Genomic DNA, 72,089 nt, shown 5'->3' on the forward strand with positions numbered 1-72,089 from the left:
ATAGAAGAAAGGAATTTAAATCTCAATTTCTCAAATGGTTCAGTAAATCAAAACAGAGAGAGATCTCAAGGTGAGATTGAGACAGAATTTTCTCAATTCTCAACACCCAAGACTCAAGCTAAGTGTGCAGAAAAAGAAAATAGAAAACCCAGAGGAAGAGAATTCAATTCTCCTTCCCAACTCTCACGAAGACTCTAAATCTCAAGAACAATAGTGAAAAATAAAATTGAGCTCTCTACTGAAAGTTTTTAAAAAAATTTAAAGGAAAAGCTCTCTATAAAACTTAAATTCTAAGCTATTTATACACTCTCTTTTAATGATTTTCAAGCCATGAATTGGGCCTTTGCTCTTGATGGAATTGGGTTGAATCAAGCCCTTGTTGAGTGCTTTTAACCTTGGAAAAAATTTAAGCCTTGAACCGGGCCATGAACCATTCAAGTTTGAGTTAAAGTTTAAGGCCAATTTTGACTCAAAATTCTTCGCGAAATTAATCATGCAGATCGTCCTTTTTGCTGTCATTAGCGTTTGAGTCCAAGTTTGAGGCCCAACTTGAACTCAAACTTGGCTCTTCCTTGCTCTTCTTTGGCGCCAACGTTTGACCTCAAGTTTGAGGCAAACGTTGGCGCAAACGTTGGCCTCCCTAGGTGAAGAATTTTTAAGCCAACGTTTGACCTCAAGTTTGAGGCAAACGTTACCGCAAACTTTGCATGTGATGCGTGAAAATTTGTCTCTCAACAAATTTCCCTTCGGCAAGTATACCGAATTATCATCAAGTAAAACTCATAGTAGAGTGAGGTCGAATCCCACAAGGATTGATTGGTCAAGCAATCTTAGTTAGAAGAAAGTTCAAGTTGAGCTGAGCAGAAATTGGATTTGGAATTTGCAGAAAATTAAATGACTGGAAAGTAAATAGCAGGAATTAAAGTGTAAAATCTTAAATGGGGAGTTGGGGTAATAAGCATGAAATTAAATGGCAGAAAGTAAAGAGAATGGGTAGGATAAGATATGGGGAAATCATTGCGTTCAGGAGATGTTGCATTCTCCGGATCAAGTTCATTCTCATCTCTTCCTCAATCAATGCATTCATTGATCTCCTTGGCAATCTTAAGTGATTGGATCCCAATTCCTTGGCAATCCAATCTCTCTAAGCTTGAACAATTGCCCAATTCCTTGATTTAATTGCTCATGGGAAGAGATGAAGTGTGGTCACTGATTATACCACATGTATTCCCAAATCAAAGTGTTGGTAGGATTACATGTCACAATATCCATCCAAACCCCAATTTGGTCTAACATGAGAAAGCATTTCTAGCATGATCTCCTCATCCCTTTTCCAAGGCTCAAAGGAGATCCAATTATGGAGAGTTTCTTTTCCAAGACAACTAACCAATTGAATTAAGATTGAAAGCTTTCTAGTAAGATCAAGAAAAAAGAAAGAAGAAGAAGAATGAAAACTATAATTGATCCATCAAATTACAACAGAGCTCCTTAACCCAATGAAAGGGGTTTAGTTGTTCATAACTCTAGAAATGAAAAATAGCAGAAAAGAAGAATCCATTCTAAAGTGCAGAAAAAGTAAATCTATAGAGAGTAGTACCCAGAAGTGCCAAGCTTCTCTCTAGTTCAAAACTACTCCTATTTATACTACTCCTCATGATCTTCTAGTGAGTTCTTCAAGTCTTGGATGTGGGCTCTGGACCTTGAGTTGAAGCAGTTCTCATCTTTAGTGGGCCCAGCTTGCAGAGAAATATGAGTTAGGCTTGGGCATTTAGTGAGATTAACATTGAGTCACATTTTTTGGTGCGAGAACGTTAGTGGCATTCACCTTTTCCACTAACGTTCCACCCTTATATACCCACGTTAACTCCAACGTTAGTAGTCCTAACGTGACTACTAATAATGTCTCCTATTCAATCCTTGGCCAACGTTAATGGGACTCACTTTTCCCATTAACGTTGGCTTGTGCCCCTTTTCACAAACGTTAATGGTACTCACTTTTCCCATTAACGTTGGCTTGCCTCTTGCCTCTACGTTAAGTCTCACATTAGCTTAGCTAACATGGCTCTTAACGTGGGTGTTCTTCACCTGCGAGAGCGTTAGTGACACTCACCTTTGTTACTAACGCTCCAATTGCCTAAAGTTCCTACGTTAGGACTCACGTTAACTAAGTTAACGTGGCTCTTAACGTAGTAAATGAAGCCATCTCCTAACGTTAGTGACAAAAGTGAGTGTCACTAACGTTGGTTCTTTGAATTCAACTCCACGTTAACTTTCACGTTAACAATCTTAACGTGAGAATTAACGTAGGCAATGCTAATGATCCAACGTTAGTGACAAAAGTGAGTGTCACTAACGTTGGCGTTGTTGCTCCTCTTCCACGTTAGAGTTCACGTTAACTAAGTTAACGTGACTCTTAACGTGGGGCATTGCCTAGTTTCCCAACGTTAGTGGTGTTCACTTTTCTTGTTAACGTGGAGTTCCCCTTTTTCTTCTATGTTAACTACCACGTTAACTTAGTTAACGTGGCTATTAACGTGAGCTATGGATGGCTTCGCAGGCGTTATTGGTGATCACTTTTCTGATTAACGTTGCAAGTTTCTTGCCATTCCACGTTAGTGTTCTCGTTAACTAAGTTAACGTGAATGCTAACGTGGTTCTTCCATGCTTTATTTATCCTGAAATCAAGCAATTAAAGTGCATCAAAGATCTAGCTAAAGTCATGAGATTATGCATCATCAAGTTATCATGCAATTCTAGCAAAAATCTCATGAAATCATGCATAATTTTCAATAGTTGCTTGAATCAATGTGTAAGTGTATATTCACCCAAAACTTGCTTTATTCACTAAGAAAATGCATGAAACTACCCTAAAACAGTAAAGAAAAGGTCAATGAAACTGGCCTAGATGCCCTGGCATCACAACACCAAACTTAAAGCTTGCTTGTCCCTAAGCAAGTACTGAAGCATAAGAAAAATGAAATGAAAGAACAAGAAGATAAAATAGAAGTGGCATTCCTGGTTCATGGAGTTTCATGCATAGCAACTTAGGTTCTTTCCCTTTAGGTTTCAAGCCTTTATCAAATCCCTAGTCACTCTGTTGATTACATCCCTGGAGGCTTCTTTATTAGTGATCCTTCCTTCCTTTTCAAAGTTTATTTTTCTTTTTTCTAAGTGCTTTGTAAGAGGGCGTCTCTTTATGATAAGCTTTCAGCCAACACTCCCAAACCAGTTGGTTTTAGGGTGCTAGGTGTTAAGACACCCCTAAGGACTTACTCCCTCAAGTCTCTTTCCCTCATACATACACACCACAGGCACATGGTTTGTTATTCTTTCTTTCTTGAGACCTTGGTGTCCAGCACCTATTTGGGTTACTAAGTGCTCTGTAGCAAAGGTTACTCTTGATAGTGGACTTTCAGCTGATAATCCCGGATTAGTTAACCCAAGTTACCAAGTGATAAGGCACCCCTAAGAGCTTATTCATCTAAGTATATCCCTTGTACATAAACACCACAGACACATGTCTCAATTTTGAAACACTTGGTGCCTAGCATTGTTTCTTATTGTGTTCCTTTTCTTATTTTCAATTGTATTGCTCTTTTTCTTTTCTTGTTGGGATCTTATTGTTTAGCTAGCCTCCAAGAATGTGTCTCAAACATAGGACTTAGGATGGATAGTTGCTTTCTTTCCTTTCTTGGTGAACCAACTTAGCTTACTAATCAACCTACCACAAACATTCAGAATGCACTTCACAAAATGACTCCACTCTTGTTCTTCCCATAACATTTTCTTTTAGATAAAATTAGAGAGACAAACATACAAGTAAGGAAGATGAAAGTGAGCATTCAAGGCATTAGGCTAGCACACTAGGATGTGAATAAGGAAGAACAAGTACAATATGCAGGTTTCATTCAATCAATTTTCACTTAGAGTTCGGTATTTCGAGATGGTTTGATACAACCTCATGATATCTTCCTTGGCGTTATCGTCTTAGCAATCACGTCCTTGTCTGTTTCCTTGGATAATGAGGTATGCTCATCCCCTGGGGTTGATTGGAATCCTGTAACACTATTGAAAGTTGCTTGTTCTCTAAGCACTTGGAAAAGAGTTAGCATGCATGTGTATGTGTGAGCTTCTGAGCTTGGCTTGGTATATGAACACCAAACTTAGTTCCTTGCTTATCTTGACAAATTGGATGTATGCAATAACTTTGTGTGCTTTTTATTCTGAAATACTATGAGTAAAAAAGACAATCTATGTATTAGAGGTTAAGCCTTTGTCAAGTGAGTTCTCTAATTGCTAGAGCAATGCTTCATAATTAAGGGCTGCAATGCACTCTTAGGCTGGGGTTTTAGTGGGACACCAAACTTAGAGCCCTATATTCACCCTTGTATTGGTTTTGGTGTGTAACACCAAACTTAGCTCTTCACACTATAGAGAACCCACTTTGACATTTTTATCAAAAGACCTATGAAAAGAAGATTACCTCGGGTTGGGTTGCCTCCCAACAAAGTGCTTTTTTTAGCATCGCTAGCTCGACGATTCCTTCCTCAGTTGAGGTTGTACTTCTGTTTGGGGGTCTCCCCCATACTGCCCAAGTAGTGTTTGAGTCTTTGCCCATTCACCGTGAACCTTCTCCTTGAGTTTTCTTCCATTATTTCTATGTGTCCATAAGGTGAGACTTTTGTGACTAGAAAGGGTCCCAACCATCTTGATTTGAGTTTCCCAGGAAAGAGTTTGAAGATGGAGTTTGGTTGGGTTGAGAGAGGAATGTGGTTTGAGAGACGGGAGGAAGGTGATTGGATGAATAATTGGGAGGGTGATGAGCGGATAATTTGTATGCTTTTTGGCATTGTTTTTAGTATGTTTTTAGAATCTTTTAGTTAGTTTTTATTATATTTTTATTAGTTTTTAATTAAAATTCACTTTTCTGGACTTTACTATGAGTTTGTGTATTTTTCTGTGATTTCAGGTATTTTCTGGCTAAAATTGAGGGATCTGAGCAAAAATCTGATCCAGAGACTCAAAAGGACTGCAGATGCTGTTGGATTCTGACCTCCCTGCACTCGAAGTGGATTTTCTAGAGCTACAGAAGCCCAATTAGCGGGCTCTCAACGGCGTTGGAAAGTAGACATCCTGGGCTTTACAGCAATATATGATAGTCCATACTTTCCCCAAGATTTGATGGCCCAAACCGGCGTTCAAAGTCACCTCAAGAAATTCCAGCGTTAAACGCCGGAACTGGCACCTAATTGGGAGTTAAACGCCCAAACTGGCACTAAAGCTGGCGTTTAACTCCAAGAAGAGTCTCTACACGAAATTTCTTCATTGCTCAGCCCAAGCACACACCAAGTGGGCCCGGAAGTGGATTTTTATGTCATTTACTCATCTTTGTACACCCTAGGCTACTAGTTCTCTATATATAGGACCTTTTACTATTGTATTTGATAGATCTCTGGACATCTAGTTCTTAGATCATTTGGGGGGGCTGGCCATTCGGCCATGCCTAGACCTTGTTCTTATGTATTTTCAACGGTGGAGTTTCTACACACCATAGATTAAGGTGTGGAGCTCTGCTGTACCTCGAGTATTAATGCAATTACTATTGCTCTTCTATTCAATTCCACTTGTTCTTTGTCCAAGATATCACTTGTTCTTCAATTTGATGAATGTGATGATCCGTGACACTCGTCATCATTCTCACCTATGAATAAGGTGACTGACAACCATTCTTGTTCTACAAGCATGAGAGGCTTAGTGAATATCTGTTGGATTACTGATACACGATGCATGGTTGATCGCCTGACAACCGAGTGCTCGCCTGACAAACGAGCCAGCCATTCCGTGAGATCAGAGTCTTCGTGGTATAGGCAAGAACTGATGGCGGCATTCAAGAGAATCCGGAAGGTCTAACCTTGTCTGTGGTATTCTGAGTAGGATTCAATGATTGAATGACTGTGACGTGCTTCAAACTCCTAGCAGGCTAGGGCGTTAGTGACAGACGCAAAAGAATCAATGGATTCTATTTCGGCCTGAACAAGAACCGACAGATGATTAGCCTATGCTGTGACAGAGCATCAGGGACGTATTTTCACTGAGAGGATGGGAGGTAGCTGCTGACAACAGTGAAACCCTACACGAGCTTGCCATGGAAAGGAGTAAGAAGGATTGGATGAAGACAGTAGGAAAGCAGAGAGACGGAAGGGTAGGCATCTTCATACGCTTGTTTGAAGCTCTTGCACCAATGAATTACATAAGTATCTCTATCTTTATCTTCATGCTTTATTCGTTTATCACTATACCCATTTGAGTCTGCCTGACTGAGATTTACAAGATGACCATAGCTTGCTTCATACCACCAATCTCCGTGGGATTGACCCTTACTCGCGTAAGGTTTATTACTTGGACGACCCAGTGCACTTGCTGGTTAGTTGTGCGAAGTTGTGTTTATGCCATGGTATTGAGCACCAAGTCTTTGGAGCCCTTACTAGGGATTGTTTATGTTTGGAAAAGTATTGATCACAATTTCGTGCACCAAGTTTTTGGCGCCGTTGCCGGGGATTGTTCTTGTGTATGGACAACTGACGGTTCATCTTGTTGCTTAGATTAGGCATTTTTTTTTTCGAAATTCTTGAAGGTGAATCCTAGAGTTTCATGATGATTTGTTGAAATCTGGCTGGCTGAGAAGCCATGTCTAATTTCATTGGACCGAGGTTTCAACTTATCATCACAAGAGCTTGATGATTTTTATCAATCTTGCTTTTGGAGCAGTGATCTGCTAAGGCTTGGCTGGCCTTTGGCCATGTCTAGTGTTTTGGACCGAAGCTTTCTTTGAAAGCTTGGCTGGCTGTGAAGCCATGTCTAATTCCTGGACCGGAATCTTAGACTAGCATTGCACTGATTCCTGGAATTCTCATTAAGAATTTTGATATCTTTTTCCACTTAATTTTCGAAAAACACAAAAAAATTTTAAAATCATAAAATCCAAAAAAATATTTCTTGTTTGAGTCTAGAGTCTCATCTTAAGTTTGGTGTCAAATGCATGTTTTTGTTATATTTTTCGAATCCATGCATGTATTTCTTTGTTTTGATCTTTGAATTCTTTTGGCTTGAGTGTTTTTGTGTTTTATAGTATCAGTAGTATACAAACTGCTAAGTTTGGTGTCTTGCATGCATTGTTATTTCATTCTTGTTGCATTTTGATTATTAAAAATCCAAAAATATTTTTAATTTGTGTCTTTTCAAGTCAATGATACCAAGAATTGAAGATTCAGAACATACTGCAGAGGAATTACACAGAAAAAGCTGAGCATTCAAAAATGCCCAGTGAAGAAGACAGACTGGCGTTTAAACGCCAGCCAGGGTACCTGGTTGGGCGTTTAACGCCCAAAGAGGTAGCATTTTGGGCGTTAAATGCCAGAATGTATACCATTCTGGGCGTTTAACGCCAGGATGGTGCTAGGGGGAAGATTTTGTTTTCAAATCAATTTTTTTTCAAGTTTTCAAAGTTTTTCAAAATCAAATCTTTTTCAAATCATATCTTTTCAATCAAATGTTTTCAAAATCAATTTCTTTCCTTTTTCAAAGATTCTTGCTAACAATTAATGATTTGATTGAACATTTCAAGTATGTTGCCTTTTCTGTTGAGAGAGGTTTTAAATGTTTGAATCATATCTTTTCTTGTTAGGCAAGTCATTAATTTTTAAAATCAAATTTTTTTTTTAAAATTTGTTTTCAAATCATATCTTTTAAAATTGTTTTCAAATCATATCTTTTAAAATTGTTTTCAAATCATATCTTCTCAATCACATCTTTTTAATCACATCTTTTTCAAATTAAGTTTTCAATCAAATCCTTTTAACTTCTAATTTCAAATCTTTTTCAAAAAAATCACTTGATTTCTTTTCCACCCTTATTTTCGAAAATCAATTAAGTGTTTTGCAAAAATGTTTTCAAAATCTTCTAATTAATTTTCGAAAATTACTCCCCTCCTTCTCACATCCTTCTATTTATGGAGTACCACTCCTTCTCAATGCACAATTCGAACCTTACCTAATTAAAGTTCGAATTCTTCTTCTCCTTCTTCTTTCTATTTTTCTTTTTCCTCTGACACTTAAAGGAATCTCTATAACTGTGACATAGAGGATTCCACATTTTCTCTTTCTCTTCTCTTTCATATGAGCAGGAGCAGAGACAAAGGCATTCTTGTTGAAGCTGACCCTGAACCTGAGAGAACCTTGAAGCGGAAGCTAAGAGAAGCCAAAGCACAACTCTCTTTAGAGGACCTGACCGAATTCTTCAAAGAAGAAGAACACTTGGCAGCCGAAAACAACAACAATGCCAACAATGCAAGGAAGGTGCTGGGTGACTTTACTGCACCTACTCCCGACTTCTATGGGAGAAGCATCTCTATCCCTGCCATTGGAGCAAACAACTTTGAGCTTAAACCTCAATTAGTTTCTCTAATGCAACAGAATTGCAAGTTCCATGGACTTCCAATGGAAGATCCTCATCAGTTCATAGCTGAATTCTTGCAAATCTGTGACACAGTCAAGACTAATGGGGTAGACCCTGAGGTCTATAGACTGATGCTATTCCCTTTTGCTGTAAGAGACAGAGCTAGAATATGGTTGGACTCTCAACCTAAAGAAAGCCTGGACTCTTGGGAAAAGCTAGTCAATGCCTTCTTGGCAAAGTTCTTTCCACCACAAAGATGGAGTAAGCTTAGAGTGGAAGTCCAAACCTTCAGACAGAAGGATGGAGAATCCCTCTATGAAGCTTGGGAAAGATACAAACAATTAATCAGAAGATGTCCCTCAGACATGCTTTCTGAATGGAGCATCATAGGTATCTTCTATGATGGTCTCTCTGAACTATCCAAGATGTCTTTGGATAGCTCTGCTGGAGGATCTCTTCATCTGAAGAAGACGCCTACAGAGGCTCAAGAGCTAATTGAAATGGTTGCAAATAACCAATTCATGTACACTTCTGAAAGGAATCCTGTGAACAATGGGACTAGTCAGAAGAAAGGAGTTCTTGAGATTGACACTCTGAACGCCATTTTGGCTCAAAATAAAATATTGACTCAACAAGTCAATTTAATTTCTCAAAGTCTGTCTGGAATGCAAAATGCACCTGGCAGTACTAAGGATGCTTCACCTGAGGAAGAAGCTTATGATCCTGAGAACCCTTCAATGGAAGAGGTGAATTACCTAGGAGAACCCTATGGAAACACCTACAATTCTTCATGGAGAAATCACCCAAATTTCTCATGGAAGAATCAAGAGAGACCTCAACAAGGTTTCAACAACAATAATGGTGGAAGAAATAGGTTTAGCAATAGCAAGCCTTTTCCATCATCTTCTCAGCAACAGACAGAGAGTTCTAAGCAGAATACCTCTGACTTAGCAACAATGGTCTCTGATCTAATCAAAACCACTCAAAGTTTCATGACTGAAACAAGGTCTTCCATTAGGAATTTGGAGGCACAAGTGGGACAGCTGAGCAAGAAAATTACTGAACTCCCTCCTAGTACTCTCCCAAGTAATACAGAAGAAAATCCAAAAGGAGAGTGCAAAGCCATAAACATGGCCGAATTTGGAGAGGAAAGAAAGGAAGTGGATGCCACTGAGGAAAGCCTCAATGGGCGTGCACTAACCCCCACTGAGTTCCCCAATGAGGAACCATGGGAATCTAAGGCTCAAAATGAAACCATAGAGATTCCATTAGACTTACTTCTGCCTTTCATGAGCTCTGATGAGTATTCTTCCTCTGAAGAGGATGAGTATGTCACTGAAGAGCAAGTTGCTAAATACCTTGGAGCAATCATGAAGCTAAATGACAAGTTATTCGGAAATGAGACTTGGGAGGATGAACCTCCTTTGCTCACCAAAGAACTGGATGACTTGTCTAGGCAGAAATTGCCTCAAAAGAGACAAGATCCTGGAAAGTTTTCCATACCTTGTACCATAGGCACCATGACCTTCAAGAAGGCCCTGTGTGACTTAGGATCAAGTGTAAACCTCATGCCTCTCTCTGTAATAGAGAAGCTAGGGATCTTTGAGGTACAAGCTGCAAAAATCTCACTAGAGATGGCAGACAACTCAAGAAAACAAGCTTATGGACTTGTAGAGAATGTTTTGGTTAAGATTGAGGACCACTACATCCCTACTGATTTTATAGTCCTAGAGATTGGGAAATGCATGGATGAAACCATCATCCTTGGCAGACCTTTCCTAGCCACAGCGAAAGCTGTGATTGATGTTGATAGAGGTGAAATGATCATTCAAGTGAATGAAGAATCCTTTGTGTTTAAGGCTCAAGGATATCCCTCTGTCACCATGGAGAGGAAGCATGAAGAGCTTCTCTCAAATCAGAGACAAACAGAGCCCCCACAGTCAAACTCTAAGTTTGGTGTTGGGAGGCCACAACCAAACTCTAAGTTTGGTGTTGAACCCCCACATTCAAACTCTAAGTTTGGTGTTGGGAGGTTCCAACATTGCTCTGAGTATCTGTGAGGCTCTTTGAGAGCCCTCTGTCAAGCTACTGACATTAAAGAAGCGCTTGTTGGGAGGCAACCCAATGTTATATTTTATATATTTTCTTTTGTTATTTTTTGTTATTTTGTAGGTTGATGATCATGAGAAGTCACAAAATTAATTGAAAAAGCAAAAACAGAATGAAAAACAGGAAGAAAAACAGAACACCCTGGAGGAAGAACTCACTGGCGTTTAAACGCCAGTAAGGGTAGCAGTTGGGCGTTTAACGCCCAGTCTGGTACCATTCTGGGCGTTTAACGCCAGAAAGGGGCACCAGACTGGCGTTAAATGCCAGAAAAGGGCTAGAACCTGGCGTTAAACGCCAGGAATGGGCACCAGCCCGGCGTTTAACGCCAAAAATGGCTCAAAACGTGAATTTTGATGCCATTTGGTGCAGGGATGACTTTTCCTTGACACCACAGGATCTGTGGACCCCACAGGACCCCACCACCACTCTCTCTCTTCTTCCCCCATTCACCAATCACCTCAACACCTCTTCCCCAAAAACCCTTCACCTATCAAATCCCATCTTTCTCTTCACCACTCACATCCATCCTTCATAAAACCCCACCAACCTCACCCTTCAAATTCAAACCACTTTCCCTCCCAAATCCACCCATAATAGCCGAACCTCATCTCCCCTCTCTCCTATAAATACCCTTCTTCACTTCTTCATTTTCACACACCCTATACAACACCATCTCCCTCTTCTTCATTTCTTCTTCTACTCTCTTCTTTCTTCTTTTGCTCGAGGACGAGCAACCATTTTAAGTTTGGTGTGGTAAAAGCGTTGCTTTTTCGTTTTTCCATAACCATTATGGCATCCAAGGCCGGAGAAACCTCTAGAAAGAGGAAAGGGAAGGTAAAAGCTTCCACATCCGAGTCATGGGAGATGGATAGATTCATCTCAAGGGTGCATCAAGACCACTTCTATGAAGTTGTGGCCTTGAAGAAGGTGATCCCCGAGGTCCCCTTTTCACTCAAAAAGGGTGAATATCCGGAAATCCACCATGAGATCCGAAGAAGAGGTTGGGAAGTACTTACCAACCCCATTCAACAAGTCGGAATCTTGATGGTTCAAGAGTTCTATGCCAATGCATGGATCACCAAGAACCATGATCAAAGTGTAAACCCGGATCCAAAGAATTATCTTACTATGGTTCGGGGGAAATACTTGGATTTTAGTCCGGAAAGTGTGAGGGTGGCGTTCAACTTGCCTATGATGCAAGGAGATGAACATCCTTACACAAGAAGGGTCAACTTTGATCAAAGGTTGGACCAAGTCCTCACAGTTATATGTGAAGAGGGCGCACAATGGAAGAGAGATTCAAGAGGCAAGCCGGTTCAATTAAGAAGGCATGACCTCAAGCCCATGGCTAGAGGATGGTTAGAGTTCATTCAACGCTCAATCATCCCCACTAGCAACCGGTCCGAAGTTACTCTAGACCGAGCCATCATGATTCATAGCATCATGATTGGAGAAGAAGTGGAAGTTCATGAAGTTATAGCCCAAGAACTCTATAAAGTGGCGGACAAGCCTTCCACCTTGGCAAGGCTAGCCTTCCCTCATCTCATTTGTCACCCCTGTTATTCAGTTGGAGTTGACATAGAAGGAGATACCCCCATTGATGAGGACAAGCCCATCACCAAGAAAAGGATGGAGTACACAAGAGACCCCTCTCATCAAGAGATCCCTGAGATGCCTCAAGGGATGCACTTTCCTCCACAAGACTATTGGGAGCAAGTAAACACCTCCCTAGGAGAATTAAGTTCCAACATGGGACAACTAAGGGTGGAGCACCAAGAACACTCCATTCTCCTCCATGAAATTAGAGAAGACCAAAGAATCATGAGAGAGGAGCAACAAAGACAAGGAAGAGACATTGAGGAGCTCAAGCACTCCATAGGATCTTCAAGAGGAAGAAAGAGCCGCCATCACTAAGGTGGACCCGTTCTTTAAATTCCTTGTTCTTTATTCTTCTGTTTTTCGAATTTTAGTGCTTATGTTTATCCATGTTTGTGTCTTATGATCATTAGTGTCTTAGTGTCTATGCCTTAAAGTTATGAATGTCCTATGAATCCATCACCTTTCTTAAATAAATCGTTCTTAATTGAAAAAGGAAAAGAATTGCATGAATTTTAAATTTTATAACAGTTTAATTATTTTGATGTGGTGGCAACACTTTTGTTCTCTGAATGTATGCTTGAACAGTGCATATGTCTTTTGAATTTGTGGTTTATGAATGTTGGCTCTTGAAAGAATGATGAAAAAGGAGACATGTTACTGAGGATCTGAAAAATCATTAAAAATGATTCTTGAAGCAAGAAAAAGCAGTGAATACAAAAAAAAAAGAGAAAAAAAAATCAAAAAAAAAAGAGAAAGAAAAAGAAAGAAATAAAGTTGTGATCCAAGGCAATAAGAGTGTGCTTAAGAACCCTGGACACCTCTAATTGGGGACTTTAGCAAAGCTGAGTCACAATCTGAAAAGGTTCACCCAATTATGTGTCTGTGGCATGTATGTATCCGGTGGTAATACTGGAAGACAGAGTGCTTTGGGCCACGGCCAAGACTCAATAAGTAGCTGTGTTCAAGAATCATCATACTTAACTAGGAGAATCAATAACACTATCTGGATTCTGAGTTCCTAAAGAAGCCAATCATTCTGAATTCCAAAGGATAGAGTGAGATGCCAAAACTATTCAGAGGCAAAAAGCTAAAAGCCCCGCTCATCTAATTAATATTGATCTTCATAAATGTTTTTGGAGTTCATTGCATATTCTCTTCTTTTTATCTTATTTGATCTTCAGTTGCTTGGGGACAAGCAACAAATTAAGTTTGGTGTTGTGATGAGCGGATAATTTGTATGCTTTTTGGCATTGTTTTTAATATGTTTTTAGAATCTTTTAGTTAGTTTTTATTATATTTTTATTAGTTTTTAATTAAAATTCACTTTTCTAGACTTTACTATGAGTTTGTGTGTTTTTCTGTGATTTCAGGTATTTTCTGGCTGAAATTGAGGGATCTGAGCAAAAATCTGATCCAGAGACTCAAAAGGACTGCAGATGCTGTTGGATTCTGACCTCCCTGCACTCGAAGTGGATTTTCTGGAGATACAGAAGCCCAATTAGCGCGCTCTCAACAGCATTGGAAAGTAGACATCCTGGGCTTTCCAGCAATATATGATAGTCCATACTTTGCCCAAGATTTGATGGCCCAAACCGGCGTTCAAAGTCACCTCAAGAAATTCCAGCGTTAAACGCCGGAACTGGCACCTAATTGGGAGTTAAACGCCCAAACTGGCACTAAAGCTGGCGTTTAACTCCAAGAAGAGTCTCTACACGAAATTTCTTCATTGCTCAGCCCAAGCACACACCAAGTGGGCCCGGAAGCGGATTTTTATGTCATTTACTCATCTTTGTACACCCTAGGCTACTAGTTCTCTATATATAGGACCTTTTACTATTGTATTTGATAGATCTCTGGACATCTAGTTCTTAGATCATTTGGGGGGGCTGGCCATTCGGCCATGCCTAGACCTTGTTCTTATGTATTTTCAACGGTGGAGTTTCTACACACCATAGATTAAGGTGTGGAGCTCTGCTGTACCTCGAGTATTAATGCAATTACTATTGTTCTTCTATTCAATTCCACTTGTTCTTTGTCCAAGATATCACTTGTTCTTCAATTTGATGAATGTGATGATCCGTGACACTCATCATCATTCTCACCTATGAACAAGGTGACTGACAACCATTCTTGTTCTACAAGCATGAGAGGCTTAGTGAATATCTCTTGGATTACTGATACACGATGCATGGTTGATCGCCTGACAACCGAGTGCTCGCCTGACAAACGAGCCAGCCATTCCGTGAGATCAGAGTCTTCGTGGTATAGGCAAGAACTGATGGCGGCATTCAAGAGAATCCGGAAGGTCTAACCTTGTTTGTGGTATTCTGAGTAGGATTCAATGATTGAATGACTGTGACGTGCTTCAAACTCCTAGCAGGCTAGGGCGTTAGTGACAGACGCAAAAGAATCAATGGATTCTATTCCGGCCTGAACGAGAACCGACAGATGATTAGCCTATGCTGTGACAGAGCATCAGGGACGTATTTTCACTGAGAGGATGGGAGGTAGCTGCTGACAACAGTGAAACCCTACACGAGCTTGCCATGGAAAGGAGTAAGAAGGATTGGATGAAGACAGTAGGAAAGCAGAGAGACGGAAGGGAAGGCATCTTCATACGCTTGTTTGAAGCTCTTGCACCAATGAATTACATAAGTATCTCTATCTTTATCTTCATGCTTTATTCGTTTATCACTATACCCATTTGAGTCTGCCTGACTGAGATTTACAAGATGACCATAGCTTGCTTCATACCACCAATCTCCGTGGGATCGACCCTTACTCGCGTAAGGTTTATTACTTGGACGACCCAGTGCACTTGCTGGTTAGTTGTGCGAAGTTGTGTTTATGCCATGGTATTGAGCACCAAGTCTTTGGAGCCCTTACTAGGGATTGTTTATGTTTGGAAAAGTATTGATCACAATTTCATGCACCAGAGGGCTAGGAGGGTGTACGTGAAGTACGTATAGCCGAGAGAAAGAAGTGAAAAAGATGAGGATATAGGGTGTGTACGGGAGGTTGTGTGAAGGGGTTTATATAGAGAGATGGCAATTGTTGAAGGGTGTGGATTGATGGTGTTGTTTGATAGTGGACGGTTGGGGTTTTGAGATTGAATGAGCACAAGGATCACCTCTTTTATGAGGGTTTTGGTTCGGTCTCCAAAGCCATCCACTCCCAATGTTGCATGGCAACACTTCCAAGGACATTCCCTATAAGGACAAGTGTGAAATTCCCTTGGTGTAGTGGCCGAATCCCTCTTCCTCATTTATCCTATCAAGTACCATCAATGTCCTTTTTGATTCCCTATACACAATAAAGAGAAAATGTGAAAATTAATTGAAAAATTGGTGGGAAAATTCAAGGGGTGAACTAATGAAACAAAAATCTCTTTTTTTTTAAAATTCTTTTAATGAATTCACGAATACACATCAATCAACCATTAAGCTACCCATGCATGCAACATTGGTACACCAAACTTGTTTGTGGTCATATGGTGCAATAAGTTTGGGGAATGAATTGTTTTTTTTCAAAGAGTGTGTTCAAACCCACTTGGTGTGCTTTAAACACCAAACTTATCATGTACTATACTTTGCATGAAAAGGAGTCTTATATTGGTTGTTCAACATTGATATGAAAATCCATGAACTTTGCATTATTACTACTTAAGAGAGAGAGTTATAGAACATGGGTTGCCTCCCATGAAGCGCTTCTTTAGCATCACTAGCTTGACATTTTTGGTTCTTGTCAAGGTGGCTGATAGTGCTTGAAGTCCTCTCCTCTTGCAGTGAACCTATGTCCATTAGCTTTGTTGATAAGCTCCATATGCTCTAAGGACATGATTTTGTTGATGGTATACACTGGGGGTAGCTGAGATGGAATAGTGGGAAGATGAGGTGGTATGGTTGGGAAGTATGTAGAGATCACTTCATCACCTGGAGAGAAATCTTCTGTAGGAATTTTTTTGTTTCTCCATCTTCTGGGTACTTTCTTCCTTGTTTCTCTTAGTGCTATCTTGCTTTCTACAGATTCTTCCTCTAAGGAATTTTTATTGCTAGTTTTGCATGGCTCTGGTGGTTCTGGTTTCTTTTGGATCCCCTTTTGATGTGGTTCTTCCTGAGCACATGGCTTTCCAACCAATGAGGCTTCTATTTGTATTGTTTTCGCTTCACTGCTTGTTTCTTGCATTAATGCTTCCTTGGTTGGCTCCTCCATCAACTCTCTGTTATCATGATCTGATTCTTGTGAGGGTTTAAAGACATTGAAGGTGAGCTGCTCATCATGTATCCTCAGTACCAGCTCTCCTCGCTCTACGTCTATGAGCGCTCTGGCTGTGGCTAGTAATGGTCTTCCTAGAATGATGGGGTAGATAGGATTCTCATCCATTTCCAGAACAACAAAATCTGTGGGAAGGTAGTAGTTCCCAACCTTTATCAGCATATTTTCAACCACTCCTATTGCTTGTCTTTGAGTTTTGTCAGCCAATCTGATAATTACATCAGTGGGAGTTAGTTCATTGATTTGGAGCCTCTTCATGAGGGAGAAAGGCCTTACATTGATGCTTGTTCCCAAGTCACAAAGCCCTTTGTCAATCATTGTTTCTCCTATGGCACAAGGGATGTGAAAACTCCCTGGATCCTCCTTCTTTGTAGGTGCCCCTGGTTGAATGAGGGCACTGCAGTCCTTGTTCATCTTTATGGTTTGTCCACCGTTTAATGGACTCTTTCTGGCTAGTAGCTCCTTTATATACTTGATGTAGAAAGGCATTTACTGGAGGGCTCTAATGAATGGTATATTTACATCAAGAGATGCAAACATATCAAGGAACCTTGAGTACATTCTCCCTGCTACACCACCTTTAAGCCTGTGGGGAAAAGGTGAATATGGGTTCAACACATCCTTCTTCCTTAGCTCTTCTTTGGATGTCAGTTGAGTTGTCTGGCTTTCTTTGTGATTGTTTTGAAGGTGTTCTACTCCATTCATACTCTCTCCATCACTTGTGGTTATCATTTTACATTCTTCCCATCTTACTTTCCTTGTTTCTCCTCTTGGATTCTTCTCTGTGTCACTGGGAAATCCATCAGTGGACTTGGGAAGTTGTTGAGAAAAGTACCCTACTTGGGACTCCAACCTCTTGATGTTCTCTCCTTGGTTTTTGATATTGGCTCGTACCTCTTCCTTAAACACCTTGTTGTCTTGAACTTTTCTGCACAAGCCTTCAAGTAGAGCTTCAATCTTTGAGTGTCTATCATCTGTCAATGATGGTGGGTTGAGATTAGGAGGTTATGAAGATTGGTTGGATAGGTGTTGGTAATGTCTCTGTGTTGTGTTTTGATGAGTTACATGGTTGTTGGAGTTGAGGTTGTGGCGTCTCTGATCTTGCCCTTGATCTTGTTGATTTCCCCATCCAAAGTTGGGGTGATTTCTCCATCCAGAGTTGTAAGTTTTGGAGTATGGATCATGGCTTTGTCTAGGTGAGTTTCCAACATATTTGGCTTGCTCCCAGTCACCTTCTTCTCCTATGTTTGCTCCTTCTTGAGCTGGTGATGAAGTAATGGCTACTATAATTTGGTTCTCCTTCACCTTCTTGGTAAGATCTACTAGCTACTTGGTGATCATCTTGTTTTGAGCTAGCAAGGCATCCATGTGGTTCAGCTCCATGACTCCTCTGGTGTTACTTCTTTCGGATGCATAGAAGTAGTCATTTTCAGCAACTGTTTCAATGACATCTATGGCTTCTTCAATGGCTTTCTTCTTGTTTAGAGAGCCTCCTGATGAATGATCCACAGCCTTCTTTGACTCATATGAAAGACCTTCATAGAAGATGTGAAGTTGGACCCACTCGTTAAACATCTCTGGTGGGCATCTCCTTGTTAGATCCTTGAACCTTTCCCAAGCTTCATAAAGTGTCTCCCTATCTTGCTGTCTGAACGTCTGCACTTTAGTTCTCACCCTATTGATCCTTTGAGGGGGATAAAACCTTGCCAAAAACTTGTTCACTACCTCTTCCCAATTAGTCAAGCTCTCCTTTGGAAAGGATTCAAGCCACTTGGATGCCTTGTCCCTGAGTGAAAAGGGGAACAAGAGCAACCTTTAGACATCGGGGTGGACTCCATTGGACTTCACCGTGTCACAAATCCTCAAGAAGGTGGTCAAGTGTTGGTTAGGGTCTTCTTGAGCACCTCCTCCAAATGAGCAATTATTTTGCACCAAAGTGATGAGCTGGGGTTTTAGCTCGAAATTGTTGGCATGTATGGTGGGTTTCTGAATGCTGCTCCCACAGTTTCCAGGATTAGGATTGATATAGGATCCTAAAACCCTCCTTTCTTGCCCAGCACGGTTGGCATGGCCTTGATTATGAGCTTCCTCTTCATGGTTGTTCTCCAAATTCTCTTTCATGTTGGGTTCAAAATACTCTTCCTCTGCTTCCTCAGCACCAATAATCCTTTTTCCTCTTGCTTTCCTTCGTCGTCTACAAAGGGTTATTTCAGGTTCTGAGTCAAAGGATGTTGAAGCTCCTTCTCTTCTCCCTATCATACAACAGATTGCATAGCAGGAGATGAAATGCTGAAACTAGTTTTGTTAGAGTAATTGTTAGTGTGAGTGATGCAAATTATCAAACAGTTAGTGGGTTAGTGAGCAAAATTATAATAAACAAAGAAATGAAGAACGAAACAAAACTAAGGGGGTGCATGGGTGAGGAATAAATCAAAACAACTACAGAAATTGACTGAATAAACTAAACAAAAAGGAAAAATGCTCAATCTAGTGATCTTCAAACTTAATCATTGTTGATTCAAAATCAATCCCCGGCAACGGCGCCATAAACTTGATGCGTGAAAACTTGTCTCTCAACAAATTTCCCTTCGGCAAGTATACCAAATTGTCGTCAAGTAAAACTCACAGTAGAGTGAGGTTGAATCCCACAGGGATTGATTGGTCAAGCAATCTTAGTTAGAAGAAAGTGCTAGTTGAGCTTAGCAGAAATTGGATTTGGAATTTGCAGAAAATTAAATGATTGGAAAGTAAATAGCAGGAATTAAAGTGCAGAATCTTAAATAGGGAGTTTGGGTAATAAGCATGAAATTAAATGACAGAAAGTAAAGAGAATGGGTAGGATAAGATATGGAGAAATCCCAATTCCTTGGCAATCCAATCTCTCTAAGCTTGAACAATTACCCAATTCCTTGATTTAATTGCTCATGGGAAGAGATAAAGTGTGGTCACTGATTATACCACATGTATTCCTAAATCAAAGTGTTGGTAGGATTACATGTCACAATATCCATCCAAACCCCAATTTGGTCTAACATGAGAAAGCATTTCTAGCATGATCTCCTCATCCCTTTTCCAAGGCTCAACGGAGATCCAATTATGGAGAGTTTCTTTTCCAAGACAACTAACCAATTGAATTAAGATTGAAAGCTTTCTAGTAAGATCAAGAAAAAAGAAAGAAGAAGAAGAATGAAAACTATAATTGATCCATCAAATTACAACAGAGCTCCTTAACCCAATGAAAGGGGTTTAGTTGTTCATAGCTCTAGAAATGAAAAATAGCAGAAAAGAAGAATCCATTCTAAAGTGCAGAAAAAGTAAATCTATAGAGAGTAATGCCCAGAAGTGCCAAGCTTCTCTCTAGTTCAAAACTACTCCTATTTATACTACTCCTCATGATCTTCTAGTGAGTTCTTCAAGTCTTGGATGTGGGCTCTGGACCTTAAGTTAAAGCGGTTCTCATCTTTAGTGGGCCCAGCTTGCAGAGAAATATGAGTTAGGCTTGGGCATTTAGTGAGATTAACATTGAGTCACATTTTTGGGTGCGAGAACGTTAGTGGCATTCACCTTTTCCACTAACGTTCCACCCTTATATACCCACGTTAACTCCAACGTTAGTAGTCTTAACGTGACTACTAACGTCTCCTATTCAATCCTTGGCCAACGTTAATGGGAAAATCCAACGTTAGTAGTCTTAACGTGACTACTAACGTCTCCTATTCAATCCTTGGCCAACGTTAATGGGACTCACTTTTCCCATTAACGTTGGCTTTTGCCCCTTTTCGCAAACGTTAATGGGACTCACTTTTCCCATTAACATTGGCTTGCCTCTTGCCTCTACATTAAGTCTCACGTTAGCTTAGCTAACGTGGCTCTTAACGTGGGTGTTCTTCACCTTCAAGAGCGTTAGTGACACTCACCTTTGTCACTAATGCTCCAATTGCCTAAAGTTCCTATGTTAGGACTCACGTTAACTAAGTTAACGTGGCTCTTAACATAGTAAATGAAGCCATCTCCCAACGTTAGTGACAAAAGTGAGTGTCACTAACGTTGGTTCTTTGAATTCAACTCTACGTTAACTTTCACATTAACAATCTTAACATGAGAATTAACGTAGGCAATGCTAATGATCCAACGTTAGTGACAAAAGTGAGTGTCACTAACGTTGGCATTGTTGGTCCTCTTCCACATTAGAGTTCACGTTAACTAAGTTAACGTGACTTTTAACGTGGGGCATTGCCTAGTTTCCCAACGTTAGTGGTGTTCACTTTTCTCGTTAACGTGGATTTCCCCTTTTTCTTCTATGTTATCTACCACGTTAAGTTAACGTGGCTATTAACGTGAGCTATGGATGGCTTCACAGGCGTTATTGGTGATCACTTTTGTCATTAACGTTGCAAGCTTCTTGCCATTCCACGTTAATGTTCTCGTTAACTAAGTTAACGTGAATGCTAACGTGGTTCTTCCATGCTTTATTTGTCCTGAAATCAAGCAATTAAAGTGCATCAAAGCTCTAGCTAAAGTCATGAGATTATGCATCATCAAGTTATCATGCAATTCTAGCAAAAATCTCATGAAATCATGCAAAATTCACAATAGATGCTTGAATCAATGTGTAAGTGTATATTCACCCAAAACATGCCTTATTCACTAAGAAAATGCATGAAACTACCCTAAAACAGTAAAGAAAAGGTCAGTGAAACTGGCCTAGATGCCCTGGCATCAGCATGCCTCCAGGGTGTGGTTGCATTCTTCCTCAAGTTTGAGTTCAAGTTTGAGGAAAACTTGAGCTCAAACTTGAGTCCTTCTTTTTGCTCTTTGCTATTCCCTTTTCTTCAACCTTCTTCCAAACTTTCTTCCCACCTATCATCAATTAATTACAGGTATCAAAGCTATACACCAAATCATGAGATTGTTGCTCTTTCATGATATATAACAATTATAGCACAAAATCTAATGAAAATGCATCAATTCATTCATGGTTGATTGAATCTAAGTAAACATGAAATTCCACCCAAATGGCTTACTTGTGGCTCAAGAAAGTGTATAAAACCTATTAAAAACAAAGGAAAAAGACTAGAAAAACTAGTATAAGATGACTTGTCATCACTTGGCAGACCCTTCCTAGCCATAGAAAAAGGTGTGATTGATGTTGACAGAGGAGAGTTGGTCCTTCAAGTGAATGAGGACTACCTTGTGTTTAAGGCTCAAGGATCTCCTTCTGTACACATGGAGAAGATGCATGAAAAGTTTCTCTCAATTCAGAGTCAAACCAAGCCCCCAAATTCAAGCTCTAAGTTTGGTGTTGGGAGGCCATCATCATGCTCTGAGTCTCTGTGAGGCTCCATGAGAGTTCACTGTCAAGCTATTGACATTAAAGAAGCGCTTGTTGGGAGGCAACCAAATTTTTACTTATCTATGTTGAATTTCTATTTTCCATTGTTATTTTAAGTTTTCTATAGGATGATGATCATGTGGAGTCACAGAAACAAAAGCAAAAATAAAAAATAGCATTGAAAATAGCACACCCTGGAGGATGAGCTCACTGGCGTTTAAACACCAGTAAGGGTAGCAGAATGGGCGTTAAACGCCCAGTTTGGCACCATTCTGGGCATTTAACGCCAGAAAAGGGCACCAGACTGGCGTTTAACGCCAGAAAAGGGCACTAAGCTAGCGTTAAACGCCAGAAAGGGAAGAAAAGCTGGCGTTAAACACCAGAAATGGGTAGCAATCTAGCGTTTAATGCCAGGATTGGCACTCAAAGGGGCGTTTACATGCCAGAATGGTGCAGGGATGAGAAATCCTTGACTCCTCAGGATCTGTGGACCCCACAGGATCCCCACCTACCTCAACTCACTCTCTCTCTTCTTCACACATTCCAATAACATCCTTCCCCAAATACCCTTCACCACTCACATCCACCCACTCTTTCCCCAAAACCCCACCTACCTCAACATTCAAATTCACATCCTTTCCCTCCCCAACCCCCTCCCAACCCCAACCCCTAATACAAAAACCCTACCACTCTCTCGACTTTTATATAAACCTCTCATCCCTTCTTCATTTTCACACATCATACACTTCTTTCCCCCTTGGCCGAACCACTCACAGCTCTCCATCTCCTCCATTTTATTCTTCTTCTCCTCCTTTCTTTCTTCTTTTGCTCGAGGACGAGCAAACCTTTTAAGTTTGGTGCGGTAAAAGCGTTGGTTTTTTTTTCATAACCATTTATGGCACCTAAGGCTGGAGAAACCTCTAGAAAGAGGAAAGGGAAGGCAAAAGCTTCCACCTCCGAGTCATGGGAGATGGAGAGATTCATCTCAAAGGTCCATCAAGACCACTTCTATGAAGTTATGGCCAAGAAGAAGGTGATCCCTGAGGTCCCTTTCATGCTCAAAAGGTATGAGTATCCAGAGATTTGACATTAGATTCGAAGAAGAGGTTGGGAAGTTCTCACCAACACCATTCAACATGTCGGAATCTTAATGGTTCAAGAGTTCTATGCTAATGCATGGATCATCAAGAACCATGATCAAAGTGTGAACCTGAACCCAAAGAATTGGCTTACCATGGTTCGGGGGAAATACTTAGATTTCAGTCCAAAAAATGCAAGGTTGGCATTCAACTTGCCAATGATGCAAGGAGATGCACGCCCCTACACTTGAAGGGTCAACTTTGATCAAAGGTTGGATCACGTTCTCATGGACATATGTGTAGAAGGAGCTCAATGGAAAAGAGACTCCAAAGGCAAGCCGGTTCAATTGAGAAGGCATGACCTTAAACCCGTGGCTAGAAGATGGTTGGAATTCATCCAACGCTCCACCATTCCTACTAGCAACCGATCCAATGTGACTGTAGATCGGGCTATCATGATCCATAGCATCATGATTAGAGAGGAAATAGAAGTTCATGAGGTCATATCTCTAGAACTCTATAAAGTGGCTAACAAAACCTCCACCTTGGCAAGGTTAGCCTTTCCTCATCTCATCTGTCACATGTGCAATTTAGCTGGAATTGTCATAGAGGAAGACATCCTCATTGAAGAGGACAAGCCCATCACTAAAAAGAGGATGGAGCAAATAAGAGATCCCACTCATGGACCTCAACAAGAGCATGAGGAAGTCCCTCATCAAGAAATCCCTGAGATGCCTCAAGGGATGCATTTTCCTCCACACAACTGATGAGCGGATAATTTGTACCCTTTTTTGGCATTGTTTTTAGTATGTTTTTAGTAGTTTTAGTTGAGTTCTTAGTATATTTTTATTAGTTTTTAGTTAAAATTCACTTTTCTGGACTTTACTATGAGTTTGTGTGTTTTTCTGTGATTTCAGGTATTTTCTGGCTGAAATTGAGGGACCTGAGCAAAAATCTGATCCAGAGACTAAAAAGGACTGCAGATGCTGTTGGATTCTGACCTCCCTGCACTCGAAGTGGATTTTCTGGAACTACAGAAGCCCAATTGGCGCGCTCTCAACGGCGTTGGAATTTAGACATCCTGGGCTTTCCAGCAATATATGATAGTCCATACTTTGCCCAAGATTTGATGGCCCAAACCGGCGTTCAAAGTCACCCTCAGAAATCCCAGCGTTAAACGCCGGAACTGGCACCTAAATGGGAGTTAAACGCCCAAACTGGCATAAAAGCTGGCGTTTAACTCCAAGAAGAGTCTCTACACGAAATTGCTTCATTGCTCAGCCCAAGCACACACCAAGTGGGCCCGGAAGTGGATTTTTATGTCATTTACTCATCTCTGTACACCCTAGGCTACTAGTTTTCTATAAGTAGGACCTTTTGCTATTGTATTAGGGAGCTTTTGATCATGCTTTGATGATTGAACCCTCTTTGGGAGGCTGGCCATTCGGCCATGCCTAGACCTTGTTCTTATGTATTTTCAACGGTGGAGTTTCTACACACCATAGATTAAGGTGTGGAGCTCTGCTGTACCTCGAGTATTAATGCAATTACTATTGTTCTTCTATTCAATTCCGCTTGTTCTTTGTCCAAGATATCACTTGTTCTTCAACTTGATGAATGTGATGATCCGTGACACTCATCATCATTCTCACTTATGAACAAGGTGACTGACAACCACTTCTGTTCTACAAGCAAACAAGGCTCTAGTGTTTATCTCTTGGATTACTGATACACGATGCATGGTTGATCGCCTGACAACCGAGTGCTCGCCTGACAAACGAGCCAGCCAATCTGTGAGATCAGAGTCTTCGTGGTATAGGCGAGAACTAATGGCGGCATTCAAGAGAATCCGGAAGGTCTAACCTTGTCTGTGGTATTCTGAGTAGGATTCAATGATTGAATGACTGTGCGTGCTTCAAACTCCTAGCAGGCGGGGTGTTAGTGACAGACGCAAAAGAATCACTGGATTCTATTCCGGCCTGACCGAGAACCGACAGCTGATTAGCCATATGCTGTGACAGAGCATAGGAACATTTTCACTGAGAGGATGGGAGGTAGCCACTGACAACGGTGAAACCCTACATAAGCTTGCCATGGAAAGGAGTAAGAAGGATTGGATGAAGACAGTAGGAAAGCAGAGAAACGGAAGGGAAGGCATCTTCATACGCTTATCTGAAGTTCCTACCAATGAATTACATAAGTACCTCTATCTTTATCTTTATGCTTTATTCGTATATCACTATACCCATTTGAGTCTGCCTGACTAAGATTTACAAGGTGACCATAGCTTGCTTCATACCAACAATCTCCGTGGGATCGACCCTTACTCGCGTAAGGTTTATTACTTGGACGACCCAGTGCACTTGCTGGTTAGTTGTGCGAAGTTGTAGTGATCACAATTTCGCGCACCAAGTTTTTGGCGCCGTTGCCGGGGATTGTTCTGTGTATGGACAACTGACGGTTCATCTTGTTGCTTAGATTAGGTATTTTTTTTTTCAGAGTTCTTAAGAAGGAATTCTAGTGTTTCATGATGATATATTGAAGTCTGGCTGGCTGAGAAGCCATGTCTAATCTTATTGGACCGAGGTTTCAACTGATCATCACAAGAGCTTGTTGATCTCTATCAATCTTGCTATTGGAGCAATGATCTGCTAAGGCTTGGCTGGCCATTGGCCATGTCTAGTGTTTTGGACCGAAGCTTTCTTTGAAAGCTTGGCTGGCTGTGAAGTCATGTCTAATTCCTGGACCGGAGTCTTAGACTAGCATTGCAATGATTCCTGGAATCCGAATTAAGAATTCTGAAACTTTTATTTTCTCTTTCCATATAATTTTCGAAAAAAAAAGCACAAAAAAATTTTCAAAATCATAAAAACCAAAAAGATTTTATGTTTCTTGTTTGAGTCTAGTGTCTAATTTTAAGTTTGGTGTCTTGCATGTATTGTTTATTAGATCTTGGTTCTATTTTCAAGTCAATAGTACAGAGAACTGAAGATTCAGAACATGCAGTAGAGGAATTACACAGAAAAAGCTGGGCGTTCAAAACGCCCAGTGAAGAAGGACAGACTGGCGTTTAAACGCCAGCCAGGGTACCTGGTTGGGCGTTTAACGCCCAAAAAGGTAGCATTTTGGGCGTTAAACGCCAGAATGGATACCATTCTGGGCGTTTAACGCCAGGATGGCACAAGGGGGAGAATTTTGTTTTCAAATCAATTTTTTTTCAAGTTTTCAAAGTTTTTCAAAATCAAATCTTTTTCAAATCATATCTTTTCAATCAAATGTTTTCAAAATCAATTTCTTTCCTTTTTCAAAGATACTTGCTAACAATTAATGATTTGATTAAACATTTCAAGTATGTTGCCTTTTCTGTTGAGAAAGGTTTAATGTTTGAATCATATCTTTTCTTGTTAGCCAAGTTATTAATTTTTAAAATCAAATCTTTTTAAAATTGTTTTCAAATCATATCTTCTCAATCACATTTTTTTAAAAACCAATCATATCTTCTTAACCTCATCTTTTTCAAAATAGCTTTCAATCAAATCTTTTGACTTCTAATTTCAAAATCTTTTTCAAAAATCACTTGATTTCTTTCCACTCTTATTTTCGAAAATTAATTAGTGTTTTCAAAATGTTTTCAATTTCTTTAACTTAATTTTCGAAAATTCTCCTCCCCTCTTCCCACATCCTTCTATTTATGGAGTACCACTCCTTCTCAATGCACAATTCGAACTCTATCTGATTAAGTTCGAATTCTTCTACCTCTTTCTTCTATTTTTCTGTTCTTCTGACACCTCAAGGAATCTCTGTACTGTGACATAGAGGATTCCACATTTTCTTGTTCTCTTCTCTTTCATATGAGCAGGAGCAGAGACAAAGGCATTCTTGTTGAAGCTGACCCTGAACCTGAAAGGACCTTGAAGCGAAAGCTAAGAGAAGCTAAGGCAAAACTCTCTGTAGAGGACCTAACAGAAATCTTCAAAGGAGAAGCACACATGGCAGCCGAAAACAACAATAATGCAAACAATGCAAGGAAGGTGCTGGGTGATTTTACTGCACCTACTCCCGACTTCTATGGGAGAAGCATCTCTATCCCTGCCATTGGAGCAAACAACTTTGAGCTTAAGCCTCAATTAGTTTCTCTAATGCAACAGAATTGCAAGTTTCATGGACTTCCACTGGAAGATCCTCATCAGTTTTTAGCTGAATTCTTGCAAATCTGTGACACTGTCAAGACTAATGGGGTAGACCCTGAGGTCTACAGACTTATGCTATTCCCTTTTGCTGTAAGAGACAGAGCTAGGACATGGTTGGATTCACAACCTAAAAGAAGCCTGGACTCATGGGAAAAGCTAGTCAATGCCTTCTTGGCAAAGTTCTTTCCACCTCAAAAATTGAGTAAGCTTAGAGTGGAAGTCCAAACCTTCAGACAGAAGGATGGAGAATCCCTCTATGAAGCTTGGGAAAGATACAAACAATTGATCAGAAAATGTCCTTCTGACATGCTTTCTGAATGGAGCATCATAGGTATTTTCTATGATGGTCTCTCTGAACTATCCAAGATGTCTTTGGATAGCTCTGCTGGAGGATCTCTTCATTTGAAGAAGACGCCTACAGAAGCTCAAGAGCTAATTAAAATGGTTACAAATAACCAATTCATGTACACTTCTGAAAGGAATCCTGTGAACAATGGGACTAATCAGAAGAAAGGAGTTCTTGAGATTGATGCTCTGAATGCCATATTGGCTCAGAACAAGATATTGACACAACAAGTCAATTTGATTTCTCAAAGTCTGTCTGGAATGCAAAATGCACCAAACAGTACTAAGGATGCTTCATCTGAAGAAGAAGCATATGATCCTGAGAACCCTTCAATGGAAGAGGTGAATTACCTAGGAGAACCCTATGGAAACACCTATAATTCTTCATGGAGAAATCACCCAAATTTCTCATGGAAGAATCAAGAGAGACCTCAACAAGGTTTCAACAACAATAATGGCGGAAGAAACAGGTTTAGCAATGGCAAGCCTTTTCCATCATCTTCTCAGCAACAGACAGAGAATTCTAAGCAGAACCCCTCTGACTTAGCAACCATGGTCTCCGATCTAATCAAAACCACTCAAAGTTTCATGACTGAAACACGGTCCTCCATTAGGAATCTAGAGGCACAAGTGGGACAGCTGAGCAAGAAAATTACTGAACTCCCTCCTAGTACTCTCCCAAGCAACACAGAAGAAAATCCAAAAGGAGAGTACAAGGCCATCAACATGGCCGAATTTGGAGAGGAAGGGGAGGAAGTGAACGCCACTGAGGAAGACCTCAGTGGGCGTGCACTGACCTCCATTAAGTTCCCCAATGAAGAACCATGGGAATCTGAGGCTCAAAATGAGACCATAGAGATTCCATTGGACTTACTTCTGCCTTTCATGAGCTCTGATGAGTATTCCTCCTCTGAAGAGGATGAGTATGTCACTGAAGAGAAAGTTGCTAAATACCTTGGAGCAATCATAAAGCTAAATGACAAGTTATTTGGAAATGAGACTTGGGAGAATGAACCTCCTTTGCTCACCAAAGAACTGGATGACTTGTCTAGGCAGAAATTACCTCAAAAGAGACAAGATCCTGGGAAGTCTCAATACCTTGTACCATAGGCACCATGACCTTCAAGAAGACTCTGTGTGACTTAGGGTCAAGTGTAAACCTCATGCCTCTCTCTGTAATGGAGAAGCTAGGGATCTTTGAGGTGCAAGCTGCAAGAATCTCATTAGAGATGGCAGACAACTCAAGAAAACAAGCTCATGGACTTGTAGAGGATGTTTTGGTGAAGATTGAAGACCATTACATCCCTGCTGATTTCATAGTCCTAGAGACTGGGAAGTGCATGGATGAGACCATCATCCTTGGCAGACCCTTCCTAGCCACAGCAAAGGCCGTAATTGATGTTGATAGAGGCAAACTGATCATTCAAGTGAATGAAGAATCCTTTGTGTTTAAGGCTCAAGGATATCCCTCTGTCACCATGGAGAGGAAGCATGAAGAGCTTCTCTCAAATCAGAGTCAAACAGAGCCCCCACAGTCAAACTCTAAGTTTGGTGTTGGGAGGCCACAACCAAACTCTAAGTTTGGTGTTGAACCCCCACATTCAAACTCTAAGTTTGGTGTTGGGAGGTTCCAACATTGCTCTGAGAAAATGTGAGGCTCCATGAGAGTCCTCTGTCAAGCTAATGACATTAAAGAAGCGCTTGTTGGGAGGCAACCCAATGTTATATTTTGACTATTTTCTTTTGTTATTTTATGTTTTTTGTAGGTTGATGATCATGAGAAGTCATAAAATCAATTGAAAAAGCAAAAACAGAATGAAAAACAGCACACCCTGGAGGAAGAACCCACTGGCGTTTAAACGCCAGTGTGGCTAGCAGTTGGGCGTTTAACGCCCAGTCTGGCACCATTCTGGGCGTTTAACGCCAGAAAGGGGCACCAGACTGGCGTTAAACGCCAGAAAAGGGCAAGAACCTGGCGTTAAACGCCAGGAATGGGCACCAGCCCAGCGTTTAACGCCAGAAATGGCTCAAAACGTGATTTTGAATGCCATTTGGTGCAGGGATGACTTTTCCTTGACACCACAGGATCTGTGGACCCCACAGGATCCCCACCAACCCCACCACTCTCTCTCTTCTTCACCCATTCACCAATCACCTCAACTCCTCTTCCCCAAAAACCCTTCACCTATCAAATCCCATCTTTCTCTTCACCACTCACATCCATCCTTCATAAAACCCCACCTACCTCACCATTCAAATTCAAACCACTTTCCCTCCCAAACCCACCCATCAATGGCCGAACCATGACCCCCCTCTCCTATATAAATCCTTCTTCACCCCTTCATTTTCACATAACCTAAACACCACTTCTCCCCCTCTTTGGCCGAACACAAAAGACACTCCCTTCTTCCTCATTTCTTCTTCTTCTACTCTTTTCTTTCTTCTTTTGCTCGAGGATGAGCAAACCTTTTAAGTTTGGTGTGGTAAAAGCGTTGCTTTTTCGTTTTTCCATAACCATTTATGGCATCCAAGGCCGGAGAAACCTCTAGAAAGAGGAAAGGGAAGGCAAAAGCTTCCACCTCCGAGTCATGGGAGATGGAAAGATTCATCTCAAGGGTGCATCAAGACCACTTCTATGAAGTTGTGGCCTTGAAGAAGGTGATCCCCGAGGTCCCTTTTTCACTCAAAAAGGGTGAATATCCGGAGATCCGACATGAGATCCGAAGAAGAGGTTGGGAAGTTCTTACCAACCCCATTCAACAAGTCGGAATCTTAATGGTTCAAGAGTTCTATGCCAATGCATGGATCACCAAGAACCATGATCAAAGTGTGAACCCGGATCCAAAGAATTATCTTACTATGGTTCGGGGGAAATACTTGGATTTTAGTCCGGAAAGTGTAAGGTTGGCATTCAATTTGCCCATGATGCAAGGAGATGAACATCCTTACACTAGAAGGGTCAACTTTGATCAAAGGTTGGACCAAGTCCTCACAGTCATATGTGAAGAGGGCGCCCAATGGAAGAGAGATTCAAGAGGGAAGCCGGTTCAATTGAGAAGGCATGACCTCAAACCCGTGGCTAGAGGATGGTTGGAGTTTATCCAACGCTCAGTCATTCCCACTAGCAACCGGTCCGAAGTTACTCTAGATCGGGCCATCATGATTCATAGCATCATGATTGGAGAAGAAGTGGAAGTTCATGAGGTTATAGCCCAAGAACTCTATAAGGTGGCGGACAAGTCCTCTACCTTAGCAAGGTTAGCCTTTCCTCATCTCATTTGTCACCTCTGTTATTCTGTTGGAGTTGACATAGAGGGAGACATCCCCATTGATGAGGATAAGCCCATCACTAAGAAAAGGATGGAGCACACAAGAGACCCCTCTCATCATGAGATCCCTGAGATGCCTCAAGGGATGCACTTTCCTCCACAAAACTATTGGGAGCAACTGAACACCTCCCTAGGAGAACTGAGTTCCAACATGGGACAACTAAGGGTGGAGCATCAAGAACACTCCATCATCCTCCATGAAATTAGAGAAGATCAAAGAATCATGAGAGAGGAGCAACAAAGACAAGGAAGAGACATTGAGGAGCTCAAGCACTCCATAGGATCTTCAAGAGGAAGAAAGAGCCGCCATCACTAAGGTGGACCCGTTCTTTAATCTTCTTGTTCTTTATTTTCTATTTTTTCGAATTTTAGTGCTTATGTTTATCTATGTTTGTGTCTTGTGATCATTAGTGTCTTAGTGTCTATGCCTTAAAGTTATGAATTTCCTATGAATCCATCACCTTTCTTAAATAAAAAAAAATTGTTCTTAATTGAAAAAGAAAAAGAATTGCATGAATTTTGAATTTTATAGCAGTTTGATTATTTTAATGTGGTGGCATTACTTTTATCTTCTGAATGTATGCTTAAATAGTGCATATGTCTTTTGAATTTGTGGTTCATGAATGTTGGCTCTTGAAAGAATGATGAAAAAGGAGACATGTTACTGAGGATCTGAAAAAATCATTAAAAATGATTCTTGAAGCAAGAAAAAGCAGTGAATACAAAAAAAAAAACCGAAAAAAAAGAAGGAGAAAAAGAAAGAATAAAGTTGTGATCCAAGGCAAAAAGAGTGTGCTTAAGAACCCTGGACACCTCTAATTGGGGACTCTAGCAAAGCTGAGTCACAATCTGAAAAGGTTCACCCAATTATGTGTCTGTGGCATGTATGTATCCGGTGGTAATACTGGAAGACAGAGTGCTTTGGGCCACGGCCAAGACTCATAAAGTAGCTGTGTTCAAGAATCATCATACTTAACTAGGAGAATCAATAACACTATCTGGATTCTGATTTCCTAAAGAAGCCAATCATTCTGAGTTGCAAAGGATAGAGTGAGATGCCAAAACTGTTCAGAGGCAAAAAGCTAAAAGCCCCGCTCATCTAATTAATACTGATCTTCATAGATGTTTTTGGAATTCATTGCATATTCTCCTCTTTTTATCTTATTTGATCTTCAGTTGCTTGAGGACAAGCAACAATTTAAGTTTGGTGTTGTGATGAGCGGATAATTTGTACCCTTTTTTGGCATTGTTTTTAGTATGTTTTTAGTAGTTTTAGTTGAGTTCTTAGTATATTTTTATTAGTTTTTAGTTAAAATTCACTTTTCTGGACTTTACTATGAGTTTGTGTGTTTTTCTGTGATTTCAGGTATTTTCTGGCTGAAATTGAGGGACCTGAGCAAAAATCTGATCCAGAGACTGAAAAGGACTGCAGATGCTGTTGGATTCTGACCTCCCTGCACTCGAAGTGGATTTTCTGGAGCTACAGAAGCCCAATTGGCGCGCCCTCAACGGCGTTGGAAAGTAGACATCCTGGGCTTTCTAGCAATATATGATAGTCCATACTTTGCCCAAGATTTGATGGCCCAAACCGGCGTTCAAAGTCACCCTTAGAAATCCCAGCGTTAAACGCCGGAACTGGCACCTAAATGGGAGTTAAACGCCCAAACTGGCATAAAAGCTGGCGTTTAACTCCAAGAAGAGTCTCTACACGAAATTGCTTCATTTCTCAGCCCAAGCACACACCAAGTGGGCCCGGAAGTGGATTTTTATGTCATTTACTCATCTCTGTACACCCTAGGCTACTAGTTTTCTATAAGTAGGACCTTTTGCTATTGTATTAGGGAGCTTTTGATCATGCTTTGATGATTGAACCCTCTTTGGGAGGCTGGCCATTCGGCCATGCCTAGACCTTGTTCTTATGTATTTTCAACGGTGGAGTTTCTACACACCATAGATTAAGGTGTGGAGCTCTGCTGTACCTCGAGTATTAATGCAATTACTATTGTTCTTCTATTCAATTCCGCTTGTTCTTTGTCCAAGATATCACTTGTTCTTCAACTTGATGAATGTGATGATCCGTGACACTCATCATCATTCTCACTTATGAACAAGGTGACTGACAACCACTTCTGTTCTACAAGCAAACAAGGCTCTAGTGTTTATCTCTTGGATTCCTGATACACGATGCATGGTTGATCGCCTGACAACCGAGTGCTCGCCTGACAAATGAGCCAGCCATTCCGTGAGATCAGAGTCTTCGTGGTATAGGCGAGAACTGATGGTGGCATTCAAGAGAATTCGGAAGGTCTAACCTTGTCTGTGGTATTCTGAGTAGGATTCAATGATTGAATGACTGTGACGTGCTTCAAACTCCTAGCAGGCGGGGCGTTAGTGACAGACGCAAAAGAATCACTGGATTCTATTCCGGCCTGACCGAGAACCGACAGCTGATTAGCCATATGCTGTGACAGAGCATAGGAACATTTTCACTGAGAGGATGGGAGGTAGCCACTGACAACGGTGAAACCCTACATAAGCTTGCCATGGAAAGTAGTAAGAAGGATTGGATGAAGACAGTAGGAAAGCAGAGAGACGGAAGGGAAGGCATCTTCATACGCTTATCTGAAGTTCCTACCAATGAATTACATAAGTACCTCTATCTTTATCTTTATGCTTTATTCGTATATCACTATACCCATTTGAGTCTGCCTGACTAAGATTTACAAGGTGACCTGATGAGCGGATAATTTATACGCTTTTTGGCATTGTTTTTAGGTAGTTTTTAGTAAGTTCAAGCTACTTTTAGGGATGTTTTCATTAGTTTTTATGTTAAATTCACATTTCTGGACTTTACTATGAGTTTGTATGTTTTTCTGTGATTTCAGGTTATTTCTGGCTGAAATTGAGGGATTTGAGCAAAACTCTGAAAAAGGCTGACAAAAGGACTGCTGATGCTGTTGGATTCTGACCTCCCTGCACTCGAAATGGATTTTCTGGAGCTACAGAACTCCAATTGGCACGCTCTCAACGGCGTTGGAAATTAGACATCCAGGGCTTTCCAGCAATATATAATAGTCCATACTTTATTCGGAAATTGACGACGTAACTTGGCGTTGAACGCCAAGTTCATGCTGCTGTCTGGAGTTAAACGCCAGAAAAACGCCATGATCCGGAGTTGAACGCCCAAAACACGTCATAACTCGGAGTTCAACTCCAAGAGGAGCCTCAGCTCATGGATTGATCAAGCTCAGCCCAAGCATACACCAAGTGGGCCCCGAAAGTGGATTTATGCATCAATTACTTACTCATGTAAACCCTAGGAGCTAGTTTATTATAAATAGGATGATTTACTAATGTATTGGACATCTTTGGTCTCAGTTTTGTTTTATTCTTCATCCTAAGAGGCTATTGATCACGTTTTAGGGGGCTGGCCATTCGGCCATGCCTGAACCTTTTACTTATGTATTTTCAACGGTGGAGTTTCTGCACACCATAGATTAAGGGTGTGGAGCTCTGCTATACCTCAAGTATTAATGCAGTTCTATTTTCTTTTATTCAATTCTCTTTTATTCTTATTCCAAGATATTCATTCGCACCCAAGAACATGATGAATGTGATGATTAGATAACCCTCATTATCATTCTCACTTATGAACGCACGCGATTGACAACCACTTCCGTTCTACATGCAACAGAGCTTGAATGTGTATCTCTTAGATTCCCCAACAGAATCTTCGTGGTATAAGCTAGATAGATGGTGGCATTTATGAGGATCCGGAAAGTCTAACCTTGTCTGTGGTATTTCGAGTAGGATCCTGGGGATCCGGAAAGTCTCACCTTGTCTGTGGTATTCCGAGTAGGATTCCGGTAATGAATGACTGTGACGTGCTTCAGACTCGCAAGTGCTGGGCGTTAGTGACAGACGCAAAAGAATCAAGGGATTCTATTCCAGTAGGAGCGGGAACCAACCAGTGATTAGCCGTGCTGTGACAGAGTGCGTGAGCGTAGTTTTCACTGCGAGGATGGGATGTAGCCATCAACCATGGGTGATGCCTCCAGACGATTAGCCATGCGAGTGACAGCCGCAGAGGACCATTTTTCCGAGAGGATTGAAAGTAGCCACCGCTGATGGTGAACCCCTATACACAGCTTGCCATGGAAAGGAGTAAGAAGGATTGAGTTGAAGCAATAGGAGAGCAGGCGTCCTTGAGCCATACAGCATCTCCATGCGCTTATCTGAAATTCCCACCAATGAGGCTGCATAAGTATCCCTTTTATTATTTCTTTTCTTTTTATTATTTGATTTTCTAATTTCCATAATTTTATCTGCCTGACTGAGATTTACAAGGTGACCATAGCTTGCTTCATACCAACAATCTCTGTGGGATCGACCCTTACTCACGTAAGGTTTATTACTTGGACGACCCAGTACACTTGCTGGTTAGTTGAACGGAGTTGTGAATTCAACCAGTGCCATAAGAAGCTTTCATCTCAAAATAGTTAGAACATGGATCACAATTTCGTCCACCAAGTTTTTGGCGCCGTTGCCGGGGATTGTTCGAGTATGGACAACTGACGGTTCATCTTGTTGCTCAGATTAGGTAATTTTCTTTTCAAAAAGTTTTCTAAAATCCTTCAAAAATATTTTTTTATTATTTTCATTTTTTTTAATATAATTTTCGAAAAAAAATAATAAAAATACTAAAAAATCATAAAATCATAAAAAACCAAAAATATTTTGTGTTTCTTGTTTGAGTCTTTAGTCAATTCTTAAGTTTGGTGTCAATTGCATGCTTTAAAAATTTTTTCTTGCATTTTTTTGAAAATTCATGCATTCATGGTGTTCTTCATGATCTTCAAGTTTTTCTTGACAAGTCTTCTTGTTTGATCTTGAGAATTTCTTGTTTTGTGTTGTTTGTTGTTTTTCATATGCATTTTTTGTTTGTTAGAGTCCATGCATTAAAGATTTCTAAGTTTGGTGTCTTGCATTGTGTTCTTGATGTTCATCATGATCTTCAAAGTGTTCTTGGTGTTCATCTTGACATTCATAGTGTTCTTGCATGCATCTTGTGTTTTGATCCAAAATTTTCATGTTTTGGGTCATTTTTGTGTTTTTCTCTCTCATAATTAAAAAAATTCAAAAATAAAAAAAATTATATTTTCCTTATTTTTCTCCAAATTTTCGAAAATTTGAGTTGACCAAGTCAAAAATTTTTAAAATTAGTTGTTTCTTATGAGTTAAGTCAAATTTTCAATTTTAAAAATCTTATCTTTTCAAAAATCTTTTTCAAAAAATCACATCTTTTTCATTTTTTTTATAATTTTCGAAATTTTTTGTTCTTTTTTTTTAAATATTTTTCAAAATCTTTTTCTTATCTTTTACATCATATTTTCGAAAATACAATCAATAATTAATGTTTTGATTCAAAAATTTGAAGTTTGTTACTTCCTTGCTAAAAAAAGTTCAATCTTTAAGTTCTAGAATCTTATCTTGTAGTTTCTTGTTAGTGAAGTAAATAATTTCAAATTTTTAAATTAAATCTATTTTTTATCTCTTATCTTATCTTTTTCAAAAAAATTAAAAAAAAATTTATCTTTTTATCTTATTTTTTTTATTTCAAAATATCTTATCTAAACTTCTTATCTTCTTATCTTTTCAAATTTGATTTCAAATCTTTTTCAATCAACTAACTAACTTGTTGTTTGTTTCTTATCTTTTTCAAAACCACCTAACTACTTTTCCCTCTCTAATTTTCGAAAATATCTCACCTCTTTTTCAAAAATTCTTTTTGTTTTAAATTTTAATTTTAATCTTATCTTATCTTTAATTTTCAAAAATTACTAACCCCTTTTTCAAAATTATTTTCGAAAATTCTCCCTCTCTTTTCTTATTTTATTTAATTAATTATTTACTAACACTTCCCTTCACCTCTCTTAAAAGAAAAATGTTTTAATTCAAAAGAACAAGAAGTACATGAATTTCGAATTTATCCTTGAATTTAGTTTAATTATATTGATATGGTGACAATACTTTTTGTTTTCTGAATGAATGCTTGAACAGTGCATATGTCTTTTGATCTTGTTGTTTATGAATGTTAAAATTGTTGGCTCTTGAAAGAATGATGAACAAAGAGAAATGTTATGAGGATCTGAAAATCATGAAATTGATTCTTGAAGCAAGAAAAAAGCAGTGAAAAAGAAAGCTTGCGAAAAAAAAAATGGCGAAAAAAATATAGAAAAAAAAAGAAGGAGCAGTAAAAAGCCATAGACCTTAAAACCAAAGGCAAGGGTAAACAAATCCAAGGCTTTGAGCATCCAAGGCTTGAGCATCAATGGATAGGGCCTAAGGAAATTAAATCCAGGCCTAAGCGGCTAAATCAAGCTGTCCCTAACCATGTGCTTGTGTCATGAAGGTCCAAGTGAAAAGCTTGAGACTGAGTGGTTAAAGTCGTGATCCAAAGCAAAAGAGTGTGCTTAAGAGCTCTGGACACCACTAACTGGGGACTCTAGCAAAGCTGAGTCACAATCTGAAAAGGTTCACCCAGTTATGTGTCTGTGGCATTTATGTATCTGGTGGTAATACTGGAAAACAAAATGCTTAGGGCCACGGCCAAGACTCATAAGTAGCTGTGTTCAAGAATCAACATGCTTAACTAGGAAAGTCAATAACATCATCCGAAATTCTAAAGTTCCTAGAGAAGCCAATCATTCTAAACTTCAAAGGAAAAAGTGAGATGCCAAAACTGTTCAGAAGCAAAAAGCTACAAGTCCCGCTCATCTAATTATAATTAATATTCATTGATATTCTGGAATTTATAGTATATTCTCTTCTTTTTATCCTATTTGATTTTCAGTTGCTTGGGGACAAGCAACAATTTAAGTTTGGTGTTGTGATGAGCGGATAATTTATACGCTTTTTTGCATTGTTTTTAGGTAGTTTTTAGTAAGTTCAAGCTACTTTTAGGGATGTTTTCATTAGCTTTTATGTTAAATTCACATTTCTGGACTTTACTATGAGTTTGTATGTTTTTCTGTGATTTCAGGTTATTTCTGGATGAAATTGAGGGATTTGAGCAAAACTCTGAAAAAGGCTGACAAAAGGACTGCTGATGCTGTTGGATTCTGACCTCCCTGCACTCGAAATGGATTTTCTGGAGCTACAGAACTCCAATTGGCACGATCTCAACGGCGTTGGAAAGTAGACATCCAGGGCTTTCCAGCAATATATAATAGTCCATACTTTATTCGGAAATTGACGACGTAACTTGGCGTTGAACGCCAAGTTCATGCTGCTGTCTGGAGTTAAACGCCAGAAAAACGCCATGATCCGGAGTTGAACGCCCAAAACACGTCATAACTCGGAGTTCAACTCCAAGAGGAGCCTCAGCTCGTTTGATCAGCCCAAGCATACACCAAGTGGGCCCCGAAAGTGGATTTATGCATCAATTACTTACTCATGTAAACCCTAGGAGCTAGTTTATTATAAATAGGATGATTTACTAATGTATTGGACATCTTTGGTCTCAGTTTTGTTTTATTCTTCATCCTAAGAGGCTATTGATCACGTTTTAGGGGGCTGGCCATTCGGCCATGCCTGAACCTTTTACTTATGTATTTTCAACGGTGGAGTTTCTGCACACCATAGATTAAGGGTGTGGAGCTCTGCTATACCTCAAGTATTAATGCAGTTCTATTTTCTTTTATTCAATTCTCTTTTATTCTTATTCCAAGATATTCATTCGCACCCAAGAACATGATGAATGTGATGATTAGATAACCCTCATTATCATTCTCACTTATGAACGCACGTGATTGACAACCACTTCCGTTCTACATGCAACAGAGCTTGAATGTGTATCTCTTAGATTCCCCAACAGAATCTTCGTGGTATAAGCTAGATAGATGGCGGCATTTATGAGGATCCGGAAAGTCTAACCTTGTCTGTGGTATTTCGAGTAGGATCCTGGGGATCCAGAAAGTCTCACCTTGTCTGTGGTATTCTGAGTAGGATTCCGGTAATGAATGACTGTGACGTGCTTCAGACTCGCAAGTGCTGGGCGTTAGTGACAGACGGAAAAGAATCAAGGGATTCTATTCCAGTAGGAGCGGGAACCAACCAGTGATTAGCCGTGCTGTGACAGAGTGCGTGAGCGTAGTTTTCACTGCGAGGATGGGATGTAGCCATCAACCATGGGTGATGCCTCCAGACGATTAGCCATGCGAGTGACAGCCGCAGAGGACCATTTTTCCGAGAGGATTGAAAGTAGCCACCGCTGATGGTGAACCCCTATACACAGCTTGCCATGGAAAGGAGTAAGAAGGATTGAGTTGAAGCAATAGGAGAGCAGGCGTCCTTGAGCCATACAGCATCTCCATGCGCTTATCTGAAATTCCCACCAATGAGGCTGCATAAGTATCCCTTTTATTATTTCTTTTCTTTTTATTATTTGATTTTCTAATTTCCATAATTTTATCTGCCTGACTGAGATTTACAAGGCGACCATAGCTTGCTTCATACCAACAATCTCTGTGGGATCGACCCTTACTCACGTAAGGTTTATTACTTGGACGACCCAGTACACTTGCTGGTTAGTTGAACGGAGTTGTGAATTCAACCAGTGCCATAAGAAGCTTTCATCTCAAAATAGTTAGAACATGGATCACAATTTTGTCCACCATGACCATAGCTTGCTTCATACCAACAATCTCCGTGGAATCGACCCTTACTCGCGTAAGGTTTATTACTGGGACGACCCAGTGCACTTGCTGGTTAGTTGTGGGAAGTTGTAGTGATCACAATTTCGCGCACCAACAACTATTGGGAGCAACTCAACACCTCTTTGGGAGATTTGAGTTCCAATATGGAGCAACTAAGGATGGAGCACCAAGAGCACTCCATTATTCTCCATGAAATTAGAGAGGATCAAATAGCCATGAGGGAAGAGCAACAAAGGCAAGGAAGAGACATAGAGGAGCTCAAGAGTTCCATTTGATCTTCAAGAAGAAGAACTAGCCGCCATCACTAAGGTGGACCCGTTCTTTGATTTCCTTGTTCTTATCTTTCTATTTTTTTATTTTTATGCTTTATGTGTGTCTATGTTTGTGTCTTTATTACATGATCATTAGTGTCTAGTGTCTATATCTTAAAGCTATGAATAATTTAATGAATCCTTCACCTTTCTTAAATGAAAAATGTGCCTAATTACAAAAGAACAAGAAGTACTTGAATTTCGAAATTTATCTTGAAATTAGATTGATTATTTTGATGTGGTGGCAATACTTTTTGTTTTCTGAATGAATGCTTGAATAGTGCATAATTTTGATAGTGAAGTTTACGAATAACTAAATTTTTTGCTCTTGAAATAATGAACAAAGAGAAATGTTATTGATAATCTGAAAAATCCAGAAATTGATCCTTGAAGCAAGAAAAAATGGCGAAAAAAAAGAAAGAAGAAAGAAAAAGCAAGCAGAAAAAGCCAATAGCCCTTTAAACCAAAAGGTAGGAATTGACTAGGACTTGAGGAATCAAATTGATTTATCCACTTAACATACCTTCATAGTTAGAGGTTGACCAAGTGGGTGCAAAAGCCAATTCTCATCACAATTGATAATGATAACTAGGTTAGGACATCCAGTTCTCATACCTTGCCAAGATCTTTTCTAGTTATTAGTCTACTTTTTTACCATATACTACTCTTGCTCCTTAATGCGCGGATAATTTATACGCTTTTTGGCATTGTTTTTTGATAGTTTTTAGTAGGATTTTGTTACTTTTTAGTATTTTTTTATTAGTTTTTAAGCAAAAATCATATTTCTGGACTTTACTATGAGTTTGTGTATTTTTCTATGATTTCAGGTATTTTCAAGCTGAAATTGAGGGACCTGAGCAAAAATCTGATTCAGAGGCTGAAAAAGGACTGCTGATGCTGTTGGAAAGTAGACATCCAGGGCTTTCCAGCAATATATAATAGTCCATACTTTGCTCGAGTTTTGACGACGAAAACTGGCGTTTAAACGCCAACTTCCTGCCCTATTCTGGCGTTAAACGCTAGAAACAAGTTACAAGCTAGAGTTAAACGCCCAAAATAGGCTGCAAACAGGCCGTTAACTCCAAGAGAAGTCTCTACACATGAAAGCTTCAATGCTTAGCCCAAGCACACACCAAGTGGGCCCGGAAGTGGATTTCTGCATCATTTACTTATTTCTGTAACCCTAGTAACTAGTTTAGTATAAATAGAACTTTTTACTATTGTATTCAGGAGGCTGAGATCTTTTGGGAAAATTTTTCCTTAGACTTGGATGCTGGCCATTCGACCATGCCTGGACCTTCATCACTTATGTTATTTCAATGGTGGAGTTTCTACACACCATAGATTAAGGTGTAGAGCTTTGCTGTTCCTCGAGTATTAATGCAATTGCTACTATTTTCTATTCAATTCATGCTTATTCCTGTTCTAAGATATCCATTCGCAAACAAGAACATGATGAATGTAATGATTATGTGACGCTCATCATCATTCTCAACCTATGAATGCGTGCCTGACAAGCACTCCCGTTCTACATGCAAACGAGCTTGAATGCGTATCTCTTAGCTATCTGGTTTATGATTAGAGTATTCGTGGTATAAGCTAGAATCAATTAGCAGCATTCTAGAGATTCGAAAAGTTTAAACCTTGTCTGTGGTATTCTGAGTAGGATCTGGGAAGTGATGACTGTGACGAGCTTCAAACGCGCGACTGTTGGGCGTAGTGACAGACGCAAAAGGATCAATGGATCCTATTCCAGCATGAGTGAGAACCGATAGATGATTAGCCATGCGATGACAATGCATTTGGACCATTTTCACTGAGAGGACGGACAGTAGCCATTGACAACGGTGATCCCCCAACATACAGCTTGCCATAGAAAGGAGTATGAAGGATTGGATGAAGACAATAGGAAAGCAGAGATTCAGTGGGAACAAAGCATCTCCGTATGCTAATCTGAAATTCCCACCAATCAATTACATAAGTATCTCTATCTTTATTTTATGTTTATTTATCTTTTAATCATCAAAACTCCATAACCATTTTGAATCCTCCTGACTGAGATTTACAAGAGGACCATAGCTTGCTTCATGCCGAAAATCTGTGTGGGATAGACCTTTACTCACGTAAGGTTTATTACTTCGATGACCCAGTGCACTTGCTGGTTAGTTGTGTGAAGTTGTGAAAAAGAGTTGAGATTACAATTGTGCGTACCAAGTTGTTGGCACCATTGAGATCACAATTTCGTGCACCAATTTTTTGGCGCTATTGCTGGAGATTGTTCGAGTTTGGACAACTAACGGTTCATCTTGTTGCTTAGATTATGTAATTTTCTTTTTGTTTCAACCTTTATTTTATTTTCAAAAAGTTTTCAAAAAATCTTTCAAAAAAATTTCTTCTTTTTCGTTTTTCCAAAATAATTTTTGAAAAATACAAAAAAATATACAAAAAAAATTATAAAATAATAAAATCAAAAATATTTTGTGTTTCTTGTTTGAGTCTAGAGTCAATTTTTAAGTTTGGTGTCAATTGCATCTTTTTAATTTTCTAAAAAATTTTTGAAAAAAACTCATGCTTGGTGTTCTTCATGATCTTCAAGTTGTTCTCGGTAAGTCTTCTTGTTTGATCTTCATATTTTCTTGTTTTGTGTCTTTTGTTGTTTTTCATATGCATTTTTGAATTATTAGTGTCTAAACATGAAAAATCTCTAAGTTTGGTGTCTTGCATGTTTTTCTTTTCTTGAAAATTTTTCAAAAATATGTTCTTGATGTTCATCATGATTTTCAAAGCGTTCTTGGTGTTCATCTTGACATTCATAGTGTTCTTGCATGCATCATTGGTTTTGATCCAAAATTTTTATGTTTTGACTCATTTTTGTGTTTTTCTCTTTCCTCATTAAATTCAAAAAAATATCTTTTCCTTATTTTACTCATAATTTTCGAAATCTTTGGGTTGACTTAGTCAAAAAATTTTAAAATAAGTTGTTTCTTGTTAGTCAAGTCAAGATTTCAATTTTAAAAATCTTATCTTTTCAAAACTTTTTCAAAAATCAAATCTTTTTCATTTTTCTTTTATATATTTTCAAAAAATTTTTAAAAATGATTTTCAAAATTTTTTTCTTATCTTTATTTCATAATTTTCGAAATTAACACTAACAATTAATGTTTTGATTCAAAAATTTCAAGTTTGTTACTTTCTTGTTAAGAAAGATTCAAACTTTAAATTTTAGAATTATATCTTTTGATTTCTTGTTAGTTAAGTCATTAACTTTGATTTACAAAATCAAATGTTTCTAAATTTCTTTTTCAAATCTTTTTCAAAATAAATTTCAATCATATCTTTTCAAACATATCTTTTTCAAATCATATCTGTTTCAAAATCAATTTCAAAATCTTTTGTAACTTCTTATCTTTTCAAAATTGATTTTCAAATCTTTTTCAACTAACTAATCAACTTTTTGTTTGTTTTACTATTTCTTATCTTTTTCAAAACCACCTAACTACTTTTCTCTCTCTAATTTTCGAAAATCACCTTCCTCTTTTTCAAAATTCTTTTTCATTAACTAATTTTTTTAAATCTTAATTTAATTTTCATTTCTTCTCCTAATTTTCGAATTCTAACTATATTTTAAAATAAAAACAACAATATTTTCCTTTTCTTCTTAATTATTTTCGAAAACTCCTCTCTCCCATCTTCTTCTATTTATTTATTTATCTACTAACACTTCTCTTCTCTGTGTGTTCGAATTTTCCCTCTTCTATTCTTCTTCTCTTCTACTCACATAACAGAATCTCTATACTGTGACATAGAGGATTCCTCTTCTTTTCTGTTCTCTTCTTTTTCATATGAGCAGGAGCAAGGAAAAGGACATTCTTGTCGAAGCAGATCCTGAACCTGAAAGGACTTTGAAGAAGAAGCTAAGAGAAGCTAAAGCACAACAATCCAGAGAAAACCTTACAGAGAATCTCGAAAAAGAAGGAGACATGGCCGAACCCAACAACAATGCAAGGAAGATGCTTGGTGACTTCACTGCACCAAATTCCAGTTTCCATGGAAGAAGCATCTCAATCCCTGCCATTGGAGCAAACAACTTTGAGCTAAAGCCTCAATTAGTTTCTCTGATGCAATAGAACTACAAGTTTCATGGATTTCTGATGAGCGGATAATTCATACGCTTTTTGGCATTGTTTTTAGGTAGTTTTTAGTAGGATCTAGCTACTTTTAGGGATGTTTTTATTAGTTTTTATGTAAAATTCATATTTCTGGACTTTACTATGAGTTTGTGTATTTTGCTGTGATTTTAGGTATTTTCTGGCTGAAATTGAGGGACCTGAGCAAAACTTTGATAAAAAGGTTGACAAAGGACTGCTGATGCTGTTGGATTCAAACCTCCCTGCACTCGAAATGGAATTTATGGAGCTACGGAACTCCAAATGGGACGCTTTTAACGGCGTTGGAAAGTAGACATCCAGAGCTTTCCAGAAATATATAATAGTCTATACTTTATTCGTGATTAGACGACGTAAACTGGCGCTCAACGCCAGTTCCATGCTGCATTCTGGAGTCAAACGCCAGAAACACGTCACAAACCAGAGTTGAACGCCAAAAACACGTTACAACTTGGCGTTCAACTCCAAAAGAAGCCTTTGCACATTTAAAGCTCAAGCTCAGCCCAAGCACACACCAAGTGAGCCCGGGAAGTGGATTTCTGCATCAATTACTTACTTCTGTAAACCCTAATAGCTAGTCTAGTATAAATAGGACATTTTACTATTGTATTAGACATCCTGGATTGTATTTTTGATCCTGTGATCACGTTTCGGGGGCTGGCCATTCTGCCATGCCTGGACCACCATCACTTATGTATTTTCAATGGTGGAGTTTCTACACACCATAGATTAAGGGTGTGGAGCTCTGCTGTATCTCGAGTTTCAATGCAATTACTACTATTTTCTATTCAATTCAGTTTATTCATATTCTAAGATATTCATTGCACTTCAACATGATGAATGTGATGATCCGTGACACTCATCATCATTCTCACCTATGAATGCGTGACTGACAACCACTTCCGTTCTACCTTAGACCAGGCGCATATCTCTTTGATTCTTTAATCAGAATCTTCGTGGTATAAGCTAGAATTGATGGCGGCATTCATGAGAATCTGGGAAGTCTAAACCTTGTCTGTAGTATTCCGAGTAGGATTCAGGGATTGAATGACTGTGACGAGCTTCAAACTCGCGATTGTTGGGCGTGATGACAAACGCAAAAGAATCAATGGATTCTATTCCGACATGATCGAGAACCGACAGATGATTAGCCATGCTGTGACAGAGCATTTGGATCATTTTCACTGAGAGGATGGGATGTAGCCATTGACAACAGTGATGCCCTACATACATCTTGCCATGGAAAGGAGTAAGAAGGATTGGAAGAAGGCAGTAGGAAAGCAGAGATTCAAAAGGAGCACAACATCTTCATACGCCTATCTGAAATTTCCACCATTAAATTACATAAGTATCTCTATTTTATTTTATGCTTTATTTATCATTAATTTCGAAAACTCCATAACCATATATTATCCGCCTAACTGAGAATTACAAGATGACCATAGCTTGCTTCATACCAACAATCTACGTGGGATCGACCCTTACTCATGTAAGGTTTATTACTTGGACGACCTAGTGCACTTGCTGGTTAGTTGTGCGAAGTTGTGAAGAAAGTGCTAAGTTATAAACGCGCATACCAAGTTGAAGCCATTATTAGAGATCACAATTTCGTGCACCAAGTTTTTGGCGCCGTTGCCGGGGATTGTTCGAGTTTGGACAACTGACGGTTCATCTTGTTGCTCAGATTAGGTAATTTTCTTTTTGTTTTGTTTTCAAAAATTTTTCAAAAAAATTTATCCCTATTTTCGAAAAAAAATTTTTAATTAAAAATAAATCATTCTATGGCTTCAGAATTTTTAAGAATGGATTCTAGAGTTTCATGAAGCATGTTGAATCCTAGCTGGCTATAAAGCCATATCCAAATCCTTTTGGAATGAGACTTCAACTAATCACCTCAATGCATGTAATACCATCCTAAAATTGGCTGGCTATTAAGCCATGTCCAACTCTTAGATTGGAGCTTTAGGCTAACATTGAAAGATTCCTGAAATTCTTCTTAAAAATTTTTGAATTTCTTATTTTCTTTTTCCTATATATTTTTCGAAAATAATAAAAGAAAATACAAAAAATTCATAAAATCATAAAAACCAAAAATATTTTGTGATTCTTGTTTAAGTCTTGTGTCATGTTTTAAGTTTGGTGTCAATTGTATATTCATCTTGTTCTTGCATTTTTCGAAAATTCATGCATTCATAGTGTTCTTCATGATCTTCAAGTTGTTCTTGGTAAGTCTTCTTGTTTGATCTTTAAATTTTCTTGTTTTGTGTTGTATGATGTTTTTCATGTGCATTTTTGCATTCATAGTGTCTAAACATGAAAGATTTCCAAGTTTGGTGTCTTGCATGTTTTCTTTGCATCAAAAATTTTTCAAAAATATGTTCTTGATGTTCATCATGATCTTCAAAGTGTTCTTGATGTTCATCTTGACATTCATAGTGTTCTTGCATGCATCATGTGTTTTGATCCAAAATTTTCATGTTTTGGGTCAAAATTTTGTTTTTCTCACTCATCATTAAAAATTTAAAAATAAAAAAAATATATTTTTCTCTTTTCTCTCAAAATTTCAAAAATTTGAGTTGACTTAGTCAAAAAATTTTTAAAATTAATTATTTCTTGTAAGTCAAGTCAAATTTTCAATTTTTAAAAACCTTATCTTTTCAAAACTTTTTCAAAAAAATCAAATCTTTTTCATTTTTCTTACTATTTTTCAAAAATTTTAATTTAATTTTTCAAAATCTTTTTCTTATTTTATTTCAAATTTCTGAAACTTAACTAACAAGCAATGTGATTGATTCAAAAATTTGAAGTTTGTTACTTTATTGTTAAGAAAGGTTTAATCTTTAAATTCTAGAATGATATCTTTTAGTTTCTTGTTAGTCAAATAATTAATTTTAATTTTAAAAATTAAATCTTTTCCAACTATATCTTTTTATCATATCTTTTTCAAAATTTTATCTTTTTCAAAAATTTGATTTCAAAATATCATCTTATCTTCTTATCTTTTCAAATTTGATTTTCAAATCTTTTTCAACTAACTAATTGACTTTTTGTTTGTTTCTTATCTTTTTCAAAACCACCTAACTACTTTTTCCTCTCTAATTTTCGAAAATTTCTCCTTTCTTTTCAAAATTCTTTTAATTAATTAATTGTTTTAAATTTGAATTTTAATTTTATTTCACCTTTAATTTTCGAAAATCATTAACTCCTTTTCAAAAATTATTTTCGAAAACTTCTCTCTCTCATCTTATTCTATTTATTTATTCATTTACTAACACTTCTCTTCATCTCAACTCTCTGCTCCTATCCTCACCCTTGTGTTTGGATTATTCATTCTTCTTCACTCTTATTCCCTTTCTTCTTCTATTAACATAAAGGAATCTCTATACTGTGACATAGAGGATTCCTCTTCCTTTTCTGTTCTCTTCTTTCTCATATGAGCAGGAACAAGGAAAAAGGGATTCTTGTTGAAGCTGATACTGAACCTGAAAGGACTCTGAAGAGGAAACTAAGAGAAGCTAAATTACAACAATCCAGAGACAACCTTACTAAAATTTTCGAACAAGAAAAGGATATGGAAGCCGAACCCAACAACAATAATGCAAGGAGGATGCTTGGTGATTATACTACACCTACTTCCAAGTTTGATGGAAGAAGCATCTCAATTCCTGCCATTGGAGCAGACAATTTTGAGCTGAAACCTCAACTAGTTGCTCTAATGCAACAAAACTACAAGTTTCATGGACTTTCATCAGAAGATCCCTACCAGTTTTTAACTGAGTTCTTGCAGATCTGTGAGACTGTTAAGACTAATGGAGTAGATCCTGAATTCTACAGGCTTATGCTTTTCCCTTTTTGCTGTAAAAGACAAAGCTAGAATATGGTTGGACTCACAACCTAAGGATAGCCTGGACTCTTGGGATAAGCTGGTCACGACCTTCTTGGTTAAATTCTTTCCTCCTCAAAAGCTGAGCAAGCTTAGAGTGGATGTTCAGACCTTCAAGCAAAAAGATGGTGAATCCCTCTATGAAGCTTGGGAAAGATACAAGTAGATGACCAAAAAGTGTCCTTCTGACATGTTTTCCAAATGGACCATGATAGATATATTCTATTATGGTCTGTCTGAGTTCTCTAAGATGTCACTGGATCATTCTACAGGTGGATCCATTCACCTAAAGAAAACACCTGCAGAAGCTCAGGAACTTATTGAAACGGTTGCAAATAACCAATTCATATACACTTCTGAGAGGAATTCCGTGAATAATGGGATACCTCAGAGGAAGGGAGTTCTTGAAATTGATGCTCTGAATGTCATATTGGCTCAGAACAAAATGTTGACTCAGTAAGTCAACATGATTTCTCAAAGTCTGAATGGATGGCAAAATGCATCCAACAGTACTGAAGAGGCATCTTCTGAAGAAGAAGCTTATGATCCTGAAAACCCTGCAATGGCAGAGGTAAATTACATGGGTGAACCTTATGGAAACACCTATAATTCTTCATGGAGAAATCATCCAAATTTCTCATGGAAGGATCAACAAAAGCCTTAACAAGGCTTTAATAATGGTGGAAGAAACAGGTTTAGCAATGGCAAGCCTTTTCCATCATCTTCTCAGCAACAAACAGAGAATTCTGAGCAGAGCACCTCTAACTTAGCAAATATAGTCTCTGATCTGTCTAAGGCCACTTTAAGCTTCATGAGTGAAACAAGGTCTTCCATTAGAAATTTGGAGGCACAAGTGGGCTAGCTGAGTAAGAAAGTCACTGAAACTCCTCCTAGTACTCTCCCAAGCAATACAAAAGAGAATCCAAAGAGAGAGTGCAAGGCCATTGATATAGTCAATATGGCTGAATGCAAGGAGAAAGGGGAGGACGTGAATCCCAATGAGGAAGACCTCATGGGACGTCTCCCAACCAAGAAGGAGTTCCCTATTGAGGACCCAAAGGAATCTGAGGCTCATATAGAGACTATAGAGATTCCATTAAACCTCCTTCTGCCATTCATGAGCTCTGAAGACTATTCTTCCTCCGAAGAAGATGAAGATGTAACTGGAGAGCAAGTTGCTCAATATCTAGGAGCTATCATGAAGCTGAATGCCAAGTTGTTTGGTAATGAGACTTGGGAAGGTGAGCCTCCCTTGCTCATTGGTGAACTAGATACATGGTTTCAGCAAACTTTACCTCAAAAGAAACAAGATCCTGGTAAATTCTTAATACCCTGTACCATAAGCACCATGACCTTTGAAAATGCTCTGTGTGACCTAGGGTCAGGCATAAATCTTATGCCACTCTCCGTAATAGAAAAGCTGGGGATCATTGAGGTATAGCCTGTCATATTTTCATTGCAAATGGCAGACAAGTCAGTAAGACAAGCTTATGGATTGGTAGAGGACGTGTTGGTAAAGGTTGAAGACCTTTACATCCCTGCTGATTTCATAATCTTAGACACTAGGAAGGAGGAGGATGAATGCATCATCCTTGGAAGATCCTTCCTAGCCACAGCAGGAGCTGTGATAGATGTTAATAGAGGAGAATTAGTCCTTCAATTGAATGGGGACTACCTTGTGTTTAAGACCCAAGGGTGTTCTTTTGTAAACATGGAGAGGAAGCATGAAAAGCTTCTCTCAGTACAGAGGCAAACAAAGTCCTCACCATCAAACTCTAAGTTTGGTGTTGGGAGGCCACAGCCAAACACTAAGTTTGCTGTTGAATCCCCACATCCAAACTCTAAGTTTGGTGTTGGGAGTCTACAACATTGACCTGATCACCTGTGTGGCTCCATGAGAGCCCACTGTCAAGCTATTGACATTAAAAAAGCGCTTATTGGGAGGCAACCCAATTTTTATTTATCTAATTTTATTTTTCTTTTTTTCTTTTATGTTTTATTAGGTTCATGATCATGTGGAGTCACGAAAAAATACTAAAATTAAAAACAGAATCAAAAACAGCAGAAGAAAAATTACACCCTAGAGGAAGGACTTACTGGCGTTTAAACGCCAGTAAGAAGCATCTGGCAGGCGTTCAATGCCAGAACAGAGCATGGATCTGGCGTTGAACACCAGAAACAAGCAACATCCTGACGTTCAAACGCCAGGAATACACCCTGAGGAGAGATGGCGCTGAACGCCAGAAACAAGCATGAAACTGGCGTTCAACGCCAGAAACATGCTACAGATAGGCGCTGAACGCCCAAAACAAGCATCAATCTGGCGTTCAAATGCCAGAATTGCATGCAAGGCATTTCACATGCCTAATTGGTGCAGGGTTGTTAAATCCTTGACACCACAGGATCTGTGGACCACACAGGATCATCTCAGGATCTGTGGACCCCACAGGATCCCCACCTACCTCAACTCACCTTCTCTCCTCTTCACACAATCCCATAAACTCTCTTCCCCATCACCTCTTCACCACTCACATCCCTCCACTCTTCCCCATAAACCCCACCTACCTTCAAAATTCAAAAACACTTTCCCACCCAACCACCCAATATGGCCGAACCTTAACCCCTCTCCCTCCACTATATAAACCTCTCAATTCTTCTTCATTTTCACACAACACAACCCTCTCTCCCTTTCCTCCATATTTTTTTCTTCTTCATCTATTCTTTCTTCTCTTGCTCGAGGGCGAGCAATATTCTAAGTTTGGTGTGGTAAAAGCATAGCTTTTTGTTTTTCTATAACCACATATGGCACCTAAGGCCGGAGAAACCTCTAGAAAAGGAAAAAGGAAGACAAAAGCTTCCACCTCCGAGTCATGGGAGATGGAGAGATTCATCTCTAAAGCCCATCAAGACCACTTCTATGATGTTGTGGCCAAGAAGAAGGTGATCCCTGAGGTTCCTTTCAAGCTCAAGAAAAATGAGTATCCAGAGATCCAACATGAGATCCAAAGAAGAGGTTGGGAAGTTCTAACCAACCCCATTCAACAAGTCAGAATCCTAATGGTTCAAGAGTTCTATGCCAATGCATGGATCACTAGAAACCATGATCAAAGTATGAACTTGAACCCAAAGACTTATCTTACAATGGTTCGGGGGAAATACTTAGATTTTAGTCCGGAAAACGTGAGGTTGGCATTCAACTTGCCCATGATGCAAGGAGATGCACGCCCCTACACAAGAAGGGTCAACTTTAATCAAAGATTGGACCAAGTCCTTACGGACATATGTATGGAAGGAGCTCAATGGAAAAGAGACTCCAAAGGCAAACCAGTTCAATTAAGAAGACTGGACCTCAATCCTGTGGCTAGAGGATGGTTGGAGTTCATCCAACGCTCCATCATCCCCACTAGTAACCGATCTGAAGTTACTGTGGATCGGGCCATCATTTCTGGACTTTACTATGAGTTTGTGTGTTTTTCTGTGATTTCAGGTATTTTCTGGCTGAAATTGAGGGACCTGAGCAAAACTCTGATAAAAGGCTGGCAAAGGACTGCTGATGCTGTTGGATTCAGACCTCCCTGCACTCGAAATAGAATTTCCGGAGCTACAAAACTCCAAATGGCACATTCTCAATGGCGTTGGAAAGTATACATCCAGAGCTTTCCAGAAATATATAATAGTTCATACTTTATTCGTGATTAGATGACGTAAAATGGCGCTCAACGCCAGTTCCATGCTGCATTCTGGAGTCAAACGCCAGAAACACGTCACAAACCAGAGTTGAACGCCAAAAACACGTTATAACTTGGCGTTCAACTCCAAAAGAAGCCTCTGCACGAGTAAAGCTCAAGCTCAGCCCAAGCACACACCAAGTGGGCCCGGGAAGTCAATTTCTGCATCAATTATTTACTTCTGTAAACTCTAGTAGCTAGTCTAGTATAAATAGGACATTTTACTATTGTATTAGACATCCTGGATTGTATTTTTGATCCTGTGATCATGTTTTGGGGGCTGGCCATTCGGCCATGCCTGGACCACCATCACTTATGTATTTTCAATGATGGAGTTTCTACACACCATAGATTAAAGGTGTGGAGCTCTGCTGTACCTCGAGTTTCAATGCAATTATTATTATTTTCTATTCAATTCAGTTTATTCATATTCTAAGATATTCGTTGCACTTCAACATGATGAATGTGATGATCCGTGACACTCATCATCATTCTCACCTATGAATGCGTGACTGACAACCACTTCCGTTCTACCTTAGACCGGGCGCATATCTCTTGGATTCTTTAATCAGAATCTTCGTGGTATAAGCTAGAATTGATGGTGGCATTCATAAGAATCTGGAAAGTCTAAACCTTGTCTGTGGTATTCCGAGTAGGATTCAGGGATTGAATGACTGTGACGAGCTTCAAACTCGCGATTGTTGGGCGTGATGACAAGCAAAAGAATCAATGGATTCTATTCCGACATGATCGAGAACCGACAGATGATTAGCCGTGTTGTGACAGAGCATTTGGACCATTTTCACTGAGAGGATGGGATGTAGCCATTGACAACGGTGATGCCCTACATACAGCTTGCCATTGAAAGGAGTAAGAAGTATTGGAAGAAGGCAGTAGGAAAGCAGAGAATCAAAAGGAGCACAACATCTTCATACGCCTATCTGAAATTTTCACCATTAAATTACATAAGTATCTCTATTTTATTTTATGCTTTATTTATCATTAATTTCGAAAACTCCATAACCATATATTATCCGCCTAACTGAGAATTACAAGATGAACATAGCTTGCTTCATACCAACAATCTCCGTGGGATCGACCCTTACTCACGTAAGGTTTATTACTTGGACGACCCAGTGCACTTGCTGGTTAGTTGTGTGAGGTTGTGAAGAAAGTGCTAAGTTATAAACGTGCATACCATGTTGAAGCCATTATTAGAGATCACAATTTCGTGCACCAACTTCCGTCAGAAGATCTTTTTCAGTTCTTAACTGAATTCTTGCAAATCTGTGATACTGTTAAGACCAATGGGGTTGATCCCGAGGTCTATAAGCTTATGCTTTTCCCTTTTCCTGTAAGAGACAGAGCTAGAATATGGTTGGACTCTCAACCTAGAGATAGCCTGAACTCTTAGTATAAGCTGGTCACGGCTTTCTTAGCCAAATTCTTTCTTCCTCAAAAGCTGAGCAAGCTTAGAGTGGATGTTCAAACCTTCAAGCAGAAAGAAGGTGAATCCCTCTATGAAGCTTGGGAAAGATATAAGCAACTGACCAAAAAGTATCCTTCTGACATGCTCTCATAATGGACCATCCTAGATATATTCTATGATGGTCTGTTTGAATTGTCTAAGATGTCATTGGACCATTCTGTAGGTGGATCTATTTAACTGAAGAAAATGCCTGCAAAAGCTCAGGAACTCATTGAAATGGTTACAACAGTTCATGTACACCTCTGAAAGGAATCCTGTGAATAATAGGACGCCTCAGAGGAAAGGAGTTCTTGAAATTGATGCTCTGAATGCCATATTAGCTCAGAACAAAATGTTGACTCAGCAAGTCAATATGATTTCTCAGAGTCTGAATGGATTGCAAAATGCATCCAACAGTACTAAAGAAGCATCTTCTGAAGAAGAAGCTTATGATCGTGAGAATCTTACAATGGCAGAGGTGAATTACATGGGTGAAGCCTATGGAAACACCTATAATCCCTCATGGAGAAATCATCCAAATCTCTCATGGAAAGATCAACAAAAGCCTCAACAAGGCTTTAATAATAGTGGAAGAAACAGGTTTAGCAATAGCAAGCCTTTTCCATCATCCTCTCAACAACAGACAGAGAATTGTGAGCAGAGCCCCTCTAGCTTAGCAAACATAGTCTCTGATCTATCTAAGGCTACTCTAAGTTTCATGAGTGAAACAAGATCCTCCATTAGAATTTGGAGGCACAAGTGGGCCAGCTGAGTAAAAGAGTCACTGAAACTCCTCCTAGTCCTCTCCCAAGTAATACAGAAGAGAATCCAAAAAGAGAGTGCAAGGCCATAACCTTACTTGGTGTGGCCGAACCTAGAGAGGAGAAGGAGGACGTGAATCCTAGTGACGAAGACCTCATGGGACGTCCTTTGGACAAAAAAAAGTTCCCAATTGAGGAACCTATGGAATCTGAGGCTCATCTAGAGACCATAGTGATTCTATTGAACCTACTTCTGCCATTCATGAGCTCTGATGAGTATTCCTCCTCTGAAGAGGATGAAGTTATTATTAAAGAGCAAGTTGCTAAGTAACTTGGTGCAATCATGATGCTGAATGCCAAGTTATTTGGTAATGAGACTTGGGAGAATGAACCCCCTTGCTCACCAATGAACTGAATAACTTGATTAGGCAGACATTACCTCAAAAGAAAGGGGATCCCGGAAGGTTCTTAATACCTTGTACCATAGGCACCATGACCTTTGAGAAGTCTCTGTGTGACCTGGGGTCAAGCATAAACCTCATGCCATTCTCTGTAATGGAGAAACTGGGAATCCTTGAGGTTCAAGCTGCAAAAATCTCACTAGAGATGGCAGACAAATCCATGAAAATGGCTTATGGACTAGTAGAGGACATGCTAGTGAAGGTTGAAGGCCTTTACATCCCTGCTGATTTCATAATCCTAAACACTGGGAAGGACGAGGATGAATCCATCATCCTTGGCAGACCTTTCCTAGCCACAGCAAAAGCTGTTATTGATGTTGACAGAGGAGAGTTGGTCCTTTAATTGAATCACGACTACCTTGTATTCAAGACTCAAGGTTCTCCTTCTATACACATGGAGAGAAGCATGAAAAGCTTCTCTCAATACAGAGTCAAACAAAGCCCCCACATTCAAACTCTAAGTTTGGTGTTGGGAGGCCACAGCCAAACTCTAAGTTTGGTGTTGAGAGGCCACAACCAAACTCTAAGTTTGGTGTTGAGAGGCCCCAACCATGCTCTGATTATCTGTGAGGCTCCATGAGAGCCCACTGTCAAGCTATTGACATTAAAGAAGCGCTTATTTGGAGGCAACCTAATTTTTATTTATCTATGTTATTTTATGTTTTCTTTAGTTTGATGATTATGTAGAGTCACAAAAACAATTGCAAAAATCAAAGCAAATTTAAAATCAGCATTAAAAATAGCACACACTGGAGGATAAGCTTACTAGCGTTTAAACACCAGTAAGAGTAGCAGAATGGGCGTTAAACGCCCAGCCTGGCACCATTCTGGGCGTTTAACGCCCAGCCTGGCACCATTCTGGGTGTTTAACACCAGAAATGGGCAGCAGACTGGCATTTAACGCCAGAACAGAGCATCAAGTTGGCATTAACAACGCTAGAAACAAGCAACAGCTTGGCGTTAAACACCAGGAAAGGTATAAAAGCTGGCATTTAACGCCAGAAACAGGCAGCAGTCTGGCGTTAAATGCCAAGATTGCACTCTAAGGTCATTTTTACACACCTAAATGGAGTAGAGATAAGAAGTCATTGACCCCTCAGGATATGTGGACCCCACAGGATCTCCACCTACCCCACCTCTCTCTCTCTCTCTCTCCCTCACACATCTCTATAACACTCTACCCAAAACACCACTCCTATATAAACCCATCCACACTCCTTCATTTTCACACATTATCAACACTACTTCTACCCCTTGGCCGAACCACATACCACCCTACATCTCCTCCATTTTCTTCTTCTTCCCCTTCTTTCTTTCTTCTTTTGCTCGAGGACGAGCAAACCTTTTAAGTTTGGTGTGGTAAAAGCATTGCTTTTTGTTTTTCCATAACCATTTATGGCACCTAAGGCCGGAGTAACCTCTAGAAAGAGGAAAGGGAAGGCAATTGCTTCTAATTCCGAGTCATGGGAGATGGAGAGATTCATCTTAAAAGCCCATCACTAGAAAAATGATGAAGCAAACAAGAGAGCCCACTCATAGACCTCAACAAGAGCATGAGGAATCCCCTCATCAAGAAATCCCTAAGATGCCTCAAGGGATACATTTTCCACCACACAACTATTGGGAGCAACTAAGGATAGGAGCACCAAAAGCACTAAGGATGGAGCAACAAAGGCAAGGAAGAGACATTGAGGAGCTCAAGCATTCCATTGGATCTTCAAGAGGAAGAACTAGCCGCCATCACTAAGGTGGACCCGTTCTTTAATTTCCTTGTTCTTATTTTTCTATTTTTCGAATTTGATGCTTTATTTTTGTATATCTTTGTGTCTTTATTACATGATCATTAGTGTCTAGTGTCTATGCCTTAAAGCTATGAATAATTCCATGAATCCTTCACCTCTCTTAAATGAAAAATGTGGCTAATTACAAAAGAATAAGAAGTACTTGGATTTCAAATTTTATCTTGAAATTAGTTTAATTATTTTGATGTGGTGGCAATACTTTTTGTTAGATAAAATAGATTGCATAAGTAATAGTTAATTGCATGTTAATGAGCGGATAATTTATACGCTTTTTGGCATTGTTTTCATATAGTTTTTAGTATGTTTTATTCACTTTTTAGTATATTTTTCTTAGTTTTTAAGCAAAATTCACATTTCTGGACTTTACTATGCGTTTGTGTGTTTTTTTGTGATTTCAGGTATTTTCTGGCTGAAATTGAGGGACCTGAGCAAAAATCTGATTCAGAGGCTGAAGAAGGACTGTAGATGCTGTTGGATTCTGACCTCTCTGCACTCGAAATGGAATTTTTAGAGGTACAGGAGTCCAAATGGTGCGCTCTTAATTGCGTTGGAAAGTAGACATCCAGGGCTTTCCAGCAAAATATAATAGTCTATACTTTGCCCGATTTTAGATGACACAAACGGGCGTTCAAAGCCAGCTTTCTGCCTATTCTGGCATTAATCGCCAGAAACAAGTTGCAAGCTAGAGTCAAACGCCAGAAACAAGTTACAAACTGGCGTTTAACTCCAAAGAAGACCTCTACATGTGAAAGCTGCAATGCTCCGCCCAAGCACACACCAAGTGGGCTCGGGAGTAGATTTCTGCATCATTTACTTATTTTTGTAACCCTAGTAACTAGTTTAGTATAAATAGAACTTTTTACTATTGTATTAGACATCTTTGGATGAGCTTTTGGAACATATTTGGATCATTTTTAGTCCTTAGACATTGGGGGCTGGCCATTCGGCCATGCCTATCCTATTTTCACTTATGTATTTTCAACAGTGGAATTTCTATACACCACAGATTAAGGTGTGGAGCTCTGCTGTTCCTCGAGTATTAATGCAAAGTACTATTGTTCTTCTATTCAATTCATGCTTATTCTTATTCTAAGATATTCATTCGCACTTCATCCTGATGAATGTGATGATCCATAACACTCATCACCATTCTCACTTATGAATGCGTGCCTGACAAACACTTCCGTTCTACCTACAAAAGCTAGAGCGTGTATCTCTTGGATTCTTGGTCCACGACACATGGTTGCCTCTCCTGACAATAGAGCCTTCCATTCCGTGAGATCAGAGTCTTTGTGGTATAAGCTAGAATCAATTGGCAGCATTCTTGAGATCCAGAATGTCTAAACCTTGTCTGTCGTATTCTAAGTAGGATCTGGGATGGGATGACTATGACGAGCTTCAAACTCACGACTGTAGGGCGTAGTGACAGACACAAAAGGATAGTAAATCCTATTCCTACATGATTGAGAACCAACAGCTGATTAGCCATGCGGGAAACCGTAGAGGACCATTTTCACTGAGAGGATGGGAAGTAGCCATTGACAACGGTGATGCCCAACATACAGCTTGCCATGGAAAGGAGTATGAAGGATTGGATGAAGGCAATAGGAAAGCAAAGATTCAGAAAGAACAACGCATCTCCATACACTTATCTGAAATTCCCACCAATGGATTACATAAGTTTCTCTATCTTTATTTTATGTTTATTTATATTTTAATTATCAAAACTCCATAACCATTTGAATCCGCCTAACTGAGATTTATAAGGTGACCATAGCTTGCTTCAAGCCACAATCTCCGTGGGATCGACCCTTACTCACGTAAGGTTTATTACTTGGACGACCTAGTGCACTTGCTGATTAGTTGTGCGAAGTTGTGAAAAAGAGTTGAGATTACAATTATGCGTACCAAGTTGTTGGCGCCATTGAGATTACAATTTCGTGCACCAAGTTTTTGGCGCCGTTGCCGGGGATTGTTCGAGTTTGGACAACTGACGGTTCATCTTGTTGCTCAGATTAGGTAATTTCTTCTTGTTTTAACCATTATTTTATTTTCAAAAAGTTTTCAAAAATCTTTCAAAATTTTTTTTCTTTTTCGTTTTTCCAAAATTATGTTCGAAAAATCCAAAAAAAATTAGTAAAATCATAAAATCAAAAAAATATTTTTGTGTTTCTTGTTTGAGTTAGTGTCAATTTTTAAGTTTGGTGTCAATTGCATGTTTTTAAAATTTGTGCATTTTTCAATTCATGCATTGCATTCTTCATTATCTTCAAGTTGTTCTTGATAAGTCTTCTTGATTGATCTTCATATTTTCTTGTTTTGTGTCTTTTGTTATTTTTCATATGCATTTTTGCATTCATAGTGTCTAAGCATTAAAAATTTCTAAGTTTGGTGTCTTGCATATTTTTCTTTTCTTGAAAATTTTCAAAAATAAGTTCTTGATGTTCATCATGATCTTCAAAGTATTTTTGGTGTTCATCTTGACATTCATAGTGTTCTTCCATGCATCATTTGTTTTGATCCAAAATTTTCATATTTTGAGTCATTTTTGTGTTTTTCTCTCTCCTCATTAAAAATTCAAAAAAAATAAAAAAATATATCTTTTCCTTATTTCACTCATAAATTTCGAAATCTTTGGGTTGACTTAGTCAAAAATTTTTAAAATAAGTTGTTACTTGTTAGTCAAGTCAAGATTTCAATTTCAAAAATCCTATCTTTTCAAAATCTTTTTCAAAATCAAATCTTTTTCATTTTTCTCTTAAAATATTCGAAAATTTTAAAAATTCTTTTTCAAAATCTTTTTGAATTTTAGAATCATATCTTTTAGTTTCTTGTTAGATAAGTAATCAATTTTAATTTTAAAAATCAAATCTTTTTAATTTCTTTTTCAAAATAAATTTCAATCATATCTTTTTTTCAAATCATATCTTTTTCAAATCATATCTTTCATTTCAAAATCTTTTCTAACTTCTTATCTTTTCAAAATTGATTTTCAAATCTTTTTCAACTAACTAATTGACTTTTTTTTGTTTTACTATTTCTTATCTTTTTCAAATCCACCTAACTACTTTTCTCTCTCTAATTTTCTAAAATTTCTCACTCTTTTTCAAAAATCTTTTTATTTAACTAATTGTTTTAAATTTTAATTTTATTCTTTTTATAAATTCAAATTTTAACTAAATAATTAAAATAAAAACAAAAATATTTTTCTTTTCTTTTCTTCTAATTTTCGAATTTCCCTATCTCTCTTTCTATTTATTTTATTTATTTACTAACACTTCTCTTCTCAAAATTCGAACCCCTCCCTTCCCTGTGTTTGAATTTTTCTTCTTCTTCCTTCATTATTATTCGTCTACTCACATGAAGGAATCTCTATACTGTGACATAGAGGATTCCTCTTCTTTTTTGTTCTCTTCTTTTTCATATGAGCAGGAGCAAGGACAAGGACATTCTTGTTGAAGCAGATCCTGAACCTAAAAGGACTCTGAAGAAGAAGCTAAGAGAAGCTAAAGCACAACAATCCAGAGAAAACCTTACAGAGAATCTTGTAAAAGAAGGAGACATGGCCGAACCCAACAACAATGCAAGGAAGATGCTTGGTGACTTTACTGCACCAAATTCCAACTTTCATAGAAGAAGCATCTCCATCCCTACCATTGGAGCAAACAATTTTGAGCTAAAGCCTCAATTAGTTTCTTTGATGCAACAGAATTGAAAGTTTTATGGACTTCCATCAGAAGATCCTTTTCAGTTCTTAACTGAATTCTTGTAGATCTGTGATACTGTTAAAACCAATGGAGTTGATCCTGAGGTCTATAAGCTTATGATTTTCCCTTTTGCTGTAAGAGACAGAGCTAGAACATGGTTGGACTCTCAACTTAAAGATAGCCTGAACTCTTGGGATAAGCTGGTCACGACTTTCTTAGCCAAGTTCTTTCCTCCTCAAAAGTTGAGCAAGCTTAGAGTAAATGTTTAAACCTTCAGACAGAAAGAAGGTGAATCCCTCTATGAAGCTTGGGAAGCATACAAGCAACTGACCAAAAAGTGTCATTCTGACATGCTTTTAGAATGGACCATCTTGGATATATTCTATGATGGTCTGTCTGAATTATCTAAGATGTCATTGGACCATTCTACAAGTGGATCTATTCACCTGAAGAAAACGCCTGCAGAAGCTCAGAAACTCATTGACATGGTTGCAAATAACCAGTTCATGTACACTTCTGAAAGGAATCCTATGAGTAATGAGATGCCTCAGAGGAAGGGAGTTCTTGAAATTGATGCTCTGAATGCCATATTGGCTCAGAACTAAATGTTGACCCAGCAAGTCAATATGATTTCTCAGAGTCTGAATGGATTGCAAAATGCATCCAACAGTACTAAAGAAGCATCTTCTGAAGAAGAAGCTTATGATCCTGAGAACCCTGCAATGGCAGATGTGAATTACATGGGTGAAGCCTATGAAAACACCTATAATCTGTCATGGAGAAATCATCCAAATTTCTCATGGAAGGATCAACAAAAGCCTCAACAAGGCTTTAATAATGCTGGAAGAAACAGGTTTAGCAATAGCAAGCCTTTTCCATCATCCTCTCAGCAACAGACAGAGAATTCTAAGCAGAGCTCCTCTAGCTTAGCAAACATAGTCTCTGATCTATCTAAGGCCACTGTAAGTTTCATGAATGAAACACGGTCCTCTCTTAGAAATTTGGAGACACAAGTGGGCCAGCTGAGTAAAAAAGTCACTGAAACTCCTCTTAATACTCTCCCAAGCAATACAGAAGAGAATCCAAAAAGAGAGTGCAAGGCCATAACCTTACTTGGTGTGGCCGAACCTAAATTAGAGGAGAAGGACGTGAATCCCAGTGAGGAAGACCTCATGGGACGTCCTCTGGACATAAATGAGTTCCCATTTGAGGAACCTAAGGAATCTGAGGCTCATCTAGAAACCATAAAGATTTTATTGAACCTACTTCTGTCATTCATGAGCTCTGATGAGTATTCCTCCTCTGAAAAGGATGAAAATATTACTGAAGAGCAAGTTGATAAGTACCTTGGAGCAATCATAAAGCTAAATGCCAAGTTATTTGGTAATGAGACTTGGGTGGATGAACCCCCCTTGCTCACCAATGAACTAAATGACTTGGCTAGGCAGACATTACCTCAAAAGAAATAGGATCCTGGTAAATTCTTAATTCCCTGTACCATAGGCACCATGACCTTTGTGAAGGCTCTGTGTGACCTGTGGTCAGGCATAAACTTAATGCCACTCTCTGTAATTGAGAAACTGGGAATCTCTGAGGTACAGGCTGCCAAATTCTCATTAGAGATGGCAGACAAATCCATGAAAAAGGCTTATGGACAGGTAGAGGATGGGCTAGCAAAGGTCAAAGGCCTTTACATCCCTGCTGATTTCATAATCCTAGACACTAGAAGGATGAAGATGAATCCATCATCCTTGGAAGACCCTTCCTAGCCACAACAAAAGCTGTGATTGATGTGGACAGAGGATAGTTGATTCTTCAATTGAATGAGGACTACCTTGTGTTTAAAACTCAAGAATCTCCCTCTGTAACCATGGAGAGAAAGCTAGAAAAGCTTATCTCAATACAGAGTCAAACAAAGCCCCCACAGTCAAACTCTAATTTTGGTTTTGGGAGGCCACAACCAAACTCTAAGTTTGGTGTTGAACCCCCATATTTAAACTCTATGTTTGGTGTTGGGAGGTTCCAACAATGCTCTGAACATCTGTGAAGCTCCATGAGAGCTTATTGTCAAGCTATTGACATTAAAGAAGCGCTTATTGGGAGGCAATCCAATTTTATTATATCTATGTTATTTCTTTTTTTTAGATTGATGATCATGTTGAGTCACAAAAACTACTACAAAATTACAGAAAAATTAAAAAACAGCATTAAAAATAGCACACCCTAGAGGAGAATCTTACTGGCGTTTAAACACCAGTAAGGGTAGCAGAATGGGCGTTTAACAAGCACCAGACTGGCGTTAAACACCAGAAACAAGTAACAAGCTGGCGTTAAACGCGAGAAACAGGTTACATCATGGTGTTTAATGCCAGGAAAGGAATAAAAGCTGGCATTTAATGCCAGAAACAAGTAGTAATCTGGCGTTAAACGCCAGGATTGCACTGCAAGGGGATTTACACACCTAATAGGAGCAGGGATGATAAATCCTTGACCCCTCAGGATCTGTGGACCCCACAGGATCCCCACCTACCCTCCCACAACACTATTCCCCAAATACCCCTCACCAATCAACTCATTCACTCTTTTCCATCACCTCTTCACCAATCACCTCCATATCTCTTCCCCAAAAACCCCACCTACCTCACCTTTCAAATTCAAAACACTTTTTTCTCCCAAACCCAACCCTAATGACCGAAACCTAACCCTCTCCTCACCCCTATATAAACCCCTCTCTACTCCTTCATATTCCTACAACACAAACACCTTTCCCTCCTCTTGGTCGAACCACCTATAACCCCCTCCATCTCCTTTATTTTCTTCTTCTTCCCCTTCTTTCTTTCTTCTTTTGCTCAAGGACGAGCAAACCTTTAAAGTTTAGTGTGGTAAAAGCATTGCTTTTTGTTTTTTCATAATCATTTATGGCACCTAAGGCCGGAGAAACCTCTAGAAAGAGGAAAGGGAAGACAAAAGCTTCCACCTCCGAGTCATGAAAGATGGAGAGATTCATCTCAAAGGTCCATCAAGACCACTTCTATGAAGTTGTGGCCAAGAAGAAGGTGATCCCTGAGGTCCCTTTCATGCTCAAGAAAAATGGGTATCCGGAGATCCGACATGAGATCCAAAGAAGAGGTTGGGAAGTTCTCACCAACCCCATTCAACAAGTCAGAATCTTAATGGTTCAAGAATTCTATACCAATGCATGGATCACTAGGAACCATGACAAAGTATGAACCTGAATCCAAAGAATTGGCTTACAATGGTTCGGGGAAAATACTTAGATTTCAATCCAGAAAATGTAAGGCTGGCGTTCCACTTGCCCATGATGCAAGAAAACGCACGCCCCTACACTAGAAGGGTCAACTTTGATCAAAGGTTAGACCAAGTCCTCATGGACATATGTGTGGAAGGAGCTCAATAGAAAAGAGACTCAAGAGGCAATCCGGTTCAATTAAGAAGACCAGACCTTAAGCCTGTGGCTAGAGGATGGTTGGAGTTCATCCAACGCTCCATCATTCCTACTAGCAACCGATCTGAAGTGAATGTGGATCGGGCCATCATGATCCATAGTATCATGATTGGGGAGGAAGTGGAAGTTCATGAGATCATACCTCTAGAACTCTACAAGGTGGCTGACAAGTCCTCCACCTTGGCAAGGTTAGCCTTTTCTCATCTCATTTGTCATCTATGCAATTTAGCTGGAATTGACATAGAAGGAGACATCCTCATTGAAGAGGACAAGCCCATCACTAAGAGCATGAGGAAGATCCTCATCAAGAAATTCTTGAGATGCCTCAAGGGATGCAATTTTCTCCACACAACTATTGGGAACAACTCAACACCTCCTTACAAGGCTTGAGTTACAACATGGACCAACTAAGGGTGAAGCACCAAGAGCACTCCATCATTCTCCATGAGATTAGAGAAGATTAAAGAGCTATGAGGGAAGAGCAACAAAGGCAATGAAGAGACATAGAGGAGCTCAAGAGCACCATTGAATCTTCAAGATGAAGACGCTACCCTTACTAAGGTGGATTCATTCCTTAATCTCCTTGTCTATTTATTTTTCTGTTTTCGGTTTTGAGCTTTATGTTTGGCTATATTTTGTGTCTTCACTACATGATCATTAGTGTCTAGTGTCTATGTCTTAAAGTTATGAATAATTCCATGAATCATTTACCTCTCTTAAATGAAAAATGTGCTTAATTACAAAAGAACAAGAAGTACTTGGATTTCAAATTTTATCTTGAAATTAGTTTAATTATTTTGATGTGGTGGCAATACTTTCTGTTTTCTGAATGAATGCTTGAACAGTGCATATTTTTTATCTTGTTGTTTATGAATGTTAAAATTGTTGGCTCTTGAAAGAATGATGAACAAAGAAAAATGTTATTGATGATCTGAAAAATCATGAAATTGATTCTTGAAGCAAGAAAAAGCAGTGAATAAGAAAGCTTGCGAAAAAAAGGGGCGGAAATTAAAAGAAAAAGAAAGAAAAAGAAAAAGCAAGCAGAAAAAGCCAATAGCTCTTTAGACAAAAAGGCAAGAGCAAGAAGCCAATAACCCTTTAAACTAAAAGACAAGGGTAAAAAGGATCCAAGGCTTTGAGTATCAGTGGATAGGAGGGCCCAAGGAAATAAAATCCATGCCTAAGCGGCTAAATCAAGCTGTCCCTAACCATGTGCTTGTGGCATGAAGGTCCAAGTGAAAAGCTTGAGACTGAGCGGTTAAAGTCGTGATCCAAAGCAAAAGAGTGTGCTTAAGAACTCTGGACACCTCTAACTGGAGACTTTAATAAAGCTGAGTCACAATCTGAAAAGGTTCACCCAATTATGTGTCTGTGGCATTTATGTATCCGGTGGTAATACTGGAAAATAAAGTGCTTAGGGCCACGGCCAAGACTCATAAAGTAGCTGTGTTCAAGAATCAACATATGAAACTAGGAGAATCAATAACACTATCTAAAATTTTGAGTTCCTATAGATACCAATCATTCTGAATTTCAAAGGATAAAGTGAGATGCCAAAATTGTTCAGAAGTAAAAAGCTACTAGCCCTGCTCATCTAATTGGCACTAAGTTTCATTGATATTGTGAGATTCATTGTATATTCTCTTCTTTTTATCCTATCTTGTTTTCAGTTGCTTGGGGACAAGCAACAATTTAAGTTTGGTGTTGTGATGAGTGGATAATTTATACGCTTTTTGGCATTATTTTCATATAGTTTTTAGTATGTTTTATTCACTTTTTAGTATATTTTTATTAGTTTTTAAGAAAAATTCACATTTTCAGACTTTACTATGAGTTTGTGTATTTTTCTATGATTTCAGGTATTTTCTGGCTGAAATTGAGGGACCTGAGCAAAAATCTTATTCAGAGGCTGAAGAAGGACTGTAGATGTTGTTGGATTCTGACCTCTCTGCACTCGAAATGAAATTTTTGGAGCTACAAAAAGCCAAATGGCGCGATCTCAATTGTGTTGCAAAGTAGACATCCAGGGCTTTCTAGCAATATATAATAGTCCATACTTTGCCCAAGTTTAGACGATGCAAACTGGCGTTCAACACCAGCTTTCTGCCCTATTCTGGCGTTAAACGCCAGAAACAAGTTGCAAGCTAGAGTCAAACGCCAGAAACAAGTTACAAACTGACGTTTAACTCCAAAGAAGGCCTCTACACGTGAAAGCTTTAATGCTCAGCCCAAGCACACACCAAGTGGGACCGATAGTGGATTTCTGCATCATTTACTTATTTCTGTAACCCTAGTAACTAGTTTAGTATAAATAGAACTTTTTACTATTGTATTAGACATCTTTGGATGAGCTTTTGGAACATCTTTGGATCATTTTTAGTCCTTAGACATTGGGGGCTGGGCATTCGGCCATGCTTACCCTATTTTCACTTATGTATTTTCAACGGTGGAGTTTCTACACACCATAGATTAATGTATGGAGCTCTGCAGTTCCTCGAGTATTAATGCAAAGTACTATTCTTCTTCTATTCAATTCATGCTTATTCTTATTCTAAGATATTTATTCGTACTTCAACCTGATGAATGTGATGATCCGTGACACTCATCACCATTTTCACTTATGAACGCGTGCCTGACAAACACTTCAGTTCTACTTGCAAAAGCTAGAGTGTGTATCTCTTGGATTCCTGGTCCACGACGCATGGTTTCCTCTCCTGACAATAGAGCCTTCCATTCCATGAGATCAGAGTCTTTGTGGTATAAGCTAGAATCAATTGGCAGCATTCTTGAAACCCGGAAAGTCTAAACCTTGTCTGTGGTATTCCGAGTAGGATCTGGGATGGGATGACTGTGACGAGCTTCAAACTCTCGACTGTAGGGCGTAGTGACAGACGCAAAAGGATAGTAAATCCTATTCCTATACAATCGAGAACCAAGAGCTGATTAGCCATGCGGGAAACCGTAGAGGACCATTTTTAGTGAGAGGATGGGAAGTAGCCATTGACAACGGTGACGCCTAACTTACTGATGCACGGAAACTTTCTCTCAACAAATTTCCCTTCGGCAAGTATATCGAAGTGTCGTCAAGTAAAAACTCACAATAGAGTGATGTCGAATCAACAGGGATTAACGGATTAAGCAATTAATGGTTAATTGATTATCCTAGTTAGACGAATCATATTTGAGTGATAAGTAACAAGGAAATATAAATGGCATAAAAGTAAAGAAAATAATAAAGTGCAGAAAACTAAAATGGCAAGAAAAGTAAATGTAAGAACTAAAAATAAAATGAACATTGGGATCAAGAGATATTGCAATCCTCCGGATAAAGTTCATTATCATCTCTTCCTCAATCAATGCATTCATTGATCTCCATGGCAATCTTAAGTGATTGGATCCCAATTCCTTGGCAATCCAATCTCTCTAAGCTTGAACAATTTCCCAATTCCTTGATTTAATTGCTCATGGGAAGAGATGAAGTTTGGTCACTGATTATACCACACACATTCATAGATCAAAGTATTGGTAGGATTAAATGTCACAATATCCATCCAACCCCCAACCTAATCCAATGTGAGAGAGCATTTCTAGCATGATTTCCTCATTCCTCTTCCAAGGTTAAGAGGAAATCCAAGTGTGAGTAATTTCTCTTCCGAGACAATTACCCAATTGGATGAAGATCGAAAGCTCTCTAGTAAAATCAAGAGAAAAGAAAGAGGAAAAAGAATAAAAACTACAATTGATCTATTAAATACAGTAGAGCTCTCTAACCCAATGAAAAGAGTTAGTTGTTCATTGCTCTACCGAAATAGAAAAGAAAGAAAGTGCAGAAAAATAAAGATGAAGATTAAAACCGAAATTGAAACTTCCAAGTTCATAAATGAAAAGTACAAACTAGAATTTAACTACTACTAAGAAAAGAAAAAGAAGTGAAAAGGAAGAAGAGTGTAGGAGGGAAGGGAGTCCGAAGACCCCTCTTCTTTGGTGTGTCCAGCCCCCAGATACCCCCTCTCCAATTCTTGGATTCCAGAATGCATTGAATGTAAAACTAAGGCCTTTATATAGGCTCTCCTAAATTACAAAATGAAATTAAAAGCAAATTACAATTAAATGAAAATTCCTATTCTAGATGCTTCTTGTGGCCTTGATTGGTTGACACTTGTGGGCTTGCTTCCTTGAGGTTGGGTGGTCCTTGAAAGAGAAGTAAATCAAGTTGAGGTCCAGGTGCTAATGTTAGTGCTATCGTTAGCCACACTAACGCTACAAGTGTGGCGTTAGTGCTGAAGTTAGTGTGGCTAACGTCACACTTGCTACCCAGTTGGTGTTTTTAGGGCTTAAAGATGCCTATTGTTTGTGCTCTAATTTCATGCCCACTATAAACTATTATATATCATTGGAAAGCTCTGAATGTCAGCTTTCTAACCCAACTGAAATCATCTCAATTGGACCTGTTTAAATCAAGTTATGCTCCTTTGAAGGGGACAGGGTCGCTGGCATAGTCGCTGGCGTTATTGGCAAAAGTGAGTGCCAATAACGTTAGCGCTTAGGGGATTAATATTGCCAGGTTCTGGAGCTCAAACTTAATGTCCACCCCATACTATTACATATTGTTGGAAAGCCCTGGATGTCTACCTTTCAACGCCTTTGGAATCGCATCATTTGGAGCACTACAACTCGAGTTACACTTCATGGAATGTGAAGAGGTCAGCTAGCCTTACTATAGGTTGATACCATGTTCATCTTTGCAGTTTCGGGGCAGGTTTTCTCCCTCAAATTTAGTGTTCACCATGTAGTGCCAAATATGCATGGTCAGGCTGTCGGGTGAGATTTTGCCCACGTTAGTGTCCACGTTAGTGTATCTAACATGGCCACTAACGTAGGCCTTCTTTGCTTCGCAAACATTAGTGGCGTTCATTTTTTTCACTAACTTTCACAGCTGCCTCCTTTTTTCCACGTTAATGCCCACGTTAGTGGCACTAACGTGGGTGTTCTTGGCTTCGCAAATGTTAGTGGCGTTCACTTTTTCCACTAACATTGGAGTTTCCCTTTCCTTCTACGTTAGTTCCCACGTTAATGTAACTAACGTGGAAACTAACATGGGTCTTCTTGCCCTTCGCTAACATTAGTGGCATTTACTTTTACCACTAACGTTCTAAATTTTCCTTCCTTCCACATTAATAGCCACGTTAGTGGCACTAACGTAGCCACTAACGTGGCTCTTCTTTGCTTCTTGTTACCTGAAATCAGTCAAACAAAGTGCATCAAAGTCTTGTTATTAATCATGAGATTATGCATCATCAATTTTATCATTCAATTCATGCATAATTCTCATGAAATTATTCAAAATTCATAATGTTTGCTTGAATCATGGTGTGAATGCATTTTCAACCAAATACTTGCTTATTTCCTAAGAAAATGCATGAGACCAACCTAAAGCATACAAAAAATGGCTAGTAAAACTAGACAAGATGCCTTGGCATCGCAACACCAAACTTAAATCTTACTTGTCCCCAAGCAAGAAAAGAACTATGCACAAAGAATTCTCTTAATTGGAATGTATTGAAGAATTGCTTATGATGCCTTAGTGGGTGAAGTGAATAAGTGACAGTGGGGTGAACTCTAATTTGTATGCTCATGCAAGGATTCTAGTGCTCATTAGTCCTTTCATTTTGGAAGTCTTAGATCTTAGGACTTCTATTCAAATGATATTTTGGAATCCTCTTCATAGATTGTCACCTTGAAGCAGCACTTATTTTCTAGCATTTTTCTTTCTTTGTGGAATTTGGCCTCGACTCTAGGTGTCATGTATCAAAGCGGCTTTTTAAGATAAGCTTTCAATCAATACTCCCAAACCAGTTGGTCTAAGGTATTAGGTGTTGAAGTACCCCTTAGGATTTACTTGCTCAAGCCTCTCTCTTTGATACAAATCCACCACAAGCATTTAACTAGGACAATAACTCTTTGAGTTCTTATTTCTTTCTTTTTCTTCCTAATAATTGATGCTCAGAGCCTTGGGCTTGTTCTTTGTTTTTCTTTTTCTTTTGTTTTCTTTTGTTACTGCTTCTTGGATCAATAGATGTTTGAGAAATTCCATAATACTTTTCTAAACTTCATTTCCTATCTATGAGCTCCCATGCAAGTTTTCACAAACATGCAACCTCAATACACAATCATACAATCAGAACCTCCACTCCTCTTAATCTTTTGCTTGCCCTAAGATTTATAGAATTCTTCAACATTTTCCTTTCAAAAGAATGATTTCTTTGTTGCATTCTTAGAGATATTGGGTGCATGTAAAATTCAAGATGATAATCATGATATCATAGCAACATGTTACAAATCAAATATCAAATTATGCTTATTCATAAGGAGTAATCACACATGCATACAAAGAAAATAGAAGACAATCATGCAATTTAAAGTGCTGGAAATAAGTAAGAGGAAAAAGGAACTTTACCACCTTGTAGTTCATCTTCATTGTTATTGCCCTTTTCCTCCTATTCTTCCCCTTCCCACACCAAACTTAGAATGATTGCTTATTGGTGGACGAAATTGTGATCACATGTTCTTTTGTATACTCTTATGGCACTGTTTATTTTCACAACTCCGTTCAACTAACCAGCAAGTGTACTGGGTCGTCCAAGTAATAAACCTTACGTGAGTAAGGGTCGAATCCACAGAGATTGTTGGTATGAAGCAAGCTATGGTCACCTTGTAAATCTCAGTTAGGGAGATTAAAGGGTAATTGTGATTATTGGAATAACTAATAAATAAAAAGGAATAATAAAAGGGATAGAAATACTTATGCAGATTCATTGATGAGAATTTCAGATAAGTGCATGGAGATGCTGTATGACTCACGGACGCTTGCTCTCCTACTGCTTCTACTCAATCCTTCTTACTCCTTTCCATGGCAAACTTTGTATAGGGGTTCACCATCAGCTGTGGCTACTTTCAATCCTCTCGGGAAAATATCCTATGCGGCTGTCACTCGCACAGCTAATCAGTCTGGAGGCATCACCCATGGTTGATGGCTACATCCCATCCTTGCAGTGAAAACTAATGCTCACGCACTCTGTCACAGTACGGCTAATCACTGGTTGGTTCCCGCGCCTACTGGAATAGAATCCCTTGATTCTTTTGCGTCTGTCACTAACGCCCAGCACTTGCAAGTTTGAAGCACGTCACAGTCATTCATTACCGGAATCCTACTCGGAATACCACAGACAAGGTGAGACTTTCCAGATTCCCAGGATCCTACTCGGAATACCACAGACAAGGTGAGACTTTCCGGATCCTCATAAATGCCGCCATCTATCTAGCTTATACCACGAAGATTCTGTTGGGGAATCTAAGAGATATGCATTCAAGCTTTGTTGCATGTAGAACGGAAGTGGTTGTCAATCACGCGCGTTCATAAGTGAGAATGATAATGAGGGTTATCTAACTCATCACATTCATCATGTTCTTGGGTACGAATGAATATCTTGGAATAAGAATAAGAAAGATTTGAATAAAAGAAAATAGAACTTCATTAATACTTGAGGTACAGCAGAGCTCCACACCCTTAATCTATGGTGTGCAGAAACTCCACCATTGAAAATACATAAGTGAAAGAGGTTCAGGCATGGCCGAATGGCCAGCCCTCTCCATGATCAAGTGACCGAATGAATAAAAAGATTAAAGTGGTCAAAAGATGGTCAAATACATTAGTTAAATGTTCTATTTATAATAAACTAGCTCCTAGGGTTTACATGAGTAAGTAATTGATGCATAAATCCACTTCCGGGGCCCACTTGGTGTGTGTTTGGGCTGAGCTTGTTCATTCCACGAGCTGAGGCTTCTCTTGGAGTTGAACTCCGAGTTATGACGTGTTTTGGGCGTTCAACTCCGGATCATGACGTTTTTCTTGCGTTTAACTCCAGAAAGCAGCATGTACTTGGCGTTCGACGCCAAGTTACGTCGTCATTCTTCGGATAGAGTATGGACTATTATATATTGCTGGAAAGCCCTGGATGTCTTCTTTCCAAAGCCGTTGAGAACGCGCCAATTGGAGTTCTGTAGCTCCAGAAAATCCATTTCGAGTGCAGGGAGGTCAGAATCCAACAGCATCAGCAGTCCTTTTGTCAGCCTTTTTCAGAGTTTTGCTCAAATCCCTCAATTTCAGTCAGAAATTACCTGAAATCATAGAAAAACACACAAACTCATAGTTAAGTCTAGAAATGTGAATTTAACATAAAAACTAATGAAAACATCCCTAAAAGTAGCTTGAACTTACTAAAAACTACCTAAAAACAATGCCAAAAAGCGTATAAATTATCCGCTCATCACAACACCAAACTTAAATTGTTGCTTGTCCCCAAGCAACTGAAAATCAAATAGGATAAGAAGAAGAGAATATACTATAAATTCCAAAATATCAATGAATATTAATTATAATTAGATGAGCGGGACTTGTAGCTTTTTGCCTCTGAACAGTTTTGGCATCTCACTTTTTCCTTTGAAGTTTATGAATGATTGGCTTCTCTAGGAACTTAGAATTTTGGATAGTGTTATTGACTTTCCTAGTTAAGCATGTTGATTCTTGAACACAGCTACTTATGAGTCTTGGCCGTGGCCCTAAGCACTTTGTTTTCCAGTATTACCACCAGATACATAAATGCCACAGACACATAACTGGGTGAACCTTTTCAGATTGTGACTCAGCTTTGCTAGAGTCCCCAGTTAGTGGTGTCCAGAGCTCTTAAGCACACTCTTTTGCTTTGGATCACGACTTTAACCACTCAGTCTCAAGCTTTTCACTTGGGCCTTCATGACACAAGCACATGGTTAGGGACAGCTTGATTTAGCCGCTTAGGCCTGGATTTAATTTCCTTAGGCCCTCCTATCCATTGATGCTCAAAGCCT

At 39.0% G+C, this 72,089-nt stretch overlaps 1 protein-coding gene and 3 non-coding genes across 4 annotated transcripts; all 4 read right to left on the minus strand.

Annotated features, from left to right (window-relative positions):
* Nucleotides 1–8,717: 8,717 nt before the first annotated feature.
* Nucleotides 8,718–8,825, minus strand: LOC130938392 (small nucleolar RNA R71). The gene has a single exon (XR_009069559.1). It is a non-coding gene; the product is annotated as a small nucleolar RNA R71 (small nucleolar RNA).
* Nucleotides 8,826–15,906: 7,081 nt separating this feature from the next.
* On the minus strand, nt 15,907–16,851 carry LOC130934113 (uncharacterized). Its single transcript, XM_057863703.1, has one exon. It carries the CDS (start codon nt 16,849–16,851, stop codon nt 15,907–15,909), a length of 945 nt encoding a protein of 314 aa, XP_057719686.1.
* A 10,391-nt stretch (nt 16,852–27,242) lies between these two features.
* LOC130937341 (small nucleolar RNA R71) lies at nt 27,243–27,350 on the minus strand. Its single transcript, XR_009068562.1, has one exon. It is a non-coding gene; the product is annotated as a small nucleolar RNA R71 (small nucleolar RNA).
* Nucleotides 27,351–47,877: 20,527 nt separating this feature from the next.
* Nucleotides 47,878–47,981, minus strand: LOC130938131 (small nucleolar RNA R71). Its single transcript, XR_009069309.1, has one exon. It is a non-coding gene; the product is annotated as a small nucleolar RNA R71 (small nucleolar RNA).
* Nucleotides 47,982–72,089: the final 24,108 nt, after the last annotated feature.

The sequence above is a fragment of the Arachis stenosperma genome, chromosome 6 (genome assembly GCF_014773155.1).
Source record: "Arachis stenosperma cultivar V10309 chromosome 6, arast.V10309.gnm1.PFL2, whole genome shotgun sequence".
NCBI lineage: Eukaryota > Viridiplantae > Streptophyta > Magnoliopsida > Fabales > Fabaceae > Arachis > Arachis stenosperma.

Excerpts from the sequence above, each read along its gene's own strand:
- LOC130934113 (XM_057863703.1), bottom strand. The coding sequence starts at position 16,851 with ATGAACAAGGACTGCAGTGCCCTCATTCAACCAGGGGCACCTACAAAG.